Genomic DNA, 72089 nt, shown 5'->3' with positions numbered 1-72089 from the left:
AAAGTCCGTTTAGGTGCATAGAGAGTAAAGACGAAGACTAGATCATGTGCAGGGTATTAGTGACGCCACTGAACTCACGCGAGGAGATAACGACTGTAGCGAAAGGTGTTCATACTTCTTTTCTTTTGTTTTTAATGTTCTTTGTTACTCTACTTCCTGGGGTAGAGTATGATGTTTCAGGTCTGGCCGTTGCACATCCAATTTTCTTTCCAGGGAAAGACCAAATTGCCAACGTAGAAAACCAACTGTATGAAATGCCGATGTTACGGCTGACGCCTTTGTCTACCGTTTGACCGTAGAACACCTACCCGTACGGGTTAGGGGTAGTTGGTATACTACTTAAGCTAACATGAAATGTTGGTTCTACCTCATGATTGTAACACGTTATTGTGTATTTACATCGGTATGTTATATTACTCATGTTTACTGCCTTCACAAGAACAACGTTGAGTCATGCTAGGTGCTATCTTACATCACTCATGTTTACTGCCTTCACAAAAATAGCGTTGAGTCATGCTAGGTGGTATACATGTTACAAACATTATGCGATTACTGATAGAGTGAGATTTATGACGACAGGGTAACTCTGAGTACCACTCGAACAGTAAAAGAGGAATACAAAGCTAAGAGGTGCTTAATAACATCATATGTGAAGCTTATGGAATCTGCAGAGCGTCACTAGTCAGAAATATCCAGAAATCAAGTACTGTGGCAGCTAAAATTGAAGTATTTTCTCCTCCACATTTCAGATAAACCTAAAGTGGAATAATATTCACCGACTTCATAATTAAACTGTGTAATTTAATAGTGTTTTGTTCTGTGTTGAAAGTCCATACCTCATTAAGCTTCTGCCAAAAGACCAGATCTAATCATAAATTACTACTAAACGCTTTTATTCCATAATGCTGTTCATCAAGACGGAAACTCATTGTTAGTGCTTACTGCCTACTTCTATTGCAACTTTCAAATGAGATTGCTGTATGGCAGGGAAAAAAAAATTTTGAGAGTGACACTGTTAGAGTGTACAGGTAAATAAATGAAATACAGCGTGGTTTTCTGATACCGTGCGTCTGGGCAGCTCCATTCGTCATTTATTAGCGGTGGAAAAAAATCAAAAACAAAGCTCCCAATCAGTTGTTACCGGCATTACGGTGCAACAAAAAGTGGGGGGAATCCATCCCCGGTAATGGTAACTGCAGCGTGGCAGTAGATTTGTTCCATCTCTTTTTCGTTCATCCGGCAATTACGGCAAAATTAAAACATGGTGAATGCAGAGAATGGGCGCACCGGCCGTGGCTACACAGGGTTTATCGACATCGTCTGTCTGTTTTAAACGCGTGCCACACGATAATCGCTTCTATACGCCAGTCAAAAACGTCAAATCTCTTGCGACATCGCAGATATACAATGATAAGAAAGATATCTTTCTTGACTGTCTCGGATTAACTGGAGTTTTCTACCAGAAACTTTATTCAGAATTGCAAACCAAACAAAGTCCCTTGTTCTACGAAACAATGTCAGTTTCTTTAGCTTATTATAGTGGCGTAATTCATGTTGTGCTCAGACGTTCACCAGATATCGGATAGCACAAGATTCGGTAGAACAAGGGACTTTGCTTGATTTGTAGGGGTATGTTCCTGTGGTGAAATATACTCCACCTGGAACTTTTACGGTGCTCAGAATGCTATCTTTGAAATGCTTCAAATTAAGGACGCATTTAAGTTACTATAAATTCTGTAGAATAGAGAAATAACCACAACAAGGAAGACTTCAACCTCGGCCGATGAATTATCTCATGAATATCTAATGGCAGAACAGTGACGCTGTCGAGTAATGATGTGGGAGGTGACAGATATGGTGTTTAATTAAGATGTGGTTACGGAATATTCTTTACGTTACTATGGATCAATTACACAATAGTATCTTCTTTCGCCTTGATGATACCTTCTACGGTATTCAAATTGTGACAGAGACCGAGAAATATCATTTATTGATAACTCATTTCTGAAGGAACAAGGCATGCCTGCCATGTTCGCTTTTACATGGAGATGACATAAACCGATCGCCATTTGCTACAGCTTTCATAAAATCTGTGGGTCATATAAGAAGTAAGGAAATCCCTGCAAAAGCTAATCTTACCTATCTAACCGGCTCCTGTGGAACGTAATGTAGAGAAGAGTTAAATGACGAAAGGGTATCTCTTTTAGAAGGCAAACATCTCTCGAATCGAATGCAAGAGATTTACTGGGTCAGCTCAAGTACGTGAAATTGGTTGATCGTTAGATTAAGTATGTAAAATCGTCATATTAACGGGCGAACTACCCCGCATGTGGCCTCCCGGCCAACAATGCCACACGACTATTTTATTAAGTAAGTAAAAAATTGCAAAACTATCAAATGTGTGAAAAATGTTAAAACATTGCACCACTTAAACATCGAACGTTCCCTGTCGTAAACTGAGTGCTTGTAATTGTGCGCTGTGAACCAATGAATCCTCTAACTTCCTTTAGAATATATTACTTTTTTAGCATATATTTTCTGTTGACAGTGTATGTTCCTTCGAGTCTTTTTCCTTTCCCATTCTTTCTGTAATATATTGCAATGACCGAGGTGGAATTTAGTGGTGATTACGGAATACAGCGTTTGACATAAACAGAAATATGTGAAAATTTCATGATGATGAGGCGCTATAGAATTTGGCATACAAATTCCTGCCTTATGGAAACAAGGAGCTAGATAGAGATGACATTCATTGAGGAGTTGGATGTGCGGTGAAATTTACTAGCAAAACAGTATACAAGAATTAAGTATGAGACTGAGTAAACAATGAAATATACTGATGAGTCAACGGTTTTTGGAATAAGCGTGTGTATGTTTGTTTGTGTGTGCTTTGTGAGTGTGTGTGTGTGTGTGTGTGCGTGTGTGTGTGTGTGTGTGTGTGTGAGTGTGTGCGTGCGTGTGTGTGTGTGTGTGTGTGTGCGTGTGTATACTAACGAAAGTTTTTTTTTTGTGTAGCGCACAAATCAAGAACTATAGTCCAGTTAAATAGATTCCAACATAGTGGGCTATAGCCAAAAAAAGAAAAATAAATAAAAAAATCTATGCAGCACTTTTGAAAGAGGTCAGTTGCTTTAATCATAAATATACGTCGAAGTAATGCCAAACGTTTTTATCTATCCATAAGGAAAAGTATTATCTTCAAATCGTGAGCTATGTCCTTAATATTTATGTGTGAAACTAGTGAATTTACTCATGGAACTTACCTTGCCTGTGTCAGCGGTCACTTTGAGAACTCTAATTAATCGTGGAATTAACCTATTTAATACGATCGCATTTTGAATTGCTGGTGTATCCTTGTATCACCAAAAGAAAATAGAAACAGTGAATAGTCGAAGCAATATGAATGGGAACAGTGGGGTATATAAGTTTGCAAAAAAAAAGACAAGTTTAACTCATCCTTTTATAACTACAGTCGAGCTGATGAATTTGACAAAAAAGAATTACAAACACAAATGAGAAAAGGGATTATGCGTGATTGGAAAGCATTGATTGGGGTGGAATCTATGCAAATTCTCCCTTAATTAACTTAATTAGACTTTGTTTACATGAATCCAACATTAGGTCAAACTGTTTTGAAATTGAATCAGCTGCAGCTAAGTGCACCGCAAAATAAGGTTCACGGAAAACAGGGAGCTGTCAATATCATTTAACAACCCCACTCAGGTCCAGCCATACTATACCCCTTCGCCTTGATTCAGGCGGCAGCAGAAAATGACACGCTGTTTGCGATGAGCGGAGCGCTGTGGAGTTGTAATGTTCTGACGCGTTTTCGAAAATTTGCAAACTATACGGACTGGCGCTCTGATTATTGAAATGTGGGAAACTTCCCTACCATAGCCCTGAAATCTCGGTAAATTTCAGTGTTAGGTGCAACGAGATTTATTCACAGGCACTATTGCGCATGCTGCAATTGTCAAACGTCAGACGGCCGACACGCCGCATGTCTTAGATGATATTCAGTTCCACTGTTGGTACAGTTGGAAACTACCACTGGCTCTTTGTCCACCACAAGTTGCAAAACCATAAGTCAGACCCACTACAGAAAGACCTGAAGTTCTCCCCCATTGGAGGACCAGAAGAAGAAGAAGGCAAAGAATCACAATCACTTTCCACCAAGCCTCGGTACGGGAGCCGAGTTAGCAGGAAAAATCGCCTCCACGTTGTTCAGACTAATCAAACTACGCTCCACTCACTGAATCTCCACACTTGACTGTTCAGCTGGCCCGGTAGCCTACCCAGATACGGTATCGGGGCTCTGCCGCTGGGGAAGCACGCCTGTGCTTTCCATAGGGAGGGAGTCAATCAGTGGCTCGAAATCTCTCTTGCCTGAAAAAACAAGATTTTAGGTTAGGGAGGCATCGTTCTCACTGTAAGCATGGCCATGTTTCGGCAAAAATTGTCTACATATACCTGACCATAGTCCCACATATACTAAGAGATCTAATATTTCCAGGGCGACCATTGTCAATTTCTAATTTCTGGAACGACGGATCTAATTATTTGATCCCCATTGCTACACGAAACGAGTCAGAACACTGTTGCAGAATAAACTAAAAAGCAAGCCAAATTTAAATGGACGAAAAACGTCCAAGATTGGCGATCCTTCACAGAAGCGGACATCAGTGCGAGATGATTATAATAGTTTCCATTACGAAACTTTATCTCAGAACCTGGTAGAAAATCCAAAGAGGCTGTGGTCGTATGAAAATTACACTAGCGGTAAAACACAGTCAATACTTTCTCTCCGCGGGAGCAATGGAAATACTATCGACAACAGTGCTGTGAAAGCAGAGTTAGGAAACACAGCCTTTCGAAATACGTTTACCAAAAAATGAGAGGTAAATATTGTAGAATTCGTATCAAGAACAACCGCCAACATGATGGTTCAAATGGCTCTAAGCACAATAGGGCTTAACATCTAAGGTCATCAGTCCCCTAGACTTAGAACTACTTATACCTAACTAACCTAAGGACACCACACACATTCATGCCCGAGGCGGGATTCGAACCTGCGACCATAGCAGCAGCGTGGTTCCAGACTAAAGCGCCTAGAACCGCTCGGTCAAATCGGGCGGCAACTGCCAACATGAATAACTTAGAAGTAGATTTCGTTGGCGTAGTGAAACAACTTAAATCACTTAATGAAAGTAAGTCTTCTGGTCCAGACTATATACCATTTAGGTTCCTTTCAGAGTATGCTGATGCAATACCCCATACTTAACAATCACATTCAACCGCTCGCTTGACAAAAGATCCCTACACAAAGACTGGAAAGTTGCACAGGTCGCACCAATATTCAGAAAGGCAGTTGGGGTAATCTGCTATTTAACAGACCCACATCGTAAATTCTGATGTTCAGCAGGATTTTGCCGCATATATTGTGTTCGAAGATTATGAATTACCTTGAAGAGAACGGTCTATTAACACACAGTCAACACGGATTTAGCAAAAACATCGTTCTTATTAAACACAACTAGCTCTTTAGACACACGAAGTCTTGAGTCCAATTGACAATGGATTACAAATTCATTCCATATTTCTATATTTACAAAAAACCTTTTTACCTGTACCACACAAGCGGCTTGTAATGAAATTGCGTGCTTGTGGAATATCGTCTCAGTTATGTTACTGGATTCATGATTTCCTGTTGGAGCGGTCACAATTCGTAGTAACTGACAGAAGGTCATCGAACAAAACAGAAGTGATTTCTGGCATTCCACGCGGTAGTGTTATAGACCCTCTACTGTTCCTTGTATATATAAATGACTTAGATATTGTCAGAACACTGAGAAAATGTAGAAAATCTACTAAAGAGACTGCCTGCACTATGCTTGTCCATCTTCTTTTGCAGTATTGCTGCGCTGTCTGGGATCCTTACCAGGTAGGATTAACGGAGTAAATCAAGAAAGTTCAGTGAGGAGCAGGATGTTGTGTATGGCTTGAAATATGGAAGAGAGTATCGTTGACATGATATGGGATTTGGGATGGACACCATTAAAACACAGGCGTTTTTTGCTGCAACGGAACCCTTTCATGAAATTTCAATCACCAACTTTCTCCTCTGAATGCGAAGATATTTTGTTGACGCGGCCTACATAGGAAGAAACGATCATTATAATACAACGAAGAAAATCGGACTCGCACGGAAAGAAATTGGTGTTCGTTTTTTACCCACACTGTTCAAGATTGTAATAAGAGAGGATTATTGTGAAGGTGGTTCGATAAAGCCTCTGTCAGACAATTAAGCGTGATTTGCAGAGTATCCATTTAGATGCTGACGTAGATTAAGGCTATTAAGCTTGCCAGACAGTCGTGCCAGTGAAATATATGTTTTTTCCGCACTCTGGACTAACCTGGCGATTACCTGGTATCAGGAGAGCTGCAGCCGCCCGTCCACTAAACACGAGCACCAGCTCCTGTGTTCATATCATCCCACCCTCAAACACGTGAATGCTTGTACTTTTATGACCATCCCCGCTGTTCGCACAAAAGTTCAGATTACAGTAGTCTCTGTTAAATGGCTTCCTGCACCCACTTATCAATAACTGCCTGCCTCCCAGCCTGGCCCAGGTAAAATAATCGGTCGCCCTCCTGCTTCGACACCAAGTGGGAAATCTGGAGTCCCTTGGCCCGACTTCCGTCTGCAGTTACAACGGAGTATTGCTTTCCCAAGTCCTCTCATAGCCAGGTCGCTGGACACAACATTTATGTCAAATGTTTTTTATTTCAGTCTTTGATCACAATATGAAGTCCTTCGACGATGACTGGTTTCAGTCAGTAATGACTATCGTCAGATCTACAATATGAAAAATGTACAACTACTGGGCAGTCTACCTATCAAAAGAACACAGTATTTCATATTACGATATACTCTCATACAAACTTGGAATGTACATATAAAATTAGATAAAAAGCACCTGTTTTACACCATGCCCTATGTGGTAAAGCCGCAATGGGATCGGCAAAACATTTAAATACACTCAGCAAAGCATCGTCAGGTAGAACTAAAATGTCATGTAAACTAGGCCACATCGTCGACACAGTCATTTTGCCAATGACGTTACTGTACAAATCGTACTGAAGTGCAGTAGCTACCAGACAGGCTTTGCCAAGGACGAAGACAAGCAGCAAAAACTCTCGCATTATCTTGGTAAAAAGTAACCCCAAGATGGAGTACCATTAAGAGAAACGGAGCGCAGAATATCGTCGACGCACAGAGGGACAGAGTTCTGAAAGACTAGCGAAAATTTCAAAATCTGCTCCAGGATGCCCAGAAACAGGTACAGCGTGATTTATGTACCTTCTGATAGTGATATTTATATATAACAATTGAAAAATCGTAATCAAAAATCGAATATAGCGAAGAGAATCTGGAAAAAATGATACATTGGAGAAAAAATGTTTTGTGAGGAAATTAGATTAGGGAATGAGACTCTTAAAGTAGTAGACGAACTTTGCTATTTGGGGGCCAAAATAACTGGTGACGGTCGAAGTAGAGAGAATATAACATGTAGACCGTCTCTGGCAAGGTAAGCTTTACTAAAGAATGGGAATTTGTTAACATAGAGCACAGTTTTAAGTGTCAGAGAGCTTTTTATGAAAGTATTTGTGTGGAGTGTAGTCATGTGTGGAAGTGAAACATGGACAATAAATAGTTTAGACAAGAAGAGAATAGAAGCTTCCGAAATGTGGTGCTACAGAAGAACGTTGAAGATTAGATGGGTAGATCATGTAACTAATGGTGAGATATTGAATAGAACTGATGGGAAGAGGAATTTGCGGCACAACGTGGCTAAAAGAAGGGACCGGTTAGTGGAACATGTTGTGAGGCGTTAAGGGATCATCGGTTTAGTGTTGGATTGATGCGTGGAGGGTAAAGATTGCAGAGGGAGGCCATAAATGAATACACTAAGCAGATACATGCGGATGTAGCTTGCAGTAGTTCCTAGAGATGAAGAACCTTGCTCAGGATAGAGTAGCATGGAAAGCTCCATCAAACGAATCTCTGAACTGAAGACTACAACAATACCACACCAATTAGTAACAAAAATTGAGGGTTTTGTAAGTCGTCTAATTTTTTTTTTTTTTTTGCAATTTTTGTTCTTCATCTTCACTTCATTCTCCATCTTCTTTCTCATCGATATTTTATCCTCTTCTTTATTCTTAGCATCTCACTCCTCGCAATGGTCTGCAGCAGATAGCGAGAGGGAAACAGATTCTGACGATAGCGTTTTAACTTTCCTCGAAGTTAATTACCACAGAGAAGAAATGTATAGGTTTTTGCCAGAAGTCTTCAGAACGCATGCTGCATGTCTCTGGGCAAATTTAGGCAATGTTGCCTAAGTAACTTGTGTATTGTTTCCTGTGCCCCTTTCAATGGTTGAACGAATGGAAAAATTATAGGAATTATAGTTTTGCAATACCTTATTAGCAGTGTTATATAAATAAAAATTGTATGACTATGTGTGCGTATGTGCTTGATTAGTGTTTTAGTAAAGTTTTCAATACCATATTCTCACTGTAAATAACAGTATTTTGCACCTGCCGCTTAAAAAATGTCTCAAAGCCGAAATTACTACTATCAGCTGGATTTAAGGCTGATTCACAATGATTGTACTACCTACTTAAAGACGGAATAAAATAGTGGAAAGAATATCTTCAAAACTTATCCATTTTTTCGCACGTTTTTTTGCAATTTCTTTGCTGGCATTCCTGCAGGAAGTTAATTAACAGACTCTATTTGATAATTAATGATTAAATAATGAACTAATTGTCCACAATGAATTACATACGTTCTGGAATGATCTCCAGTTAAAAAAGTTACAAAAGTATCTCGTCTGAACGACGCAGCACATTTGCAGCCGGTTAGCTTGCCTCGCGGCTTTCAAACAAATGCCGAGCTGGACCTGACATTCAGCCTTACGAAGAAAGAGCTGGCCGCTTCTAGATAGAGATTAAATAGTACCAACGTTACTGAAACCAGCCTATGAAACGAAACTTCTTAACTCAAAATATCTTATTTATTTGTAGCCACTGTTTGAGAATATTTGCCCACCATGCAGTGTACCAATGTTCCGCGGATGACAACCAAAATGGTTCTTTTATTAAACGAAATAGCACCCCACGCCGACATATACATTTTCGGGCTGTGTGGCGTGTAACAGTCACGCTGATACACCACCGCTGCCCAGGGCGTCTCCAGAGACCTCTTTGCCGGTCGTCAGGGCGCAGTTCGAAGTGGGACGCATCACTGAAGACAACTCTGCTTCAGTCACTGAAATTCCAAGCTGAATGTGTCTGAAACCAATGGAAGCTGGCACACGTCGATGGCAGTCAGCGCAATGGGTTCCGTGAGCTCAGCTCCATTTCTGTGGACCGTCTATTAATGGTCCTCGTTGTCGCTGAAGCACCAGTTGTACGTCGAATCGATGATGATAATGAATCCGTTGCTCTGAGTGCGTCTCTCACATTCTGTCGTCTCTGTAGTTAGACAACTGTGGTCGGCCATGGTTCACGCATTCCCGCCGACATTGTCGAAGTGAGGCATCACTCCTATTCAAGTGATTTCCAATTACACCAACAGGTTTCTTGGAGCTCAAATACACGTTCACTTTCAAATGCTGAGATCTGCTTACATAGTTCACACACCTGTCACGAGGCGTAATTACTGTCCAACAGGGCACACGGAATGAATTCCCCTGGTATCGACGTGACCCCTGTTTAATATCACTGCCAGCGGCGCGGCGAAATTGCGATGCAGCGTCACATATCCATCCATCGCCCGCCATCGTTCACAGTTTCCATTATACCTGTGCGAATATCAATCTGTGACCAATTTTTCTAACTCCGGAGGGATGCGTCTCTCTCTCTCTCTCTTCTTTCGTTTTCTTTTTTGCCTTAAAGCGTTAATCTGCAAGAATCTTTAGAAGTAACCAGTTGGGAAGTGTAAGAGACCACGTCAGTGTTTCTCGTTTAGTCAGACGTAAGTGCCTTTTGAAGACTGCTGCTCGGAATGAATCATAAATGGTTTTCGTAGGCGAAAAGAAGAGACTGCTTGTAAATATGAACGAAGTAAAAATCAAGCGTTTTTATAGTCATCACTTCTGTTATCAATATTTCTGTCTTCCAGTTCCGGTTTTCCCATTACCCCCAATAATGAGTAATATGTTTAATGGTAGTCCCTCCACCGTCTTACGGTACTTTCGAGAGTTAACGGCCGCTTTCCTTCTCCATCCTTCTCTAATCCGAGATTGTGATCCGTCTCTAATGGGACGGCCGGAATGGCTGAGCGGTTCTAGGCGCTTCAGTCTGGAAATGTGCGACCGCTACGGTCGCAGGTTCGAATTCTGCCTCGGGCATGGATGTGTGTGATGTCCTTAGGTTAGGTAGGTTTGAGTAGTTCTAAGTTCTAGGGGACTGATGACCTCAAATGTTAAGTCCCATAGTGCTCAGAGCCGTCTCAAATTATCTGGATGTCGATGGGACGTTAAAAACTAATCTCCTCCTCCTCCACCGTCTTCGTACCCCTACTTCCATGATCTTTGCAATTCAGATCGTAAATACAGGGATCATATCTCGGAATTAGCAGCACGGCGTCCATACAATACATGGTACACATTAATACTCAAACGTTCTGGCCGGAACTGCATGGTAGGCTGCTCATATGACCCACCAGGCTGCTTGGTTTCCTGAGCTAATGTAGCCCCTGGCACCTTAATCTGAGTGAGACAGAACAAGAGCCCAGCCGGTGCAGCAGTGGCATGAATTCCAACTCTTTGTGCCCACCCTCACTTAGGCGTTGCAGTTCTATTGCTACCACGAATTCTCCAGTTAGAATTCCGCTGGAAGGGATCAAGGGATGGAAAGGAAACAAAATTCCGTGAATGTAGCTGACTACAACGTAGAAGATAAATACATTTAAAACATACTGTATCTCCTTGATGCTGGATTTACAACAAGAAAGCTTCCTACTGACATTACTGGCAGCCTCTCGCTGTTTTTCAGGTTTACTGCTTTTAAATAACTGAGCAAGAAAAGTTTCTTGTTCTTCATTCCATATTCTGACAAATAGTATCCGGCAGCATTTACACAACTTCCTGTGCAGTTGCGATTCGAAGTATATTAACAACGTTACATTGCCAGAATTTGTTTTCTTCATTTCTCCTGACGACATTACAAGTTTTCATTCCGCCTCGCATTTATTGTTTCCATATTTTCGCTTCGTAATGTCAGCAGATGTTCTAGCTGTAACATTTGTAGTTATTTGGCACTTCGTCTTTCTTCTCTTTACTTGGTCTGTAAGCTTAAGCAACGACTAGATCGTCTTAGCCTCCTGGTGAAATCAGATAAAGCTATTGACTACATCTAAATTGTATCTGTGAGTTTCATAAATTTTGTACCCTACTCCTCATTAGTTATCCCATTAAGCATAAGAGCAATCTATACATCCGTTCTCGTGTTTTACTATCATTTTCATTCAGTTACTTACTGGTCTCAGGAAAGCTTTCACTTGTGTGTCTAAAGCTGGCCCTACAAAACATTAGATACAATGATTATCATCTTAATAACATTTCTTAGTTCTTAGCCTGATATTTGAATTTCAATAATATAGTTTAAAACGGAAAAGTAAATATGTAGAAAGAGAAATCTGTATCAATCAGGAATGAGTTAGTTAAACAAAAAAACAAGATATAAGTGGTAAGCTGCGTTCAGTAATTTTATCTACCTGGAATTCAGTTGATGTCTTTTGGTTAGCTGCTGCACTGCTGTCTCGAATTTTATGTACGTCGAATGAGATAAACCTTCTCTTCATATATACTCCTTTTACATGTATTGTTACCAATAAGGATCACTACATGTACATCTCTAGTATGAACAAATCACCAAATATCTGCCGACTAGGTAGATCTCGAGTCAGCGCAGTTCTATATGGATTTGATACGTTATTTCTGTGCTACATATAGAACTTTTGTATAATTATAAAACTGAGTCCAGGGAAAACCGTAAGTGCTTAGAAATCTGTGCACAGTAAACAACGTATTGTGCGTTTACCTGGAAATGTCTGTTTGGAGATAATGTTATCATTGTGTACGCCAATGCTGTTGAAGTGTTTAAAACGGTACAACATTTCGCTAACATCACAATGCTATTGCCTCATTTATTAAACTTGTGTTCTTGCACTTATTCGTCACTAACGTCAATTGCAGCTCACATCACGAAACCCTGAATCATCGGTACTATCGCCATCTAGTCAGACCTCTGCTGTCACTCAAACCTTCACAATTGTCCACTTCCCCTTCTAAAGATATTGTACCCATGCATGTAATATATTTTTTTCCCTTTTATATTAAGTCTGGTTGCCCATCAATGTTACTATGCGATAGGCATCAAGTAATATCCGGTTGATGAAAGAATGTACCACTAATCGACGTCTCTGATAGCTCCTCATGTCCATAATAATTCGCTTTGAGCTACATTCCAGTGTATTTGTGGAAATCGGTGCCGTAATTGATCTTATTAATATTCCAACAGAACATGAGAGAATCAGATGGAAAATGAAGCCGTGAGTCTGTATAAGGTAAAGGTATACGATACACAGTCTTATTGTGAAAAATTGTAATGGCAACTCGTAGCACGTATAGTATTATGCCTTTTGGAATCTGGTTTCGGCGCTGGACGACAAACGAAGAGATAAAACACCGTCCGTGATCCAAAACAACATGGTCCTCATACTCAAACATTTGTTACTCAGCAACTGCTGAACCTCTCGAATTGGCTGGTCGTCGTCTATGAAACTTTTCATTTCCTTCACGATTCGTCCAGAGCTGGGCTGGACAGCTTCAGAAGTGCTCCTGATTCCACTTACGATGGCCGAATGACGAGTTTCGCTTTACACCAGTTTCTTACATTCCACGGAGCAGTGCGTGCCGTATGAGATCCTACCCATTATAGAGTCGTGGCTCTTCTCAGTTAAATCTCCCAGCAGACAGGGAGTGCGGCTGAGGGTATCCCAACAGGGAACATTTGGGAGGGCCCGACAGTTCCGGCTTCCATTTCTTAACCAGAGGAAACTCCCAAAAATTGTGGTCCGAACCGGGGATGTAATGAATTGTATTTTATTTCTGGAATAATGTGATCAGTTGTCCAAACCAAAATTAAAATTGAGGTTGTGTGTTTTTTGTTATCGTATGTGTGTGCATATTAGTGTCTCTGTGTATGTTTGTATGAGTGTGTTTATATGTTATTGTTTGTAGAGTGTGGTGAGAGGAAGGGTCGGACGTCGGAGAGCGACATAAATACCGTGAAAAGAGAGAGAGGAAAAAGTTTGCACGTGTCCAACGCAGCTAATTCTGAAACTTCCTGGCAGATTAAAACTGTGTGCCGAACCAAGACTCGAACTCCGGACCTTTGCCTTTCGCGAGAAAGTGCTCTAACAACTGAGCTACCCTAGCACGACTCACGGCCCCTCCTCACAGCTTTACTTCTGCCAGTACCTCGTCTCCTACCTTCCCAACGTTACAGAAGCTCTCCTGCGAAAATTTCATTCCAGGGGTAATTCTGGTCAAAGAAGAAATTTTACCACCGATGCGTTTTCCTTCTTGTCTATCGATTATCCTTTTCCTACAGCTCTTTCTCATATATCGCAAAGTTTCACCACTTATTCTTTTATGTTATAGCGTGTTTGACCTTTATGATTCAGTTCATTAAATCGCACACACTTATTTCAGCAATAGGGGTAAGAATATCACCACCAATATTACCAACCACCACTACTCCGACGTGCAAGGATTTCCGTAGTCTCCTCTGTGAACACTTCCCAGACCTGTGCAATGGACGCTGGCCACTTGTAAGTTTTCCCGCAGGCCACGTTACAGCTTTTGAGCTGGGGGCGGCTCGACTTCCACTCCCCGGTGGGCGGCGACGCCCACGGCTGCGCGGCCGCCGGGCCACGCCCTGGCCATCTAATGCCCCAAGTTGCCGGCCTCTCGTCGCAGCCGGAGGGAATACTAATGCGGCTTCTCGCATTCCGCCAAACGTTGCCTGCTGAATTAAGTTCGTGCCCATACTTTTTCAAGTCTTCTACTCTGGATTCAATAAGGCGGCGTAAGACTTTAGGGGAGTGTGTGCCCTGTTTGAAATGAGATCCTCCATCCGTAGTATTGGTTCCTTGGATCATCGGACACGCCTTTCAAGTTTGTGAATTGGCGCGCAGCCTTTGAGACAGCCAAGGAATGAAAACGGAATATTAGTCAAGTATTCGAATCGACAGCTGCTTCAACTTTAAGTACTGACAGGCACATATGTACTGCTTCGTACTACTTCTGCCTTGGAATGTACTTCATGCAAATATGATTCAAAAATGGCTCTGAGCACTATGGGACTTAACATCTAACGTCATCAGTCCCCCAGAACCTAGAACTACTTAAACCTAACTAACCTAAGGACATCACACGCCCATGCCCTAGACAGGATTCGAACCTGCGACCTGAGCGGTCGCGCGGTTCCAAACCGAAGCGCCTGGAACCGCTCGGCCACACTGGCCCTCCAAATATAATTCAAGTAGATGTCATCATCACTATGATCTAACACAGCGAATGTACCCTCTGAGGCCAATACTGTTAACTGAATAAAATGAACCTGATATCCACAAATCCAGTATTACCTTATTGGATTGAACAAATAAATAAATTTGAGTATCCCTCTTTGATTGTTCCTGCATATATATTACTGTTTACAAATACCAAGAAATGTTCATGCACCAGTTTTGAAGTAGGCAAATATCTAACAGTGTCAAAATTTATTTTATTTTATACTTTTAACTTCTATTTAATCGTAAAATCGTGTATGTGGCACATGTAATAAAATGACGCTCGAGGAAAAAGTTAACAGAATAATGAATTGTGAAACTAAAATACCACTGCCAGTAATAATTATGGTTGGTGAAACTGTAAAGAGCGGTAGGTAAATTCATGGCTACTAAAGGTGTAACAGTTATTTGCAAAATGATGCATACAGTTACTGTATACTGCCTCGTCTTATTGAAAATATGGCGATGACGAAAATGCAGAATCGGCTCTAAAAAAGCCTCTTGAAATTGCAGTTTGCAGCAGTCCTCACTATGCTTTTAATAAGACTAGGTACAGAATTGAGAAACTGGAAACGTTAAGGTGAAATTGTGGAGAATGTACATAGTTTTCGCTATAGCGGGGATGGCGTAATAGCTAACATACAACGGAAAAGGAACATCAAATATTATTCCCAAATGGAACAGAAACTACGATAATATGCAATAACAAGGTATTGTATGAAGATCCTGTGAAGGAAGCCAAATTTCGTCATTATCTTTTCGGAATCTTGTATTCCGTCTCATTTCCAATGCGGACGACCCTCTTGGGAGAGACTTCGTTGTTAAACATGGGGAGGACAGGGTGAAGTTACGAAACATACGTAAAGTCGGTAACTGAGAGCGCAGGAACAACAGTAAGCATTACTCAGATATATAGATAGATATTTGCTAAGCACAGTATGAGGATGGGCCAACAAGCGTTGACCAACAAGGCACAGAAAGAGATATTCTTAATAGAGAAGTGTGAGATGAAAGACGACGGGGATTATTTGGAAGCCACTTGAATAAATAAGCATTCGCGTGCAGATGCGCAGGAAATCTCGAGCTACAGAAAGATGGTGGAACGTCATGGTTGGTCTGATTCTATGATGAATATTAAGATCACGGAAAGAGAGAGAAGTCGAAAGAGCGGCAGAATGGAACTCTGGAGAGAAAGAAGAAGCCGGCCGCTGTGGCAGAGCGGTTCTATGCGCTTCAGTCCATAACCGCGCTGCTGCTGCTGCCGCTGGTTCGAACCCTACCTGGGGCATAGATGCGTGTGATGTTCTTAGGTTAGTTACGTCTAAGTAGTTCTAAGTCTAGGGCACTGATGACCACAGATGTTAAGTCCCATAGTGCAGTTATAATCTGCCAGGAGATTTCACATCAGCGCACATTCCGCTGCAGAGTGAAACATCTCCTACTGGAAACAGCCTCCTGGCTGTGACTAAGCCATGTCTCCGCAATATCCTTTCTTTCATGCGTTGTAGTCCCGAAAGTTTCGCAGAAGAGATACTGTAAAGTTTGGTAGGTAGGAGACGAGTGACTGGCGGAAGTAAAGCTGTGAGGACGGGGCGTGAGTCGTCCTTGGGTAGCTCAGATGGTAGAGAATTTATCCACGAAGGGCAAAGATCCCGAGTTCGAGTCTCGGTCCGTCACACAGTTTTAATCTGCCTGGAAATTTCCTGCTCTGTTGTGTCTTATGCAAGCTCTCTGATACTTTTATGGCTCATACCCTGAATAGAATTAAACCACGGGTCGTTAACAGTTCACGCTGGCATAATGCCCAGTCAAATTCCAGTGCCAACCAAATCTCTTGTCTAAGTTGGTGCACACAAATTTTAAGTCTGGTACAGCGTAATGCCTCAAACGAAATTAGATTATTCTGCATCGGCCAATCGGAAGTTAGTGATTCACATACCAAAAGAATATATATATATATATATATATATATATATATATATATATATATATATATATCAGAACCAAGACATCATAGCCACTGCCTACCAGAAAACTGAATGCCGCCGTTGACATTGCAGAAACGTAACACAGGAGGAAATGTATGCTATCGTTGGAGAAACGAATGGAGAATAATTCTAGCTAGCCAAAAATGAGAAAATCCACTGTCATAAACGACTTTGACAAATAGACAAGCTAGTTTTTCGGTAGCCACTCATAGCGCACACGTCTGTATTATCATTAATACCAAACCAGGTAACATATGTTTCTGTAATAAGTTGTGACAATTTTGTATAAGTCAATATGTATGTTGCGCTTCCTTGAGATCGTAACAGTGGTCCACACTTGCGAACATATAAATTACTCGTCATGTAAGCAAAGTTGGTAGAGATGATTATCCCTCAAGTATAACTTGTTTTTTTAATATTTGTGTTGATCTTAAGTTTTATACAAAAACAATATAAGTATTTCAATTTACGGCACCTATACGTGGAATGCTATTACTGGATTTAACGTAATAACTGAAAGAATTTTGGTATGTAAAGATAACATTTCAGTTACACGTGAAGATACTACTTTGTATATTTTAAACACATGCAGGAAGAGCAGTTTACACATGACAATAATAATAACGGTCCTAGTTACTGCTGAAGTCGCACACCGAGGTTAGCGGCATGAAAGTATCAGACCGCAGCTCGCTTTAACTGTTTGTTGTTGGTAATAACAACGTGGTACCATGTGCAATATTATTTACGATGAGTCAACATGACTTAAATGCAACTGGCATGTAAAATTATTTTTATTATTATTTATGGTGATTAATTTGTGATCAGGGTTTAATTTATATTATCTTACCTGATTCTCACTATGTTATTTTCTTCACGTAGCACTGAAAATAGCTGCACAGTAGCTGAAGTCGATTGCAATAAACAGATTAAAAATTTACGGCTGATGCTGCACTTCCTCCTACATTGGACGTAAAGGAGCAAATTTTTGCGATCTGGGGCATGGAAGTAGCCGTGTTGGAAAACAGCGAAGTCAGTCGTCTTTCTCATTGCTTTTGTGGTAAGCGTCTACAGATGGTGAAAACACGAATAGGAGAGAAGGCGATAGTCGTCCACACCACATATAAAATCATAGAAGTGCTATAATTGACGTCCCAAGTGCGATAGAAGGCGATTCGTGTCTGATCTGATGAGAGGGTGCAATCCTGATGAAGGCATAAGTGTCACGGAATACACATTATCGAATGTGGGGCTGTGCAGCAGATGACCACTACGTGTTCTCATGTTGAACGGACGTCCTCATTCGGACTGCAGTTGTCACAAGATCATCAAGATTCGACCGTGAATCAATGAAAACGTGACTCCTGGTCAGATGGTCGATTGTCGTGCCTGGACGGTCGTTATCGTAGCGAATATCTGCACTGAACACGTACCGGGTTACGAACACAGTCTGGTGTATGTGCACCGCTGGCCATTAAAATTGCTACAACAAGTAGAAATGCAAATGATAAAAGGGTATTCATTGGACAAATACGAGGGCAGTTCAATAAGTAATGCAACACATTTTTTTTCTCGGCCAATTTTGGTTGAAAAAACCGGAAATTTCTTGTGGAATATTTTCAAACATTCCCGCTTCGCCTCGTATAGTTTCATTGACTTCCGACAGGTGGCAGCGCTGTACGGAGCTGTTAAAATGGCGTCTGTAACGGATGTGCGTTGCAAACAATGGGCAGTGATCGAGTTTCTTTTGGCGGAAAACCAGGGCATCTCAGATATTCACAGGCGCTTGCAGAATGTGTACGGTGATCTGGCAGTGGACAAAAGCACGGTGAGTCGTTGGGCAAAGCGTGTGTCATCATCGCCGCAAGGTCAAGCAAGACTGTCTGATCTCCCGTGTGCGGGCCGGCCGTGCACAGCTGTGACTCCTGCAATGGCGGAGCGTGCGAACACACTCGTTCGAGATGATCGACGGATCACCATCAAACAACTCAGTGCTCAACTTGACATCTCTGTTGGTAGTGCTGTCACAATTGTTCACCAGTTGGGATATTCAAAGGTTTGTTCCCGCTGGGTCCCTCGTTGTCTAACCGAACACCATAAAGAGCAAAGGAGAACCATCTGTGCGGAATTGCTTGCTCGTCATGTGGCTGAGGGTGACAATTTCTTGTCAAAGATTGTTACAGGCGATGAAACATGGGTTCATCACTTCGAACCTGAAACAAAACGGCAATCAATGGAATGGCGCCACACCCACTCCCCTACCAAGAAAAAGTTTAAAGCCATACCCTCAGTTGGTAAAGTCATGGTTACAGTCTTCTGGGACGCTGAAGGGGTTATTCTGTTCGATGTCCATCCCCATGGTCAAACGATCAACTCTGAAGTGTATTGTGCTACTCTTCAGAAATTGAAGAAACGTAGGCACAAAAATCAGAACGAACTTCTCCTTCTTCATGACAACGCAAGACCTCACACAAGTCTTCGCACCCGAGAGGAGCTCACAAAACTTCAGTGGACTGTTCTTCCTCATGCACCCCACAGCCCCGATCTCGCACCGTCGGATTTCCATATGTTTGGCACAATGAAGGACGCAATCCGTGGGACGCACTACGCGAATGATGAAGAAGTTATTGATGCAGTACGATGTTGGCTCCGACATCGACCAGTGGAATGGTACCGTGCAGGCATACATGCCCTCATTTCAAGGTGGCGTAAGGCCGTAGCATTGAATGGAGATTACGTTGAAAAACAGTGTTGTGTAGCTAAAAGATTGGGGAATAACCTGGTGTACGTCAATGCTGAATAAAACAACCCCTGTTTCAGAAAAAAAATGTGTTGCATTACTTATTGAACTGCCCTCGTATATTATACTAGAACTGGCTTGTGATTACATTTTCACTCAATATGGGTGCATAGATCGTGAGAAATCAGTACCCAGAACAACCACCTCAGGCCGTAATAACGGCCTTGATACGCCTGGGCATTGAGTCAAACAGAGCTTCGATGGCGTGTGTAGGTACAGCTGCCCATGCAGCTTCAACACGATCATCAAGAGTAGTGACTGGCGTATTGTGACGAGCCAGTTGCTCAGCCACCATTGACCTGACGATTTCAATTGGTGAGAGCTCTGGATAATGTGCTGGCCAGGGCAGCAGTCGAACATTTTCTGTATACAGAAAGGCCCGTACAGAACCTGCAACACGCGGTCGTGCATTATCCTTCTGAAATGTAGGTTTTCGCAGGGATCGAATGAAAGGTAGAGCCACGGGTCGTAACACATCTGAAATGTAACGTCCACTGTTCAAACACGGATGCGACTATCATAATGCTGTAAACAGAACCTGGATTCATCCAAGAAATTGACGTTTTGTCATTCGAGCACCTAGGATCGTCGTTGAGTACACCATCGCAGGCGCTGCTGTCTGTGATGCGGCGTCAAGGGTAACCGCAGCCATGGTCTTCGAGCTGATAGTCCATGTTGCTGCCAACGTCATCGAACTGTTCGTGGAGATGGTTGTTGCCTTGCAAACGTCCCCAGCTGCTGACTCAGAGATCGAGACGTGGCTGCACGATCCGTTACAGGCATGCGGATAAGATGCCTGTCATCTCGACTGGTAGTGATACGAGGCCGTTGGGATCCAGCACGGCGTTCCGTGTTACCCTCCTGAACCCACCGATTCCATATTCTGCTAACAGTCATTGGATCTCGACCAACGCGAGCAGCAATGTCGCGATACGATAAACCGCAATCGCTATAGGCTACAATCCGACCTTTAACAAAGTCGGAAACGTGATGGCACGCATTTCTCCTCCTTACACGAGGCATCATAACAACTTTTCACCAGGCAACGCCGGTCAACTGCGGTTTGTGTATGAGAAATCGGTTGGAAACATTCCTCATGTCAGCACGTTGTATGTGTCGCGACCGGCGCCAGCCTGGTGTGAATGCTCTGAAAAGCTAATCATTTGCATATTGCAGCATCTTCTTCTTGTCTGTACAATTTCGCGTATGTAGCACGTCATCTTCGTGGTGCAGCAATTTAAATGGACTGTAGTGTAGTATCATACTATGAGGGATGTTCATCTGAGCTTCCGTGTTTGCTGTGGTGGTAATTCAAGGCACTTTGAAAGCTGTGGACAACGTTAATATTATGCGGACATCCTATAGCCCTTCGTGCTTGATGTCTCCCCAATGACGATGGAATCTTACAGCGAGATAACTGCGTCACAAGGCTACCATCGTTCTGTAGTGACTGGTTTGAGGAACGTCATAGTGAACTTGCGTAGATGTTTCGACGGCTAGATTCGTCTTTTCGAAACCTGATGGAGTGCATCCGGGACGCTATCAGGTGCCGCATGCCTACACACAAAATTCCTGTGGTTAGACATCTTGGGCCATATACCTCCAGTAAACTATCATCGATTTCATTCCATGCAGGCTTTCACGGCCGGCGTCTTTATCAGTAAACTCTTCCGGGCTAAGTTGCCGTGGTCGATCTGTAGAACTTCTTCTCCCTGACGTTTCGTTCTCAACTACGGAGAACATCTTCCGAGGTGAGTCGTCGACTCACCTCGGAAGATGTTCTCCGTAGTTGAGAACGAAACGTCAGGGAGAAGAAGTTCTACAGATCGACCACGGCAACTTAGCCCGGAAGAGTTTACTGATAAATATCATCGATTTGTCAATTTAATGAACAAAGTACGAGCATATGGACTATCAGACCAATTGTGTGATTGGATTGAAGAGTTCCTAGATAACAGAACGCAACATGTCATTCTCAATGGAGAGAAGTCTTCCGAAGCAAGAGTGATTTCAGGTGTGCCGCAGGAGAGTGTCGTAGGACCGTTGCTATTCACAATATACATAAATGACCTTGTGGATGACATCGGAAATTCACTGAGGCTTGTTGCGGATGATGCTGTGGTATATCGAGAGGTTGTAAGAATGGAAAATTGCACTGAATTGCAGGAGGATCTGCAGCGAATTGACGCATGGTGCAGGGATTGGCAATTGAATCTCAATGTATACAAAGTGTAATGTGCTTCGAATGCATAGAAAGAAAGATCCCTTATCATTTAGCTACAATATAGCAGGTCAGCAGCTGGAAGCAGTTAATTCCATAAATTATCTGGGAGTACGCATTAGGAGTGACTTAAAATGGAATGATCATATAAAGTTGATCGTCGCTAAAGCAAATGCCAGACTAAGATTTATTGGAAGAATGCTATGGAAAAGACAATCCGAAAACAAAGGAAGTAGGTTACAGTACACTAGTTCGCCCACTGCTTGAATACTGCTCAGCAGTGTGGGCTCCGTACCAGATAGGGCAGATAGAGGAGATAGAGAAGATCCAACGGAGAGCAGCGCGCTTCGTTACAGCATCATTTAGTAATCGCGAAAGCGTTACGGAGATGATAGATAAACTCCAGTGGATGACTCTGCAGGAGAGACGCTCAGTAGCTCGGTACGGGCTTTTGTTGAAGTTTCGAGAACATACCTTCACCGAGAAGTCAAGCAGTATATTTCTCCCTGCTACGTATATCTCCCGAAGAGACCATGAGGATAAAATCAGAGAGATTAGAGCCCACGCAGAAGCATACCGACAATCCTTCTTTCCACGAACAATACGAGACTGGAATAGAAGGGAGAACCGATAGAGGTACTCAGGGTACCCTCCGCCACACACCGCCAGGTGGTTTGCGGAGTATGGATGTAGATGTAGATGTAGAATTCCATACTAAGCAGAAATGCTGTTATATTTCGCTGAACCAACTCGGTATTTTAAGAGGTGGTCATTACGTTTTCGGTCAGAGATGTAAGTGTGTGTGTGTGTGTGTGTGTGTGTGTGTGTGTGTGTGTGTGTGTGTGTGTACATATGAGAGGGATGGGGGGAGAATGAGCGAGAGAGAGACTGCATTCGGTTTCACTTGTCCTTCTTGCAAGCAGCGGTAACGGCTAGGTATTTAGAGCAAGCTGTAACTGTACTTAGTTTGCCGCGGAGCACCCGGCCCACGCGACTGCGGCGGCGGCGCGCGAGCAACCACAGAGCGGCTAACAAGCCGGCCGCCACTAGAGTCGCCGCAGGGGAGGTGCTGATTAGCCAGTGCCGTGTCGACTCGCCGCTTGCCGACAACAAACGCCGCGGCTTCATCGTGTGCTGGCGGCCACGTGTCCTGCCGTAACGTGAGCACCGCTCGAGCACACCTGAAACGTCACGGTTGGCTAATTACGTGGTATCTGTTACAGTACACACTGTGAGTTTTTATGACCCAGTCATTACCCACTCTGTACTCAACAGGACTTGGGGGATCCGGAAGTGGGAACCACAGAGTCCACAGAAGCAATTACAATAACAAATTTTATTGCTCACAACAGTTACTGCGTACTGTTAGCAGTAAGTGTTGCTACTCTTGACCATTTAAAGGTGAAAGGGCATGTATCTCTGAGAAATCTAGAAGGCGTTATCAGTTTTAAAATTTTACTTCCTGCTATAAACACACATTAAATAGTTAACCCATTCTGATAAAGCAACCTTATATCATCAGTTATGTAGGGGTAAAAACACCAAATTAGATGTAGATGTACAGTTACAACTTGAAGCGTGGAAGGAAATAATGAAAAGGTGTGGATTAAAAATAAATAAAGGTAAGAGTGAAGTAATGGTATCTGGGAGAGAGAAAGGGATCAACAGAAATATTACCTTGAATGGAGAATCCCTCAAAGTGGTAGAAAGTTTCACTTATTTTGGGAGTGAAATACCTAGGGATGGAAGAATAACTAACGAAATTAATAGGAAGTTACAGAAGGGAGGCAATTTCTACCAAACAATGAAACACCTGATTTGGAATAAGGAAGTTTCAGAAAAAGCAAAACTCCTTAAGTATAAGAATTATTACTTCCCTATTGTTACCTATGGTGGAGAAACATGGTCAGTGACAGAAAGGGACTATAGTAGACTGCAAGCAGGGGAAATTAAATTTCTCAGGGCAGTTAAGGGAAAAACAAGAATGGACAGAGTAAGGAATGTGTAAATTAGAAAGGACCTTAAACAACAAAATATGAGAGAAGAAATAAAAAAAAAGAGATTAAGAGAGATTAAGATATTATGGGAATGTTAAGAGGATGCATGGGCAGATACCACCCAAAATTGTGGAAGAACTAAAGATGGATGGGAAAAGACCTAGAGGGCGACCAAGAACACGGTGCAAAATGGGAGTGAGAATATCTGTGGAAAGGAGAGGTGTGACCTGGCAGCAAGTGGAGGAAGAGAAGTGGTGGGAGGGTCGAGTCAAATGGAGAGGGTCCGCAGCTCGTGGTCGTGCGGTAGCGTTCTCACTTCCCGCGCCCGGGTTCCCGGGTTCGATTTCCGGCGGGGTCAGGTATTTTCTCTGCCTCGTGATGACTGGGTGTTGTGTGATGTACTTAGGTTAGTTAGGTTTAAGTGGTTCTAAGTTCAAGGGGACTGATGACCATGGATGTTAAGTCCCATAGTGCTCAGAGCCATTTTTGAACCAAATGGAGAGGACTCGTCAGCACGCAGACCCGGCAGTAGCTGGAGCGGGACCCGGATAAAGATAGAACACCAAATTGTTTAGTTAATGCTTTACATAACTTCAGTATGTTCAACATCCAAACCCTAATCATTGCGTTTAAAATTAAAAAATTGCAGACTTCATTAAAATATTACCCACACGATGAGCGTCTTACGAATACCAATTATAATCTTCTGAAGAAAGAAGGTAAATCTACTATACAATTTAAATAACATACAGTGACATCAAATACAAGCCGGGCCACTGACCAGCCCGCACTACACAGGTGGCGCTGCAATAGTTGCCCTGCGCTAGATGCCGCTGTACAAACAGGTTCAAATGGTTCAAATGGCTCTGAGCACTATGGGACTTAACTTCTAAGGTCATCAGTCCCTAGAACTTAGAACTACTTAAACCTAACTAACCTAAGGACATCACACACATCCATGCCCGAGGCAGGATTCGAACCTGCGACCGTAGCGGTCATGCGGTTCCAGACTGTAGCGCCTTTAACCGCATGGCCACCCCGGCCGGCTACAAACTGGTCTTCGGCTCACAGAACTGGCGCGTAACAAGAAGAACATATGCTTTATAAAACAGAAACAACAACCACTTTCAAATCTCATAAAGCTTTAAAATGCGCGATTCTGAAACACATAGCCCCTACAACCTTGCCTTTGAACCGACAGCTACAATTAATATAGTCCTTTAGTACATGTTTAAAATTACTGCACAGATACATGTACTAATGGCCGGGGCTTTGCCTTTGCCTTGAATGGGAACGTTAATTGCAAGAGAACAACTACGCAGTGAAAATTTATAAAAAAATTGGTCCATTCCATCTCGCCATGGTGGTACATCAAACTTCTACTGCTTCTATTTAAAAACAGTTGTAGGTTGCAGAATGTTCCTTATAACTTAACAACGACGCGTTTCACCCAGACAAGGCATCATTAGGTTATGTTAAAATATCATAAATTGTCTGCCAAACAGCATCCCTTATGAAGGTATGATTTGCAAAAAAACCTACTACAAGGCAACCTCACGGAGGTGCCTGGCCCGGGCGAAAGGCGTCGTTCTTAAGTTAAGAAAGGACATTCAACAACCTGCGACTGTTTTTTTTTTTTTTTAATAGCAGTTATTGAGTGCACGAAGAAAAGAAAACCGAGGAAGGTGGGGCAGTGGTCAGCACACTGGAATCGCATTCGTGAGAACGACGGTTCAATCCCGCGTCCGGCCATCCTGATTTACGTTTTCCGAGATTTCCCTTAAGGCAAATAGCCGGCCGCGGTGGCCGTGCGGTTCTAGGCGCTCCAGTCCGGAGCCGCGCTGCTGCTACGGTCGCCGGTTCGAATCCTGCCTCGGGCATCGGTGTGTGTGATGTCCTTAGGTTAGTTAGGTTTAAGTAGTTCTAAGTTCTAGGGGACTGATGACCACAGCAGTTGAGTCCCATAGTGCTCAGAGCCATTTGAACCATTTTGAACCTTAAGGCAAATAAATACTGGGATGGTTCCTTTGAGATGGCACGGCCGACTTCCTTCCCCATCCTTCCTTAATCCGATGGGATCGATGACCTCACTGATTGGTCTCTTCCCCCAAAACCGACCAACCAAATAATAAAGGAAATGTCAAAGGCGAGCCTTTTGCCTGTAGAAAATATGAGTATTGATTACCCGAAGAAAACCCCCAATCATTCACGGCACTAAAGATAACATGCAATTAAATTGATTACCGGCAAACAGCTTGGTTTACAGCTTCCCTGAGAAAATCAGTAGTATTCAGTGACCCGATGAGAAGCGCTACCTGTCGGGAAACTTAAAGGAGCAACGCCAGTGAATGAATTTCGTGAAGGAACCCTGTTTAAAAGTCTAAACCACTCATGAGCCACCACATTCCGCAACCCAGTGTTAGCGAACTTTAATCATCGGCAAGGATGGATGGACGTCAACTTCATTTAGCATAATTGCTCACAGCCACGTATCACTGATGATCACTTGTCACACTGTCAAGAAATTCAAAGTACAATTTAACAAGGATGCTCACCGTCTCTAAAAGTGAAGTCCATATACGTTGGCGCAACCGTAGGAGAGCAACAAGCAGTAGACAGGCACACACACACACACACACACACACACACACACACACACACACTCTTTCTCGACCGTTCGCATCATTCCTCGCGTGTGTTCCTGTAGCAGGCCTTCCCCATATACCGAACACCAAGACACGCTTCACACGATGTCCTGTCCTGCCCGCTGACTTCACCATGGCGTCCTTCCACTGGCGCCCTAGTCTGTAGCAGCACTGTCCTCGTCCAGCGCTCACTCATACCAGAGGCTCCACGCCGTCACGGAAAGCGGAAATCAGCGCTGTGTAAAGCACACCCTGAGCACTGGTAACAATACAGCAGTATCACATAGTTTTTGGCTAAGCTTGTCGGTCACTGGCCACATCATTTTAGTAGTTTCTACCGATATATTGATGACTACCGTCATTAACACTGTCAGGTGTAGAAAAACTAACTGCCAGTATCTGATACCTTTATGAGCTCATAGAAAGTTATGGAGATGGGCTTGGTACGTATTTTCGATAACTGCAGAAGATTTGAAGGCATCGCTAGGACCATTATTTAGAAAGTTTTCCCAATCTGCCCTCTACCGCTGAAGACGCATATACTGCAGTGCCCTTAGGTTTTAAGTAATGTTTCTTTTACACCCCTTGTTAACATACAGATAGGGTGGCGTGGCCGACATTGCCACACCACATGTCCACAGGATTCATATGAAACTCAAGAAGATAACAAATAAACCACAGGGGTCGGAGTGTAGTGAAGGGGTAATCAAAGCGTAAGAAGTCTTTGAAACCAGGAAAAACATTGAAATTATAATTCATAAATCTGTGCATGAATTATATTATTAATTTAATGCTTGAGAAAGTCGAAGTAACTAGCGATAAAAATTAAATGATCGTGTGGCATTCCTGGCCGGGAGGTTCCAGTTTCAGGTAATGCCGCACTGGGCGACTTGCGTGTCTGTGATGATGATGACAACACAACACCCAGCCCACGAGCGAAGAAAGTCTCTGGCGCTGCCGGGAAGCGAACCCGGCCCTACTGCATCGTAGGAAAACACGTTATAACTCAGCTAAACAGCCGGACTAGAACTAATGATGATACGTAGGTACTGCCGTATTACCAAAAAATTTCATTAAGAAGTTAGTGACTTGCTTCCAGGTGGCATTTCTCGTTACAAGTGAGAATACGAAATGTGTCTCTTAACAAATACACTAGAGTATATTGTATTTCTTTTTCCGTTTTGGTCATCCGTTGTCCATGGTTTCGACGAGGCTCGCCACGATATCTGTTTTGTGGCAACCTCCTTATCTCATAGAAACACTCACACCAGAATTCCTTAACGTCGTCCATTTCGAAGTTCACAATTTTGATACCAAGTTTATCGCTAAACTGCTACTCCTCATTACTTTCGTCTTCGGACGGTTTACTTTCAATAAATAATGTGAGTTCATTAGACCGCTCATTCTATTCAATATGTTCTGCAGTTATCCACACTTTCACTGAGGACAAGAATATCAGCAGCCACCTTCTACGTTAATACCGTTTCACCTTGACTTTTTTAAGTCGATCTTGAACTTTCGTCTTACTCTGGTCACTGCTTTTTCGCTCAATAGATGGAACAGTAGGGCTGACGACTCCGTCCCTGTCTTACAACACTTTTAATCTGAGCACTTAGATCATGGTCTTCCTATCATTTTATTCCCACTTCGTTATTGAACATATTTGATACTATCCTTTTCAGGAATAGCTTATTCTTATTTTTGGCTGAATATTTGCACCATCTTACATTGTCTAACGCTTTTTACATGTCAAAAAAATAAATATTCTTCCATTACCGATTACAAAGTCCGAGCTCCCGCTCTGGTGACGTTACGTTTTCAAAAGCCAAACTAATTGTTATGTAATAGTTATTCAGTTGTCTTTTCCTGCTTTTGTACTTCATTCTTGTCAGCATTTTGAATGCAAAAATCGTTGAGCTGATTGCGCGATATTTCTCTTCGCTGCTTAACTTCGGGTTTGCGTGGATTGCATTTTTTCAAAATATTTGTGATACTTCTGCAGACTCAGAGCCTCTACATATGAAATTCATCACTGAGGCGGTTCCCACTTCCCAAAGACTTGACAGGATCTGAAGTATTGCTATCTATGCGCGCCGTCATATTTGATCGCAAGGCAACCAAAACTCGGACACTAATAATGAACCACTAAGTCATCAATATCCTCTCCCATTTCTTTCTCGGCCACGTCATCATCTACGTCCTCCGACTTCTGGAGGCTTTCAGTGTACGCTTCCATGTACTCTTTGCGCTTCACAATGAAATTCCTATTGAACTCACAGTGTTGACGGTTATGCTTTAAGACTTCTGTGTATGCTACGCCAACCTTTCCGATAAACATTTCTTTTTCAGTTTCTTCGCATGTTTCATACAGATTTTTCGCTTTGCTTCCCTGCATTTCCTATTAATATCATGCTTAAGTGTCTCATGTTTCGGTATTCCTCAATTTTCCTGAACATTTTTGTATTTCCTTTCTCGTCAATCAAGAATTTCTTCTGTTTGTCAACATTTCTCAAATCTTCCTACGTTTGTATCTCCAACTTCTGTGATTACCCCTATTAGATATGGTCATTCCTTTTCAACTGAACTGCCAACTGTGGAAGTCATTATTGCGGTAACCATTGCCTCAGAGAACTTCAAAAGGATTCCTACACTTCTCAGTACTTCAGTATCCGATACCTTTGCACATTGATTCTTCTGGGAGAGTCGCTTAATTTACACTTTTCTCTACCTCATTACTTAATTGTGATTAAGTCCTGTACCTGCCAGTAGGTACGCCTTATTATCTAATATCTGAATCGGTCTGGATGCAGGAAGAAGACATTCTTTCAGAAATGTGTAAAAATGAACTCGGTTGAGTTATCTGTATAAAATATCCACTGTCTGGTGAATCGACTGTTTTCTGCCGGTATCGAGACCTTAAACAACACTCAGGACTAGCGTTCGATCCCAGTTTGCTGGTTTGTATTCTACAGAAAAGACACACCTCCCGTAGTTAATACCGCCAGCTTGCAGGCCACAACCATCTGTCACTTAACTGTCGTTTTGCGGTGGTTTAAATCGGCGCCGAAAGTCATCTGTCTTCTGGTTCAATGCGCCCCCCCCCCCCAACGAATTCCTCTCCTGCACTAACATCTTCACCTCAGTGTAGCACTTGCAATCAAAGTTCTCCATTATTTGCATGATATATTCAATTCTCGGTCTTTCCCTTAAGTTTTTGAGCGTACAGCATCCTCTAGTATCGTAGACGTTTTTCCTAATGTCTTAGTACATGTCCAACACTTCTTCTTGTCAGTGTTTTCCATATGCTCCTTTCATCACCGATGCTACGTTCTCCTCATTGCTTATCTTCTCAGTTCACTTAATCTTTTACGTATTTCTGCAGCACCACTTCTCAAACTCTTCGACTCGGTTCTGATGCTGTTTTCCCACTATTCATATTTCACTATCATTACAAGTTGTGCGCCAAAGATACATTCTCAGAAATTCCTTCATCAAATTAAGGCCTATGTTTGATATTAGTAAACGTCTCTTTGCCAGGAATACCTTCTTTGCCAAGGCTAATACGCCTTTTATGTCCTCCTTGCTATGTCTCTCTTGGGTTATTTTCTTTTCACGGTAGCAGAATTAATTAACTTCGTCTACTTCGTGATCAACAATTTTTTATGTTAAGTTTCGCACGATTCCCATTTCTGATGCTTCTCATTACTGTATAATTCTCGGGTGTAATCTCAGTCCATATTCAGTACTCACTAACTGTTCATTCCATTCAACAAATCCTGCAATTATTCCCCACATTCACTCAGGACAGCAATGTCATCAGCGAATCATAGCACTGATGATGTCCATACACCTTCAATTTTAATCCCACTCTTGAAGCTTTCCTCTACTTCCGTGATAGCTTCATCGACGTATCGATTGAACAATAGTGCCGAAGGACTTCATCTATATCTTGAACCTTCTTATTTCGTGCACTTAGTTCTTGGTCTTCCCCTTTTATTCCGTCTTGGTTCTTGTACATACTGTTTATTACCTGTTTTTAGCTATCGCTTACCTGTTTTTTTTCAGAATTTCAAACATCTTGCACTATTTTAAGCTGTCGTACGCTTTTCCCAGGTCGACAAATCCAATAAACCTGTTTTTCCTTCAGTCTCACTTCCATTATCCTCCACAACGACAGAACTACCTCTCTGGAGCCTTTATATTTCATAAAGCGAAACTGATCACCATATAATAGACCCTAAATTTTCTTCTGCATTTTCTCTGTGTTATTTTCGACAGCATCTTCGATGAGTAAGCTTTGAAGATGATTCTCACACCTGTCGGCTCTTGTAATCTTGATAGCTGTTTGGACGTCGTTTTCCCAAAAGTCTGATTATATACCGTCACTCTCATACTTTCTACAGTAAACAGGAATAATCGTCATGTGGTCACTTCTCCTAACGATTTGAGAAACTCTGATGGAATGTCATCTATCCCATCTGTGTTGCTTGATATTAAATCTTCCAAAGGTCTTCTAAAACTGGATTCACATCTCTTCCATATCGAAATTAATTTCTTCTTCTGTCAAATCGTCAGATTAACTCCTCCCTCAGAGATAGGCCCTAAGTATTCTCTTCCCACCTATTCGCTCTAATTTCTTCATTTAACAGTGGAATTCCCATTGCACTCTTAATTTTAACGTCCTTGCTTTTATTTTCCAGAAGGTTGACTGGAACGTTCTGTATTCTCAGTCAGTCCTTCATGTGACCATTTTGCTTAGCTTCCCTGCACTTCCTATTTGTTTCATTCCTAGGTGACTTGTGTCTCTGTATGTCCCAATCACCCCAGAACATTTTTGTAATTGTTTCTTTTGTCGATCACCTGAAGTATTCTTCTGTTACCCATGCTATCTTCAAGTTACCTTCGTTGTACCCGCCTTTTCTTCTCTAACCTGCACTAGTGCAGTATTTAGAGCTGTTTATTCCTCTTCAGTTACGGTGTTCGTCACTGTAGTATGTACAGCCTCAGAGAACTTCGAGCGTATCTCTTCATTCCAAAATATCGTGTCTCACTTCTTTGCACACTTTCTTCTTGGCTAGTCTCTTAACCTTAAAGCTACTCTTCAATACTACCAAATAGTGATCTGAGTCTACATCTGCTCCTCGGTACGCCTTACAATCCAATATCTGATTTGGGAACTTCTGCCTGACCATGATGTAATCTAACTGATATGTTCTTGTACCTCCCGGTCTTTTCCAGGTATAATTCCTCCTGTTGTCATTCTTGAACAGTGTATTCGCTGTTACTAACTGATATTTATTACAGAAATCTATTAGCCTTTCTCCTGTCTCGGTCTTACTACCAAGCTCATTTTCTCCCGTAATGATTTCTTTTGCTGGTTCCCCTACAAACAAATTTCAGTCCCGCATTTTTATCATCCTTTGCGTACTGAAATACCGGTTCAGTATCCTCATATACTTTATCTCTTCGTCATCCGCTCGTGACGTCGGCATATATACCTGAACTATGGTTTTCCGTGTTGGTTTTCTGTCGTTTCTGATGAAAACAACCCTATCAGTGAACTGTTCACAGTAACTCACTCTCTGCCCTGCCTTCCTATTCATAACGAATCCAACTCCCGTCATAATATTTTATGATGCTGTTGATATTACTCTACACTCGTTTCACCTGAAATCCTCGTCTTCTATCCATTTCACTTCACTGGTGCCTACTGTACCTAGACTAAGCCTTAGTATTTTCCTCTCCTTTTGAGAATCTCTAGCTTCCCTACCACGCTGAAACGTCTGACATTCGACGCCGCGACTCACACAACGTTATCTTCTCGTTGATAAATTTGTCTTTTTCTTATGGTCACCTCCCCTTGAGAGTCCCCTCCCAGTAATCCGAATGAGGTCTACTTAGGATTCTTTTACCAATGAAAAGATAATCATACCACGTCTTCAATTACAAGCCACATGTACTGTGGCTATAACTTATGTGACATTAATGTGGTGGTTTCGATTGTCTTCTGCATCCTGATGCCATTAATAATTTTTGACTCTTCCACGGAGCGGTTTTCCACCACCACGTCTAGAGAGTGCCCTGAACACCTGTCTGCTACTCTGCCCTCTTTGAAAGGTCGGAAGTCATAGGCAGTCGTTGTTGATGGTTTCGTTCAAGATTTACGCAGTGACGGCGTTCGAACACAGGAGCCAAGCTTATTTGACTGTTAATCACCTAGATCTATTTATGTCGAAATTAGAGTGGTAACCATTACCATCCCATCCATGCCACAGAAGGCTCTATACCGAACGCTAAGGTATTCCTCCACGTACTTCTGTGAACCATTACTAAACAAAATCTGTCTTGCACGTCCTAAAATTTTATGTTTAATTTGTACACTGCTCTACTAAGGTTTAAGGCGAGGTAGCTAACATAAGACGTATTCAGTGGAATATGAATGAGGGCTGCATGTTGCCAGAGGTCTCCCAACCGTGCACAGAAACCATGGCGCTACACGGCGTCAGGTCAGCGGGACTGCAACGCCGAATGTGACTGGCGCCGCAACACGAGATAACTCAAGGCAGGCGACGGTAGTGCGTGTCAGTCAGCGGGCAGTTACTGTGCACCGTCATGGTGCCTGTCATCACAGAATGGCCTGAGGAACGTTTAGATGTCTTCACGTGGAGAGAATGATCAGGAAACTGCCAGAAGGGCGCAGTGTGTCTTGTGTATCTCAGGTGTTTCGAATTGCACACCGTGTCGTTTCAATTTCTTGGGGAGCCTTCCGAAACACAAGCACTACCACCCGAAGTGAAGAAGGCGATCGACCACGGACAACTACAGTTCCAGATGACCACTACAGTGTGACACAGGCACAAAGGTACACACTTAAACAGCGGGTGCAATTGCAACGACATTTAAAAGGACTGTAGGGTACGCAGTCTCAGGTTGCACCGTGTCACGCTTGCTGACTAAGTTTGGTTTCTTTGCAAGACAAGAACACTGTGTTTCTCTGACAACTGCACATGGGCAGCACAGCATGCCATGGTGCCAAGAGCATGGGGACCGTACCAACGAGGAATGAGCCCACTTACTCTTCTCGGATGAGAGCAGATTGGGTCTAATTAGTGATTCTGGGCCTGTCTTTACATGGTGATAGGTAGGAACAAGAAATGCAAGCACTAACACTGACGAACATAATCGTTGAGTGGTCCAGGTTTTGAATAATGTTCCATGGTTTTACTGACCTCCAAATCTGTTAAAACGCCCATTCATCGCTCAACGTTATTGCGACACTCTATTTCTTCCACATGTGGTTCTTTTCAAGGGTGCATTCGGTCCTGAGTTCATTTTTACGGATGCAAATGCGCCGCCGCATCGAACAGCACCGATGTAGGGGGATATTCGGCGAACTGACCCCACTGTCAGTAGTGTTTGTTCGTCTCAGTGGTTATTTCTTTAATAACTTTCTGTACTACTGATAATAGTCGTGCCAAATACTACAATATCGCCGGCCGAAGTAGCCGAGCGGTTCTAGGCGCTTCAGTCTGAAACCGCGCGACCGCTACGGTCGCAGGTCCGAATTCTGTCTCGGGCATGGATGTGTGTGACGTCCGTAGGTTAGTTAGGTTTAAGTAGGTCTAAGTTATAGCGGACTGATGACCTCTGAAGTTAAGTCCCATAGTGCTCAGATCAGCACCCTCGAACCAGATATCCGAAGATCTAACACTACAATGGAACAGCATTTGGCAGGATATCCTTCAGGAGGACATCAACAGCCGCGCGGAGTGGCCGCGCGGCTTGAGGCGCCATGTCACAGTTTGCGAGGCACCTCCCGCCGGAAGATCGAGTCCTCCGTCGGGCGTGGGTGTGTGTGGTGTTCTCAGTGTAAGTTAGTTTAAGTGGTGTGTAAGTCTAGGGACCGATTACCTCAGCAATTTGGTCACTTAGGAATTGCCATACATTTTAACACATTTGAACAGGACATCTACAACTCTGTCAACCAATCCCAGGACGAATAACTACTTGCTTATTGACTCGCTCAGTTCCTGATACTATGACCCTGGAGTCAACTACTCACTTTTTATGAAATTGTAAGTTTCTGTTTGTCTATACATGTGCATTAGATCTACCGATCTACGTCCCATTGTCTGATTATTTCGTGGCGTCTCACTGTTTTTTTTTTTTTTTCGTTTTGGTCTCAGATTGTACGTGCAGATGAGCAGGTTGACTGACAGTCTGGATAAAATGTCACCACTTACGGCAGTATTAGGAGGGCCTCCATCAATTGTGTGTGCATTGCATTCCATTGGTATTTCATCCGCCGTATTTCAGGGAAAATATGATTTTGCCGTGTTATACACTTACTAACTATGAACTATAAAACCAACACGCTCATAGAGAAATGAACTCGAGAATTTGGTTGCACTGTTTCAAGCGGCCTCTCCTGCAACCAACAACGATAATTGGCTGTATTAATTCTAATCCTTAACTGTCAGTAAAAGCTGTATTATGTGACATTTTGGAAACACCTTTAACTAGTGATGAAATTAAGGTTGTCCAAAACTTCATTTTAGTGAAAATTTTTCCCACGGTGAAGGGGATTTGGTGTGACGATAATGAATGTACATCATATTCCAATAGTTCACGCAAAACAACCGAGAAATAAATCGCTGCAACACACCAGACTGGTGCGTTATCTCCGTTTTTTGTCAGATCAGTAACTTTGTAAATTTGTATCTTGCTGAAGACGTACACGATTGAGACGTTTTAGTCACCATATCTGACAGGCAAGGCTGAATCATGATGTTGTCTTTATTCACAACTATGCACGTTCGCCGTTCTCGTTATTCAGAACTGTGGTTGGGAGTGTTTGGGACTCAACCTGAAAGAATTTCCCGGACACTTTGAGTGTAACACATCTGAGTTCTTGTCTCAACACATTGGAAATAGAGCAGTTTCATAGGGTCGACTGAGTGGAATCCTAATCACAAACACGTGTCAGTCTACATGGCTTAGTGACTGGCCTCTTCGACCTTCTGCGTACCCACTAGCCGTTCAAATTATATGTCAATTATTAATTAATTAATGAAATCCAAAATACTTGAAAGATGTATGTATAATTACATCAGGTAATTTAGAGGAGAGAAACGCGATGCATGAAACTGCATTTGTTGATACTCGAATATTTTGTTGTTGCTATTGCTAAATTTAATTGTAGTTATGCACTGCAGAAAATAACGTTCACTGATATATTGTTTTTCAAATATTTATAACGGTTAACACTTTTCAAAATAAAATAATATTTAAAATGTTATTACCTTTGATATTGATGACCGAAGATTCTGAGATTTCTTAAAGTTATCCCAAGGAAGTACAATCAGTTCGACAGTGGAGTGTACCGAGAAAACATCGAGATAAAAAACACGTACAATTGTTCATAATTCCAAGGAAAATGACCAACTTAGAATTTTGAGTAACAACAAGGTCATCAATTATGAGTACCAGTGGGTCATGAAAACATGTACAGTTTAAACATTGAACTAGACAACAGTTCCTTAATGGGTGTTTCATTATTCAATAGCTTTTACAGAGTAACCACGGCGGTCTGCGTTCCAAACATGTTCTCATCTGATTGTTATGCAGGGACGATGACACTCTTCAAAAATTTGAAACGCACATAAAAAGCAGTTACAGAAAATGTTTCAACATGGAATAAGCAGTTAAGATCTTTTACACTGGAAAATAAAGGAACGCTTTATACAAAAGCCCTTTGATATAAGATAGAGGGACATTTTGTGTAATATAATTTGAAAACAGTACTGTAATAGGTCTTCAGTCAGGGGGCTATCAGTCAGGGAGAATTTAATCTTTGACTATGACTTGACCAATCAAGATTAAACAAAGCTAATCAGTGACGTACATTAATACCACAAGCTGACAAGTATTCGCGTACGTGCTGCTCCTGTTGACACATATCAACAGCGCATAAATAACTAGTAATCTCGACAGAAATTAGCTGTTCTATCAAGCGTAGTACTTTCGCACCACTGCTCGGTTTAGACTCGAGACATAGTTTAAAATTCCACTTTACTTTCTGGTAACACTGCGGACGTATATGTACTACAAATAACGTCACCTAGCTTCTGTCTAAAATAGGACTGTGCCGACCATACGGGATAAATCCCTTACGTGAACAGCTGCCCCACTGTCCCACGAGCCTCACTAACTCTTTCATTCGCTGGGATTACAAGACTATCAGCCGGCCCGCATAAGGCGGTCCATACGAACGCAAATAGGAAAGAAAGTTCCGATCGGTAGCGAAAAGGAAACCACTACGGAAATAAAAATTGTTTTATTTGCAACGATTAGCTGCACCTTCCAGCTACTTCTCTACTTAGTCGTCGCTTCGCCTTAGACATTTCTCGTAGCACTGTACCAAATTACTATACCCTCGTCATAAGGGATAGATGCCAGTGCTTTGCGGCAATTCTCAACTCTGATCTACAGCTCATTTTCTGTGCCAAAATGTTGTCCTCATAGTTAGCGGTTGCAGAGGTGAAACTCAGTCGGAGTAAGTTCTGGGCTGTAGGGTGGGTGATCAAATACTTGCTATCAAAAATTAGGCAGGAGCGTCTTCATTGCCCCTGCAGAGTGCGGCCGGGTATTATGATGAAGGAGACACTTGACAGTTATGTTATGTGGGCTGCATGACATAAGGCAAAATCTCTCACCAGGCCCTCACACTTGGTGGCAAACACTGTTTCCCAGGCACCTTTACGTGCTCACGATACGCTGAGAACTGAAAAGAGCGACGTGACGCAATCAACGGGCATACTCGTACCATAGACACTACACAACACGTCGGCCCAGAGATTGATCGGTATTTAACTGTGATTTCCATTTCGCGCCTGATCGGATCTTACTTTCCGAACAGCCCACATAGCTCGACGCCGCTACCGCCCAGCGCAGTTGTTCCTAACCGGAAAGTAATTACCCCTGGGGGGTAAAATAAAATTTTCTAGGGGGTAACTCAAAGGGTTCAGAAATGTTTGGGTCTCGAAACCGATTTATTTTCAAAATATCATTGCTATTATCATCACTATTTCGTAAAACTGATACTGATTACATAAGTTACCAATAATCACATTTTTAGTTGAAATACTAGCATTAACGCCCGAGATATTGCACTGGAGTTTACAGCTTGTCAAACGAATGTGTGAACAACATCTTTCTTGTTCCTCACACAGTCCTACTACTGCACATGTACTTTATATCATACATCTGTGAGAGCAAAACTGATATATAGGGTGGTACATATGTAGTGACCGGGCCAAATATCTCACGAAATAAGCATCAAAGGAAAAGAGTACAAAGTACGAAACTCGTCTAACTTGAAGGGTGAAACCAGATGGCGCTATGGTTGGCCCGCTGAATGGCGCTGCCATAGGTCAAACGGGTATCAACTGGGTTTTCTAAATAGGAACCCCAATTTTTATTATATATTCGTGTACTACGTAAAGAACTATGAATCTTTTAGTTGGACAACTATTTACCATTGTGATAGATGGCTCTGTAATAGTCACAAACGTATAAGTACGTGGTTATCACGTAACATTCCACCAGTGCGGACGGTATTTGCTTCGTATCACGTTATCCGTGTTAAAATGGACTGTTTACCAATTGCGGAAAAGGTCGATATCGTGTTGATGTATGGCTATTGTGATCAAAATGCCCAACGGGCGTGTGCTATGTATGCTGCTCGGTATCCTGGACATCATCCAAGTGTCCAGACCGTTCACCATATAGATACTTTATTTAACGAAACAGGAAGTGTTCAGCCACATGTGAAACGTCAACCACGACCTGCAACAAATGATGATGCCCAAGTAGGTGTTTTACATGCTGTCGCGGCTAATTCGCACATCAGTAGCAGACAAATTGCGCGAGAATCGGGAATCTCAAAAATGTCGGCGTTGACAATGCTACATCAACATCGATTGCAACCGTACCATATTTCTATGCACCAGGAATTGCATGGAGACGACTCTGAACGGCGTGTACAGTTCTGCCACTGGGCACAAGAGAAATTATGAGACGATGACAGATTTTTTGTACGCGTTCTATTTAGCGACGAAGCGTCGTTCACCAACAGTGGTAACGTGAAGCGGCGTAGTGTGCTCTATTGGGCAACGGAAAATCCACGATGGCTGCGACAAGTGGAACATCAGCGACCTTGGCGGGTTAATGTATGGTGCGGCATTATGGGAGGAAAGGTAATTGGCCCCCATTTTATCGATGGCAATCTAAATGGTGCAATGCATGCTGATGTCCTACGTAATGTTCTACCGATGTTACTACTATATGTTTCACTGCTTGACATAATGGTGATGTACTTCCAACATGATGGATGTCCGGCGCATAGCTCGAGTGCGGTTGAAGCGGTATTGAGTAGCATATTTCATGACAGGTGGATTGGTCGTCGAAGCTCCATACCATGGGCCGCACGTTCACCGGACCTGACGCTCCCGGATTTCCGGATTTCTTTCTGTGGGGTAGGCTGAAGGATATTTGCTATCTTGAACCACCGACAACGCCTGACAACATGCGTTAGCACATTGTCAATGCATGTGCGAACATTACGGAAGGCGAACTACTCGCTGTTGAGAGGAATGTCGTTACACGTATTGCCAAATGCACTGATGTTGACGGACATCGTTTTGAGCATTTATTGTATTAATGTGGTATTTACAGGTAATCACGCTGTAACAGGATGCGTTCTCAGAAATGATAAGTTCACAAAGGTACATGTATCACATTGGATCATACGAAATAAAGTGTTCAAATATACCTACGTTCTGTATTTTAATTTAAAATACTTACCTGTTACCAACTGTTCGCCTAAATTTGTGAGCCATATGCTTGTGACTATTACAGCGCCATCTATCACAAAGCGAAAAAAGTGGCCAAACTAAAACATTCATATTTCTTCTGCGAGTTGTATGTAGTTATCCGGGTGGACCAGAAACTTCTTCATAATTCATTTCCGTGCAATAAACGATGTAATTGAGATCACAACACAGCAGTAATCATGTGGTGGCTACTACACTGCTGTGCGGCGTCGGTCAGACGCAAAAAATTGGCGGCGTAAAGTCTTCCAGTTTCTACCGTTTCAGGGATTAGGAGCCCAGAAATCTAGTGGTACACAAGCAGTAAGAATAGGTCACACCCTTTCATTTTGCTGATTTTGGATTTGCAGGCAGTGCTTGACGTAAGGGTCACTAGGAAGAGAAGTGGTGCTGAGGAAGTACGTTTTGTAGCAACTGTCTGCCATGAATGTGGATAATTAGTTATTTTCATCATAGCAGCGACAAAAGCAACCGTTACGAAATTTTTTCGAATGAAAAACAGCCCACTGTTGCACTAAATTTTTTCACACCGTGCGCCCAGTATAACAGAGGTAGAGACGGGGGACATGCGGTGCCATATGTAATTTTACATATGTTCAAAACAGGCTTATGTTTATTGAAGTTATTATTGATCTTGACGTAGCCGCTGGGTTGAGACATTTCTCATTTACTAGTGTCTATAACTTCTGAAGAAGGCTATATTATTGTAGCAGAAACCATGGTGAAGGTTTAAAATAATCATAATTTACTGTAACTGTGGGCTGTTTTTCATTCGAAACAGTGGATAATTAGCTTTCTATGCTGAGGAGGAATTGCAAGGCAACATTTCCGACGCCCTGAAAATTACTTCGTCTTCCTATAACTTGTTAGAATTTAGCGGTGCCAGTTGTCTCATTGACCCATTATTTCTGGCTTTTGTGTGTCCATCTTTTTAGCAGGAGGTCTCTGGGACGACGGCCGTTTACTATCGTGACAAAAAATAATAACACCTACAGCTGTCCTTATGATTTTATTTTATTTTGTCGCTGTCAGTTTCAGCGCTTCATTGCGTCATCTTCAGGCTATCTTTGATGCGGTACAGGTTGATATGACTCCCATGCATAACCCATCAGTTGCCAGCATCATCGGATACGCAGGCAAACTGCACTTGGGAAGTTGATGGTTGGAGTGCTGACACATTATCTGCGTATCCAGTAATGCTGGCCACTGATGGGTTATGCACTGGGATCATATCAACCTGTACCGCATCAAAGACAGCCTGAGGATGACGAAATGAAGCGTTGAAACTGATAACGACAAAATAAATTAAAATCATAAGGACGGCTGTAGGTGTTTTTATTTTTTGTCACATTATTTCTGGATTTAATAAGAACCTACTAAAACTTAGTATCATATATCTTCTATCATTTAAAAATAGAAGCTTTTTTAGAAAATTCTTTTTCATTCTAAAGTTCAGTTAGGTGCTAATTTTGTTGATGGTGGAGGGAGAGGGCTGAGTACTACTAGCCACTATCTGCTAGCTCCGGGGGGGGGGGGGGGGTGGGGGGGGGGGGGGAACAGTCTCAGAAACGTTGGGATACACTCGCCTAGAGAGATGCTGACGAAAGCATTAAAAAGAGACGGCCTTTGTTATTTTTGTATATCGATATGAAACCGGCTCCCGTTCTTTTGGTGCATGTTAATCGTGTATGCATTTGACAAATACTAGGATTAGATTTATACTCACAATTGTGAACATATTTTATTACCTGATCTCAATTATGGCAGGGTTGTGGTAGTAACAGTGCTTTCAAGCGCAGCCGTTGACCGGTGCAGCAGGTGTAGTGTAGAGTGGAGTCTTCTACGGCTTCACGATTAAAGTCTTCAACTGAGACTCAAATGAATTAGCTGTAGTTTGCCTTATCGAGTTATCGACTCTGAGCTGAACAGTTGTTCATCTTATCTTCCATAATGTGGGAAACCAAATACCAGCATCAGATATCGACAGCTGCAAGCGTATTACAACATGAAACTTCTTCAAAGATTAAAACTCCGGGCAAAGTTCCGAGTCAGAGTCTTGGTCCGTCAGTTTTAATCTGCCAGGAAGTTTCATATCAGCTGACACTACGCTGCAGAGTGAAAATTTCTTTATGGTATTAGAACACGGCTGTGATTCGCTTGTCCAATAGGATTATCATTATCGAGAAACCGAGGATGTTTGAAACAAACAAAAACATGTTTGTTGCAAAAATCTTTAAAATAGTAATTCGAAGCAACTCTGACTGTTCTTTAACTCGACTGTGTTCCGTAGGCTACACAAGAATCACTGTGATGTAGTTTATTTTAGTGTGGAGTCCCTGTGGAATGTATGGACAGCGCATCTTCGTTGGCATGTCGAACTGCCCAACTCGTTACTGCGCGATGCTGCAGTCAATTGTCGTAAACAGGCAGCGATATGAGGCGTAGCGCCTTCGCATCGCTCCTGTCACTTGTTAGGACGATATCTTTCTAGGCATAAGTCATCGACAGATGTCACCAGCGGACATGGACCTGAGTTACAGAGCTGCACGTAGTTGTACTAGTAGGCGGCAGAGGTCAGCAGTTGATGGACAGTGCTAGCACTCGTAGTCAAAACAATGTTATGTTTGATTAATATTTAATGTATTTGCATAATTATAATTGTTTTATATGTGTAGTAATTAGCAGTGTGAGTGTTGTATGAGTGAAGAAGAACAGAAGTAAATGAAAATTGTTTCGTTTATTCACGAAGTACCAGTTAAACTATACAGAGGATTTACTATAATTAAATGTGCAGTCATTTTATTGTACTAATGAATCGTGAGTAGAACACAAATCATTCGGTAATTTCAGAAGGATTAATTTTATACTTGATACTTTTCTAAATTTATTTATTTAGCAATTGCCATAGAAAGGAATGTTTTACTATAATTGGTCATTGAAGTACATCGCAGGTTAGCGCGGGATAATACTGCACCTGATTTGCTGTTTATGATATCAGCCAAACAGAAAAATACAGGCTCGCGCCAATCTATGCTGGAAACAAAGCCTTTGGTGTGATCTAGGTAAGTCGGGGCTGAGGGTACGAACGATTAACATCTCATTGAAAGCAGCTGCGACGAAATTACCGTAAAATCGCGGAAAGATTTAAAGAATATTTGGAAACTAAAAATATTGAACATATTAAAATTTCGGCATTGTTTCCTCAGGGGAATATGTGTGAGCGAATTACGAAGAAGCTCAACAGACTGTGTCTAACGTACTGTGCATGGGCACAATATTAAGAATATTTTGAGGAAGTGATAAACCATCTAAAGCATGAGGCAACAGGTTCTGCTCCTTGTGAACTGATGTGTGGTGTAAGACCTAATAACTTATTAATCGATGTTGTGGAATTTCCAGCTATCGTTGATTTAGCCCAGGATCAGAAGGAAACTGTAGCTCGAGAGAACATAAAGAAGAAGGCATTAGAGCGAAAGAGGAGGTGTAATGCAAGGGCACCGCCTACAATGTTTAAGATAGGAGACCTAGTTCTTGTTAAAACCAAAGAAAAGTCCAAAAAGATAACTTCAGAAACTAAAAAGTTTACTGACGAGTACATGGGTCCGTTCAGAGTTATTGAAAAGCCGCACCCAAATGCATATAGGTTGGCATATTGGAAATCAGGAAAGTTGTTGGGATTGCGGAATATTATTGACCTGAAAATATATGTGCATGTTGAATAGGATTTTTCATGTTGTGTATGAAGGTATCCGTTTTGAAGTAGTAGTGAGAGAAGTAACAGAGATGACTAATTATAGAGTATAATAAAGGGACTCAGAGTAATGAGGAGGAAGGGCATAACTTGTTGTAGTAGCGAGTGTTATCCTGTTGGAAAATGGTAAAGGAATTGTGGAGTGTTGTTACAAAAGTTGATGTTTCAAAAAAAAAAAAAAAAAAAAAAGGGGGTGTTAGTTAGCATTTGATTACTAATGGAAAGCGAGTAAGATGATTTGCATGAAGATGCATGGTCATAATGTAAAATGAATCTATCCCAAGAGCGACTTGAAATTTACCACAGGTGACTAATAAAATAAACCGATAGAGACGATAACCAAAATATTACTAATCCTATGCTATCTGGTGTCAAAGGTTAGAGTGAATGGGCATTTATAACTAATTTTGTAAATAGTTATAGGAATTTGAATTTAATATCCTAAGTGATTTTGAAGTCATGCTCAAGATTTGAATTTTGTGTATTATTTGCTATTGTAAAGGACTTCTTAAAAATTTTTGATGAAGAAATCATAAAGTTAAGCGTATTTATGGGACCTAGTAAAAGCTGTCATAAAAACTTTGCCGTAGTTGTCAAGTTTTGAGAAAAGATTTAGAGGATAGGGAATAATCAGAATTTAACCTAATTAACAGATTCAGTGTATGCCTTAAATAGCAACGCATAATTTTGCTGAAGTATTTAAACACTTTAAAAGATAATGTAAATTTTCTTGCAGTTTAAGAGTTAAATGTTCTGTTAATTTGTTTTGAATAGTTAAAATATAATTAATTACAGAGTATAGCATAGGGAGAACAATTTTATACTATGTGTTGGGACGGTTATGTATATTAGTAGTCTTAGACGAAACTATGTTTTGTATGTAAAAACCACTGTACAATAAGGACTGGCCTGAGAGTGGAGCAATGTTCATTGTTATGGACGCCAACAAACCAAGTTGTTGTGACATGCTAAGAGAAAAATCGTGAGGTAGAGGACACTTATGCAGTGCAACGTGTAAGGTAGGAGTGATTTCAAAATTACTCCAGGACACCAATCAAAGTGCGAGTGGAGATTCAATGAAATATTGAGTTCATGCAAATAAGAAGAGGTAAAAGGCCAAAAATGTAATTGTAATGGACAAGAACCATTTCACGTAAAGTCACAACATGTGGAAAGGTTAGTTTTGAGGGAAAAAATCAATTTTTTCAGTTGTAAAGTTTTGTAAAAAATTTCCGGAAATAAAAAAAAGTTTTGTAAACTATTACACTTAGGCTAGTATGACAAGTCTGAAAAAAGGATTCTGTCACTTAGATTAGTAATTTTCAAATTTCACATTTGTTTTGAGAGTAAGGAGACAGTAAGGATGTAGTAAAATTATAAAAAGTTGTTTTCAACAATTTTAATAATTACAGGGGGTGTGAGGCGTAGCGGCATCGCATCGCTCCAGTCACTTGTTAGGACGATATCGTTATAGGCATGAGTCATCGACAGATGTGACCACCTGACATGGACCTGAGTTACTGAGCTGCACGTAGTTGTACTAGTAGGAGGCAGAGGTCAGCAGTTGACGGACGGTGCTGGCAGTCGTAGTCAAAACAATGTTGACTAATATTTAATGTATCTGCATAAATATAATTGTTTTATATGTGTAGTAATTAGCAGTGTGAGTGTTGTATGAGTGAAGAAGAACAGAAGTAAATGAGAATTGATTTGTTTATTCACGAAGTACCAGTTAAACTATACAGGGGATTTACTATACTTAAATATGCAGTCAGTTTATCGTACTAATAAATCGTGAGGAGAACACAAATTACTCAGTAATTTCGGAAGGTGTAATTTTATACTTGATACTTTTCTAAATTTATTTATTATCAATTGCCATAGAAAGGAATGTTTTACTATGATTGGTCATTGAAGTAAATCGCGGTGATATCAGCTAATCAGATTAATGCAGGCTCGTGCCAATCTATGGTGGGAACAAAGCCTTTGGTGTGATCTAGGTAAGTCGGGGCTGAGGGCTCGAACTAGTAACATCTCATTGAAAGCAGCTCCGACGAAAGTACTGTAAAATAGCGGAAAAATGCTAATTACGAGTTCGCGAAGTAGTACAAAGTGTATTTAAGTGAACGGTATAGTGGAAGTCGTGTGGAATTTCGGACGGAATATCAAAATTATTGCTTTCGATTGTTAGTTAAAACCGCGTGGCGTGTTGTGCGGTCTAAGACTGGAACACGTATTACGTGTAGAGCAGAGTGCACAACATTTGAGCGAGCATTTTCATAACTGAACGATCAATTGAACTCTATGAACTTCGGTAACGGGTGTGAATACCATAAACTGGCTACGTGTGTGATTGTGGTGTGCGTGGGAACTGTACATTGTGTAGCTACTAGTACGGATTTGGCAGTACTAACTGTGATCCTTATCGTAAAAATACACCTGAAAATTTACATTGCCAAGTTAAAACTTTTATATCAGTACTAGCCACATCCAGTTTACCAGACAGTACTACGGATGTTGCGACCTGCAATAGACAGTAGTCGTCTAGTATTTTCTACTACAGCTTTTATCTGGATAAATGAACATTGCTGGACATTGGCTGGGCGGTAAAAAAGTAACGTGCCGCGCCGCAGATAGTGTGAGGAAATGGACGCCACTTTGAAACCTCCGTGATTGAATCGTCTCATCCCCCATTGGCTGCTCCAGACAAACTGCCGTCATCGGTATCTTATCAGAATTTGATTCCACCATAAGACTTTGCCATTATCGACAGTGCTCCCAATAGTGCATTAGGCGACTTTGTAAAATCGGAAGAAACCTTGTTTCTGACATCGATATTACACATTGCTCGCTCAAACCTTGAACAGTATGTTTACCTGAACTGTTGAAACCGTACATCGACCAGGGCAGGAACACAAGTGATTTTTCAAATGTTTGTTAGTGAAGCTGTAGTAGAAGCTGTAGTAGAATTGTCGAAATGGGAACGTATACTAGGACACGTTAGGGATATTCTGCCCTACTCCGTGGTTCAGAGACGCTCTCACATAAAATCCTTTCGTCCTACTTCTTAATACACATTATGCGATTTAAAAAAAGTACCATCCGCGATACAGATTCGCTATTAAGGATATTATTTCAGTGTGTACATGGCCACGTATGACGCATGTCATTATTGCAAATGCAGTGGTCGTGTCAAGAAAATTTTCTCCCAATTACCAATTACTCCGAAATATGAATACGAATTTCCTGCTCTCGTACACAATGCTGCTACCAGAAAGATATCAGTAACACAAGCTGCTCCTCAAATTACTCTGCTTCCCACACTGTCTGCAAATAAGCAACGTACACCTGACTCTTATGCTATTGTACTAGCTGTATCACCATTAGTACAAAAAGTAGCTCATAAAATTCCTCTACCTTCAACACAGACTACGAAGGAGCAACTTACATATAATACATCTGCCATCATAATGCTTATATCACATAAACACACTAAAGGATGTCGATCTCATTTTGATTTACTGTCAAAGCTCCATCGTCACTAATAACAGTAAATTCCTCCAATGAGTACCACATTAAAAATCTGAGAAATTAAAATGTGAGATTTCTCCGAATCGAAATTGTCAACTGAAATCAATTTAGTGAGACATTATTTGACGAAACTGCTACATTGCCAGTTAGTACTGAAGCTTATACAGCGTCAGTAACAGCAGCATCTGCATCTGATGCTACACAGCAATAGGAAGAAGTGGTAGATACGGGATCTGAATGTGGTTAATCAGTATCAGAATCCTCAATGAACCTTGCACTACTGGCAGAAGATATCTATGAAAATAAACTCATGTCTTCAAAAGAATTCAGACCCTATTTGAAAGTATCACATAATCAGAAAATAGTACTTCCAATTAATAATTAGTACTTAAACATTTTGTGGTTATGAAACAATTATGGCGCATGAAGACAGCATAGGCTGTGAATGAAATAGATGTTTATTTATTAGGTGATCGGTTTCAGGTTAATAATCATTTTCGAACCAACAAAGGCTTGCAAAGTGAAAGGTGTATCTAAAATAACAGAAAATTATACTAATGTATATATGTCCAGCCCCAAGTAAAACCATGAAGAGTGTAAGGGGTAAGACGTCAAAGAAAAATAAAATTTTCACATTGAACGAGTTAATTTGTCGTCAGAAGGAGACAGGAAGATGGTCTAGGAGTTACTAAGAAGAGAATACCTTATCATCTTGTAGCCTGTAGATGTCCCGATGAAGATTGCGTATTGAATGTGGTTTAATTATATTTTTTATAGGTATGACAGATGCGATGGAAGCCTGCACAAGAAGCCAGGGAGGTTGATGATCGTTTATTTAGCAGATGTGAAGGAACTATTAGGTTCTAGCAGACATGACGGAATGCTGCACTGTTAGGTTTTGGCAGACGCGAAAGAACGCTGCAGTATGTGGATGATTGACGCAACCACAATAAGCTGAAGAATTTTAGGTTTTTGGGCGTTGATGGGACTGTTATGTGACAGTTTTATGTATCTTCGTGTACTGTTGAATAACCATGACGAAAACAAAAGCAGAAAAAGTGAATGAGAAGACTGAACTGTAATTGATTGGCATTGAAGAGAGGAATGGGTTAAAATGTCTTACGATGATTGGGGGAAGACCAAGAACCATGATAATATTAGGGTAAAGGTAAAAAGTAGGAAAAATGGTAGGATAAGAAACCATTGAAATAAAAGGTGTTTGAAATAAAGTGAGGTGAGGTAATGTGTATTTCATGAACATGTCGAGAACTGAATTGCGCTTCTCTTTATGTTAGAGATTTACAATCGCCACGATATTTGAGAACTCACAGTACGAGTAGTTATGAATTTATATGATGGAAAGAGGAAGGATTTAAATTCATCGGGAGGAAATATACAATCTGAATGTCAGAATATAAAACACTAGTGTGATCTGGTGAAGTATGTAGTGTGGCTACATTTGTCTTGGTTGAATGGTAATTGAAGAGATGACTACTAAGTATCGACAGACGTCTCTTAGACAATTTGTAGTTCATGCCAACGATAAGTAACCTCATGGAAAGCCCACCCTCCACGCAGGCATCACCTGAGCTCAAAGTCAAAACAATTTTATAAAAATGGTTTATAACAAGTTCTGTGAAAGATTTACTCATTCTGAAGCAAAGTAACACTAAAGATGTTCCCTGCAATGATATAAGTGCTACTAAAAATGTAAATGTTGACGTAAAGATTAAGTGTTATAAATGATTAGCCGTTGCAGAGACAGTTATCTATTAGTTAATTTTAGCAATAAAAATGAAGTTGAGTGGTATGAGATAGTAACACCATTGGCACAGATATTATAGGAGAATTCTAGCGAGAATACTTATCGTAGAAGTTATTGAAAGTAAACTTATAGTAGCGGAACGTAATTGTATTTGTGTGGATTGTATTACTGATATATGATTTCACATTGTTTGAGGTAACACTGGTCACAACAGTGCAACTCTTCTCCTGTACGGGCGGTCATTACGTTGCTGAAATGTAAGCCAAGTGTGGATTGCCATGAGGGGCAACAAAACTAGGCGTATAATATTGTCCACGTATCGTTCTCCTGCAAGGGTACCACAGATGACAACCAAAGGGGTTCTACTTTTCAGGCAGTGAGGCGGGAAAATGTCAGGCTGGTATCCCACTGCTGCCCAAGACGCCCCAGGCTGAAAATTTGTCTGAAGGCGTCCCGGCCAGCAGTGGGATGGCAACCCGACTGTATCCCGCCATAGTGTCAGACAGGATTGATTATCTGCTGTGCCATTTTGTTTCGTAATATGACCCCTTTATTTGTCATTCATGTCATGGGTGACTGGAATTCGTCAGTAGGAAAAGGGAGAGAAGGAAACATAGTAGGTGAATATGGATTGGGAGGAAGGAATAAAAGAGGAAGCCGCCTTGTAGAATTTTGCACAGAGCATAACTTAATCATAGCTAACACTTCCGAATGAGATTTTCACTCTGCAGCGGAGTGTGCGCTGATATGAAACTTCCTGGCAGATTAAAACTGTGTGCCCGACCGAGACTCGAACTCGGGACCTTTGCCTTTCGCGGGCAAGTGCTCTACCACCTGAGCTACCGAAACACGACTCACGTCCGGTAACCACAGCTTTACTTCTGCCAGTATCTCGTCTCCTACCTTCCCGAGTTCGAGTCTCGGTCGGGCACACAGTTTTAATCTGCCAGGAAGTTTCATCGCTAACACTTGGTTCAAGACTCATAAAAGAAGGTTGTATACCTGGAAGATTCCTGGAGATACTAAAGGGTATCAGATAGATTACATAATGGTAAGACAGAGATTTAGGAACCAGTTTTGAAATTGTAAGACATTTCCTGGGGCAGATGTGGATTCTGACCACAATCTATTGGTTATGAACTGCAGATTGAAACTGAAGAAACTGAAAAAAGTGGGAATTTAAGGAGATGGGACCTAGATAAACTGAAAGAACCAGAGGTTGTAGAGAGTTTCAGGGAGAGCATAAGGGAACAATTGACAGGAATAGGGGAAAGAAATACAGTAGAAGAAGAATGGGTAGCTCTGAGGGATGAAGTAGTGAAGGCAGCTGACGATCAAGTAGGTAAAAAGACGAGGGCTAATAGAAATCCTTGGCTAACAGAAGAAATATTGAATTTAATTGATGAAAGGAGAAAATATAAAAATACAGTAAATAAAGCAGGCAAAAAGGAATACAAACGTCTCAAAAATGATATCGACAGGATATGCAAATTGGCTAAGCAGGGATAGCTAGAGAACAAATGTAAGGTTGTAGAGGCTTGTCTCACTAGGGGTTAGATGGATACTGCCTACAGGAGAATTAGAGAGACCTTTGGAGAGAAGAGAACCACTTGTATGAATATCAAGAGCTCAGATGGCAACCCAGTTCTAAGCAAAGGAGGGAAGGCAGAAAGGTGGAAGGAGTATATAGAGGGTTTATACAAGAGCGATGTACTTGAGGACAATATTATGGAAATGGAAATGTAGATGAAGACGAAATGGGAGATAAGATACTGCGTGAAGAGTTTGACAGAGCACTGAAAGACCTGAGTCGAAACAAGGCCCCAGGAGTAGACAACATTCCATTAGAACTACTGATGGCCTCGGGAGATCCAGTCATGACAAAACTCTACCATCTGGTGAGCACGATGTATGAGACAGGCAAAATACGCTCAGACTCCAAGAAGAATATAATAATTCCAATCCCAATGAAAGCAGGTGTTCCCAGATGTGAAAATTACCGAACTATCAGTTTAATAAGTCACAGCTACAAAATACTAACGCGAATGATTTACAGACAAATGGAAAAACTGGTAGAGGCCGACCTCGGGGAAGATCAGTTTGGATTCCGTAGAAATGTTGGAACACGTGAGGCAATACTGACCTTACGACTTATCTTAGAAGAAAGATTAAGAAGAGGCAAACCTATGTTTCTAGCATTTGTAGACTTAGAGAAAGCTTTTGACAATGTTAACTGGTATACTCTCTTTCAGATTCTGAAGGTGGCAGGGGTAAAATACAGGGAGCGAAGGCTATTTACAGTTTGTACAGAAACCAGATGGCAGTTAGAAGAGTCGAGAGGCATGAAATGGAAGCAGTGGTTGGGAAAGGAGTGAGACAGGGTTGTAGCCTCTCCCCGATGTAATTCTATCTGTATATTGAGCAAGCAGTAAAGGAAACAAAAGAAAAATTCGGAGTAGGTATTAAAATTCATGGACAAGAAGTAAAAACTTTGAGGTTCGCCGATGACATTGTAATTCTGTCAGAGAAAGCAAAGGACTGGGAAGAGCAGTTGAACGGAATGGATAGTGTCTTGAAAGGAGCATATAAGATGAACATCAACAAAAGCAAAACGAGGATAATGGAATGTAGTCAAATTAAGTCGGGTGATGCTGAGGGAATTAGATTAGGAAATGAGACACTTAAATTAGTAAAGGAGTTTTGCTATTTAGGGAGTAAAATAACTGATGATGGTCGAAGTAGAGAGGATATAAAATGTAGACTGGCAATGGCAAGGAAAGCGTTTCTCAAGAAGAGAAATTTGTTAACCACGAGTATAGATTTAAGTGTCAGGAAGTCGTTTCTGAAAGTATTTGTATGGAGTGTAGCCATGTATGGAAGTGAAACATAGACGATAACTAGTTTGGACAAGAAGAGAATAGAAGCTTTCGAAATGTGGTGCTACAGAAGAATGCTGAAGATAAGGTGGGTAGATCACGTAACTAATGAGGAGGTATTGAATAGGATTGGGGAGAAGAGAAGTTTGTGGCACAACTTGACTAGAAGAAGGGATCGGTTGGTAGGACATGTTTTGAGACATCAAGGGATCACAAATTTAGCATTGGAGGGCACCGTGGAGGGTAAAAATCGTAGAGGGAGACCAAGAGATGAATACACTAAGCAGATTCAGAAGGATGTAGGTTGCAGTAGGTACTGGGAGTTGAAGAAGCTTGGACAGGATAGAGTAGCATGGAGAGCTGCATCAAACCAGTCTCAGGACTGAAGACCACAACAACAACAACATTTGTCATTCGCGGTACCACACCCCTTCAACACCTCTGTACGTCCACGATATCCTAAGCCGCGTTTTGTTACACTTCATGGCAAGCCATCTGGTACTTACATTTCAGCACGATAATGTCCACCTGTAGACGGTGAGAGTTTCTTCTGCTTGAGTTCATTCTTCCCAAACACTACCATGTCCAGCAAGGTCGTCGGATATCTCCTCAACTTAGAATGTCTGGAACAATACGGCAGATCCCTCCAATCAGCTCGAGATTTTGACGACGGAACGCGCCAGTTGGACAGAATTTGTCACGATAATCCTCATGAGGGCATCTAACAATTTACCAATCAATGCCAAGCCGAATAAATGCCTGCATAAACGCCAGAGATGGACCATCGCGTAATTATTTGCTCAATTTGTGAAGCTCTTTTTCTTTAACGAATTGTGATCATTTGTTTGTCTGTACTTGTACATCTACCGATTTCCGTTCCATTGGGATAATCCCGCACTGTGCTTTTTTTCTTTTTTTGTGGAATCTGTGTTATATGAAGTGATAATAGAAATAATTTTTTACTTGATTTGCTACTAAAACCCCTAAGCAAAGAAAAAATAACAATTTTATCGGAAACTTTTGAGTTGGAGGAAAATGCAATCTGTTAATTATTCGACTTAATCTATGTAAACGAAAATAGAACATTTTTGACGAGAACTTGTATATCAAAAGCAATTGAAGATTGCTAAACTCCCACCGTCACTCATGTAGACCACATTTTCAAAGCAAATTATGTATTGTAATCAAATGAAAAGTGTCACGTTTATTAAGCAGTCGCAAACGGCAAACGCTTTTAAAAACATTTTTATTTGAAAAACAAATTAATTTCTGTATTCAAGAGAAACATTTCCGACGTATGGTGTAAGGGCACGGAAATTCAAAGTAATATGTTTTTGCAAAATCACAGGTGATTCAGAATGACCCGGTATCTGTAGATTAATGTACAGACACCTCGCCATTGGGGACATAATGTAATGAACTGAAGTGTAATTAGTTACTGAGTATCGTGCTCACCAGCGACTGTGATGTGCTGGGAGCTTCCATGTCAAGTAAGCTATATTGAGCAAATGCGCACATTTTCGTGGTGAAACTACTGCACAATCCCTGGTTGCGTGAGATATTGAAAGAAAGTTAGTTTTGCTATTTTTTCTTCTTCCAATTTTCGGCGTTGTACTTTGTCAGTGGGCTGTTCCGATACCTGTCGGACATTAAAGTCTCTGTGAAATTAATGTATCTTTATATCTCGCAAAAATAATTTATAAAGAACCTAATTTTAACCTAAGATCCATGGAAGTAGCAGTAATTAGTATGTCTTGGAAACTGAATAATATTTGAGACTAAAAGAGTGAAGAAAATTATAATAAGCTTTCTCCGTGAAATTCCATATGGTCTGTTTTATTATAAAGTCAGTAAATTTTATGTTTAAGAATTTTTCACTCACCTGAAGACAGAGCCTGCAACATTTAGTAATGAGTCCGAGGCCCTGTTTATCTGGTCATTATTTGTAAATCCATAAATATCAGTTGCTGTCACATTTACGATAGCTCACATTTTGCTTATAAAGCCATCCATGAAACCAACGAAAATTAAGGCCAACGTATGTTCATTCTGTTCAAAGATCACAAAATAATTATCTGATTTATAGTTAATTCGAGTAACACGAAAGACTAAATAATTTTGCCAAGCCACGATTTTATTCATGGAATGGCGCCACAGTCCCTCGGTCAATTATTTCTGCTATCCGGAGGTCATATAAAAAACACAAAATTTACGCATAAATTTGCATGAATTAATTCTACTTATTAGCTACTTAAGCGAATTATGGTGCGGGTCGTTCTTAAAATTAACTGTTAGGATTTACGACGTCGTTTAGCGGAAACGTGACACTGTGTAAGCATTCCGTGGATCGCAGCCAAGTGGGATATGGATGACACAGCAGAGGTTCCAACATCACGATATTATTTTGTGCCTTGTGAAACATTTATGGAGCACAAGTGCTTCATAACGCTGCACAACTGTTATTTATTAGAGAAAATACGTGTGACTAATAACGTACAAAAAGATGCTTGTATAGATTAAATGGATACATCAGGTGAAAAAGTAATTATTTGTTTGTTATATTATCTTTAAGCGCACTGCATTATTTGAAGATGTTTCTGTGAATGAGAGTAATAGTTCCCTATTAAACTTGCACAGATACTCAGAATATTGCTCTAATGTGTGTGGTGGAGAGTATCTTCTAACAATGGTACTCATTCCCGCATTTGTTCCACTAGCAATCGGACTGAGAGAAGAAATGAAGGATTTTATGTTTCATTACGACTCCTGTACATCCATAGGACACGTGACCTGTAATTAAAGAAGTGTCATGATGATCTCTGCATTGGCAAAAGATTCCGAAATAGTCCCCCATTTGGATCTCCAGGAGGGGACTGCCAAGTTGGAGGTTACCAGGAGAAAAAGACTGAATAGGCAACGGAAGGATAATGTTCTACTAGTCGGGGCATGGAATGGCAGAAGCTTGAACAAGGTAGGGAAACTAGAAAATCTGAAAAGGGAGATGCAGAGACTCAATCTAGATATAGTAGAGTGGTTAGTGAAGTGAAGTGGGAAGAAGAGAAAGATTGTTGGTCAAATGAATATGGGGTAATATCAACAGCAGCAGAAAATGGTATAACAGGAGTAGAATTCGTTATGAATAGGAAGGTAGGGCAAAGAGAGTGTTACTGTGAACAGTTCAGTGGCTGGGTTGTTCTTATCAGAATCGACAGCAAACCAACACCGACAACGATAGTTCAGGCATACATGCCGACGTCTCAAGCTGAAGCCGAAGAGATAGAGAATGTGTATTAGGATATTGACAGGGTAATACAGTATGTAAAGGGGGATGAAAATCTAATAGTCGTGAGGGACTGGAATGCAGTTATAGGTGAAGGAGTAGAGGAAAAGGTTACAGGATAATTTGGGTTTTGGACAAGGAATGATAGAGGAGAAAAACTAATTGAGGTATGTATGAAGTTTCAGCTAGTAATAGTGAATACCCTGTACAAGAATCACAAGGGGAGGAGGTATACTTGGAAAAGGTCGGGTCATACGGAAAGATTTCAGTTAGAATACATCATAATCAGACAGGGATTCCAAATCAGGTACTGGATTGTAACGAGTACCCAGGAGCAGACATAGATCACAATCTAGTAGTGATAAAGTGTAGGCTGAAGTTTAAGACATTAGTCACGAAGACTCAATACCAAATAAGTGGGATAACGAAGTTCTAAAGAATGACGAGATACGTTTGAAGTTCTGTAAGGCTACTGATGCAGCAATAAGGAATACCTCAGTAGGCATTACAGTCGAAGAGAAATGGACATCTGTAAAAAGAGCAATCACGGAAGTTGGGTAGGGATACATAGGTACAAAGAAGGTAACTGCGAGGAAACCATGGGTAACAGAGGATTGATGAAAGGAGGAAGTACAAAAATGTTCTGGGAAACTCAGAAATACAGAAATACAAGTCCCTGACGAATGAAATAAATAGGAAATGCAGGGAAGCTAAGACGAAACGGCTGCGTGAAAAATGTGAAGAAATGGAAAGAGATATGATTGTTGGAAAGACAGACTCAGCATACAGGAAAGTCAAAACAACGTTCGGTTCCATTAAAAGCAAGGATGGTAACAATAAGAATTCGCAGCGAATTCCATGTTAAATGCAGAGGAGAGGGCGGATAGATGGAAAGAATACACTAAAGCCTTTATAGGGGGGAAAATTTGTCTGATGTGATAGAAAAAGAAACAGGAGTCGATTTGTCCGCAGCTCGTGGTCGTGCGGTAGCGTTCTCGCTTCCCGCGCCCGGGTCCCCGGGTTCGATTCCCGGCGGGGTCAGGGATTTTCTCTGTCTCGTTATGACTGGGTGTTGTGTGCTGTCCTTAGGTTAGTTAGGTTTAAGTAGTTCTAAGTTCCCTGGGACTGATGACTATAGATGTTAAGTCCCATAGTGCTCAGAGCCATTTGAAACATTTTTTGGAGTCGATTTAGAAGAGACTGGGGATCCAGTATTAGAATTTAAAAAAGCTTTCGAGGACTTAATATCAAATAAGGCTCAAGGTATAGATGACATTCCATCAGAATTTCTAAAATCATTGGGGGAAGTGGCATAAAAACGACTATTCACATTGGTGTGTAGATTGTATGAGTCTGGCGACATACAATCTGACCCTCGTAAAAGCACCATCCACGCATTTCAGAAGACGGCAAGGGCTGACAAGCGCAAGAATTGTCTCACAATCAGCTTAACAGCTTATGCATCCAAGTTTCTTACAAGAATAATATACAGACGAATGGAATAGAAAATTAAGGATGCGCTAGGTGGTGATCAATTTAGCTTTAGGAAAGGTAAGGGCACGAGAGAGGCAATTCTGACTTTGTGATTAAAAATGGGAGCAAGACAAAAGAAAAATCAAGGCACGTTCATAGAATTTGTCTACCTGTAAAAAGTGTTCGACAATGTAAAATGGTGCAAGATGTTCGAAATTCTGAAAAAAGTAGGGGTAAGCAATCGGGAGAGGGTCATATACAATGTGTACAGCAGCCAAAAGGAATAATAATAATGGACGATCAAGATGAAGTGCTCCTATTAAAAAGGGCGTAAGACATGAATGCAGCCTTTTGCCCCTATTGTTCAATCTGTACATCGAGGAAACAATGATGGAAATAAAACAACAGTTCAGCAGTGGCATTAAAATTCAATGTGAAAGAAAATCAATCACACGATTCACTGATGACATTGCTATCCTTAGTGAAAGTGAAGAAGAATTACATGATCTGCCGAACAGAACGAACAGTCTAATGAGTACACCTTACGGACTGAGAGTAAATCGAAGAAATTCGAAGGTAACGAGAAGTAGTAGGAAAGGTAACAGCGATAAACTTAACATCGTGATTGATGGTCACGAATCAGATGAAGTTAAGGAAATCTGCTACCTAGGCAGAAAAATACCCAATGAAGAGCGGTGCAAGAGGACATTAAAAGCCGACTAGCTATGGCAAAAAAGGCGTTCGTGGCCAAGAGAAATCTACTGATATCAAATATCGTTTTTAATTTGAGGAAGAAATTTTTGAGAATGTACGTCTGGGGTACATCATTGTATGGTAGTGAAACATGGACTGTGGCAAAACCGTAACAGAAGAGAATCGAAGCATTTGAGATGTGGTACTGCTGACAAATGTTGCAACTTAAGTGGACTAATAAGGTAAGGAACGAGAAAGTTATACGCCGAATCGGAGAGGAAAGGAATATGTGGAAAACACTGATAAGGAGAAGGGGCAGGATGACATAATATCTGTTAAGATATGAGGGAATGACTTCCATAGTAATAGAGGGAGCTGTAGAGGGCAAAAACTGTAGAGGAATACAGAGATTGGAATGCATCCAGCAAATAATTGAGGACGTAGGTTGCAAAAGCTATTCTGAGATGAAGAAGTTAGCACATGAAAAAAAATTCAGTCGGGCCGCATCAAACCAGACAGAAGACCGATGGAAAAAAAAGACAAAAAAACAACGAAAATGAAGATTCCAAATCTCCCTATCTTCTTCATTTCGTCTTTACGCAACATGAACGTTGTATGCAACAGTATCATTTAACAGTGGTTCTGTAAACTTTTTCAGCGCCCATTCTCATCAAAACCCTTGTGGGTATAACTCCACGTCACCTTGTATAATTCTGAAAGTACTAAAACAATAAAACAACGAACGTTTCGCCCCTATTTGCTGTGACCTTCCTATAGCGCATGACAAGGTTGTCTCTTTCGTTTCATAGTCTTAACGCCTAATTTTTACGGACCATTTCGGTAACACTGTGGGACTGATCTAACCGCCCGGTAAAAAATCCGGCAATATGTCACTTAAAAGCTTCGCCGTGATCCCTTAATCCCACCTAACAGATATCCAAAAAACGTCGTACGTGCGTTCTGTACTTGTTATTTGTATAGGAGCGCTACAATTTACCAATAACCGGAGCTACTGGTAGGACATTTGTACTCCCCAAAATTGAACAGTTGTGGTTTTATCATCTATTGGTGTGTTGCAACGTTTCGCTTTTATACATAATCACAGTAATACACAATGTGACTATTATTGAACAATAGGAGATAAAATTGTCATAACCTCTGAACGGTTTGTGTTTCGATGTTCAAACTGTACGGTTGGCCGCGGGGTATTATGGGGACTAGTATGCGCATGGAATGCTTTGGTTTAGCGACGAAGCCCTCTGTCATTTTGGTGGGTTCGCCAATAAGGAAAACTGGCGCATGTGAGGGACTTATAAACCTTATTTCGCGATCGAGTAGTCTCTTCACCCTCAATAGGTGACTGTGTGTTGTGCGAGTCCATTCACGGAATAATGGATACAATATTCCTTGATGGCATGGTGACTACGAACGGTTCGTGAAGGTTTTGAAAAATGATCTGATCCCCACTATCTAAAGTGACTCTGATTTCGATAAGAAGTGCTTCATGCAAGACGGAGCTTGACTCCATCATGTCCTGGAGCAGTAGTTTGGGGACTACATTCTGGCTCTGGAGCAACCAGAAGCCACTGGCATGGGCTTCAATTGGTCGTCGTATTCTCCGGATCTGAATACGTGCGACTCCTTTTTGTGGGGCTTTATTATAGACAAGGTATGCGGGAATAACCCCAGAACTATTGCTTACCTGAAAACAGCCATTCAGGAGGTCATCGACAGCATCAATGATCCGACACCTCGGCGATTCCTGCGGACTTTCGCTGTTTGTCTACGCCACATCGTCGCCAGTGTTGACGGGCGTATCCAACATGTCATAACCTAAACCAAAACATCTACAGGATGGTCCTTTGATAGTGACTGGGCCAAATATCTCACGAAATAAGCATCAACCGAAAAAACTACAAAGAACGAAACTCGTCTAGCTTAAAGAGGGAAACCAGATGGCGCTGTGGTTTTCCCGCTAGATGGCGCTGCCATAGGTCAAACGGATGTCAACAGCCTTTTTTTAAATAGGAACCCCCACTTTTATTACATACTCGTGTAGTACGTAAAGACATATGAATGTTTTAGGTGGACCACTTTTTTCGCTTTGTGACAGATGGCACTGTAATAGTCACAAACGCATAAGTACGTGGTATCACGTAACATTCTCCCAATGCCAACGATATTTTCATCGTGATACATTACCCGTGCTAAAATGGACCGTTTACCAATCACGGTAAAGGTCGATATCTTGTTGATGTACGGCTATTGTGACTAAAATGACCAACGAGCGTGTGCACTGTATGCTGTTCGGTAACCTGGACGTCATCCAAGTGTCCGGACCGTTCGCCGGATAGCTACGTTATTTAAGGAAACGGGAAGTGTTCAGCCACATGTGAAAAGCCAACCACGACCTGCAACAAATGATGATGCCCAAGTAGGTGTTTTAGCTGCTGTCGCGGCTAATCCGCACATCAGTAGCAGACAAACTGCGCGAGAATAGGGCATCTCAAAACCGTCGGTGTTGAGAATGATACATCAACATCGATTGCACCCGTACCATATTTCTATGCACCAGGAATTCCATAGCGACTACTTTGAACATCGTGTACAGTTCCGCAACTGGGCACAGGAGAAATTACGGCACGATGACAGATTCTTTTGCACGCTTTCTATTTAGGGACGAAGCGTCATTCATCAACAGCGGTAACGTAAACCGGCATAATATGCACAATCGGGCAACGGAAAATCCACGAGGGCTGCGAAAAGAGGAACATCAGTGACCTTGGCGGGTTAATGTATGGTGCGGCGTTATGGGAGGAAGGATAATTGGCCCCCATTTTACCGATGGCAATCTAAATGGTGCAATGTATGCCGATTTCCTACGTAATCTTCTACCGACGTTGCTACAAGATGTTTCACTCCATGACAGAATGGCGATGTATTTCCAATATGTTGGATGTCCGGCACATTAGCCCGCGTGTATTAGAAGCGGTATTGAATAGCATATTTCATGACAGGTGGATTGGTCGTCGAAGCACCATACCATGGCCCACACGTTCACCGGATCTGGCGTCCCCGGACTTCTTTCTGTGGGGAAATTTGTTATCGTGATCCACCGACAACGCCTGAGAACATGAGTCAGCGCATTGTCAATGCATGTGCGAACATTACGGAAGGAGAACCACTCGCTGTTGAGAGGAATGCGGTTACACGTATTGCCAAATGCATTGGGGTAGACGGACATCATTTTGAGCATGTACTGCAATGATGTGGTATTTACAGGTAATCACGCTGCAACAGAATGCGTACTCAGAAATGATACGTTCACAAAGGTACGTATATTACATTGGAGCAACCGAAATAAAGTGTTCAAACGTACCTACGTTCTATATTTTAATTTAAAAAACCTACCTGTTTCCAACTGTTCTCAAAAATTGAGAGCCATATGTTTGTGACTATCACAGCGCCATCTACCACAAAGTGAAAAAAATGGTCCAACTAAAACATTCATATTTCTTTACGCACTACACGAATATGTACTAATAGATGGGGGTTCCTATTTAAATAAAATTCAGTTGATACCCATTTGACCTATGGCAGCGCCATCTATCGGGCCAACCATAGCGCCATCTGGTTTCCCCGTTCAAGCTAGACAAGTTTCGTTCTTTGTAGATTTTTCGTTTGACGCTTTTTTCGTGAGCTACTTGGCCCGGTCACGATCATTGGACCACCCTGTATAATGACGTTTATGTCGTAGCGGGCCCTTAGCATTCTGAGTGCCCGCTAAACAGACGTGAAAGGCGGGCTGCCGACACCCCTTCAAGAGCTCGCCAGTTGATGTAAACATCAAATGACTTTTTGCATAAACTCGGCACTGCTTCGTGACAAGCCATGTGGCAGAGAAACACCAGTTGGAAATACGTGTAGCAGTCCACTGACTCGGTGTTATAAGCGCGCCAGCAATCAGACCGGCAGTGGGTACCTGCAGGTAGGACAGCTCGGGCAATCCCTACGCCTGCTCTAGCCTAGTAGACACTCGACGTAGCCCTCAGTAGAAAGTTGTATTTTGTTGGGTGTAACGCCACTTTGTAACTGTGTAGCGTAGTGTTTCGGTTATCATTCTTTTTCATCATCTTGTGCTCTTATCTGGATTTTGCCACGACAAGTATAGTTGGATTTCTTGTTGTTCTTGCGTTTGGAAATTAGTGCACGCCAAGAAGGCGTTTTAGTTCAATAAAGCGTGTTCCAACTTGATCGTTAGTTCCTTCCCGGTGACCGCAGGGCTCTACAGTTGCTGGTGACGAGGATAAAACTTTCATTATCAGACGAAATGGCACCCTTAGAGGAATTTCTTCGCTCGTTAACGGCAACTCTACCGCAAAATCAGGCAGCGCTCACAAGGTCAAAACATCGCTCTCACTCCCCAGCGTTGCAACAGGTAGGTCATAGAGTTGATTCCATTACGAGTAAATTGAACACCTTGCGCGTGGCTCCACCGACTTTTCCGGCTTTCGTCAGGCCTGTCGAACCATGGTCAAATTATGTAGAACGGTTGGAACAACATTTACTTTCACATGGTTTCCACGACGAATATCGAAGTAAGGCTTTTTTTTTTAGCAACAGTCGATCCACAGGTATATCGTATAGTTCAACAATTGAACCTTGACCAGTCCCCTCGAGATCTCTCGTTTACCAATATTCTGACACATAAATGTAAGTAACCTCCGCCCGTCAGACTTACTTTTCATGTCGAAAGTCCCCAGGTGAGACCTATCGGGAATGGATTACGAAGCACCAGGGTCTCTCCGCGATTCCAAATTCCGGTGTGCCAACGTTGCCTGCAAGCAGTCGTAAGCCTGAATGAGATTTTCACTCTGCAGCGGAGTGTGCGCTGATATGAAACTTCCTGGCAGATTAAAACTGTGTGCCGGACCGAGACTCGAACTCGATTTTTGCCTTTCGCGGGCAAGCGCTCTACCATCTGAGCTACCCAAGCACGACTCACGCCCAGTCCTCATAGCTTCACATCTGCCAGTATCTCGTCTCCTACCTTCCAAACTTCACATAAGGTCTCCCGTAAACCTTGCAGAACTAGCACTCCTGGAAGAAAGGATATTGCGGAGATATGGCTTAGCCACAGCCCTGATTCACAGTATGGTGGTGTTTTAGGCACCAGACGAGGGTCTTGGGGATGATAATTTGAAGCTACAAGAACCGCCTCTCGACGCATGTCTGCCAATAATTCGAGCGTTTGAACAGTATCACCGACTACAACTGCCGCGTCTCGATCCGGCTGTTCCCGCGACTCGCCAGTTGCCTAGCGCCGAGCGAAAGTATCATCGGCCCATTGGTAGATCACGTGACAGAAAGTCTTTGGCCCGTTTCCCATCTCGTCCTGACTCTTTCCGGACTCACCAACGTTCGGAGTGCCCCCACCGGCAAGCAAGGTGCACAACTTGCAGCCGAACGGGCCATATCGCTGTTGTGGGTCAAGCTTTGCAGAAACATCGTATAGATGCCACTCTTACTGCGGACGCACAGGCTCGTGACGTGCCGTCAGCGCAGGACCTGGAAGCCGCACATTCCATTGACGGACAAGTGTTCTCCATCTCTCCCCAGTCGGGAGCATGTTTTCTTCTTACCTTGGAAGTCGCTCACATTCCTGTGGTCTTCCAAAGTGACACGGTATCTTCCGTTTCTGCTGTGGATTGTGCCACATACCAACGCTTGGGTTCGCCAACTTCGTCTCCGTACACTCGCGCCTTGCGTGGTTCCAGTAATCACCATCAGTAGTCGACGACGTTTTTTCCATACAATTCTCCTGCAACGGTCGTTTCTTCACCGCTCAATTTTTGGTGGTCGGCTCCCTCTGCACCACTGACCTTCTGGGTTTGGATATTTTTGGTCCTCTGAGTTTGTCAGTGCAGGACGAGATTCAGGCGGTTTCGATCCCTTCCTCGGATACCTTCTTCGCTTCGTTGCTCAGCAAATACGAAACTAGGGGTGAAGGGTTTCACCGCACATGTTCAGCATCTTCCTTCTGCTGTCCGTGGTTTTGTAAGGCCCGCCCGTTCACCTTTGGTCTCCGAGACAGGCTCGAGGTGGAACTTCGCCACTTACAAGACGAAGGCATCCTCTCGTCTGTCGCGCACAGTCGCTGGGCGACGCCTATCGTGTTAGTCGAGAAGCCAAACGGTGCTTTCTGATCTGTGGCGTTTTTAAGGTCATGGTCAGTTCCCAGTCATCGATGCATATCCTGTCCCATCAGTGGATAACATACTGACACGTCTTGCGGGCTCAAACGTTTTCGCCAAAATTGATTTGCTTGATGTTTATTTGCAACTGCCGTTGGACGAGGAATCGCAGCAGATCCTAGTCATCAATAGCAACACCCCATGTGGCCCTTTCTGGTACAACGGCCTCCCGTTTGGCATTGCCAGCGTCCCCGCCGTTTTGTAACGTTATTTGGAACATCTTACAAGTCAGGTGCGTGGTACAGCAAATTATCAGGACGCGGACAAGCTGTATAGGCTGTGTCAGGATTTTTTCGAGGCTAGCCTGCGTTGCTGGAAAGGAAAGTGAGATTTCTGCGCACGAGGTCAGTCATCTCAGTTTCACGATTGATGACCTCGCCATTATTCCTCTAAGGAGTATGTCGAAGTGATTCAAAACCTGCCTCCTCCCACCAACACGCCGCAACTGCAGTCCGTCCTTGGTCAAATTAACTATTATCGACGTTTTGTAACCCACGCCCTCCAGATTTTGGCGGCCATGATCGGTTTATTGCGCAAGGATGTGCGGGTTTGTGACGTGGCGTGTGAGCGGGCTTTCACAAGTCTCAAGTCGGCTCCCTCCCGCCCTCCTTGTCTGGCCGCTTACGACGCTTCCCTACCCCTCATCGTCACCGCCGATGCATCGGACTTTGACCTAGGTGGGGTCCCCTCGCAGGTAGTTAACGCGTTGAGAGGCCGGTGGCTTTCGCACACAAAAAATAGACTGACGCTCTAACCAAGGAGTCAAATTGAAAAGGAAGCTTTAGCGCTGGTTTCGCCCTGACGAAATTCTACGATTTCATGTGTAGTCACCATTTCACTCTGCAGACTGACCAAAAACCTTTGGGTTCTTTGTTACTTCGGATGCCGCAGTGTGCTCCCAGAAAGCTTGCCGCCTCCAGCTTTAGGCAATCTTCCTTACGACGTTCGACTTTGATATTGTCTATCCCACCTCTGAACGGCACGCAAACGCCGATTTCCTTTCCCGGCTGCCTGCTGGAGCGGACCTGAGTAGGACGCCTTCCCCTTGGTAGGTTCTCATGTGGAACCGAATGTGGTTGCAGTTCTGGACGCGCTTCTGTTGGATGCGATGTGGTCCGGTTGGCCACCACTCAGGGTCAAACTGCATGCTCTCTGCAGCGAAATCGCTGAGGGTTGGCCTACCAGCCGTCATAGAGTCCACGATGCCGAAGTCCAACATTTTTGGCATCATCGGCACAGTCCCATTTTCCATAGTGGCGTCTACGTTTTGCATAGTGATTCGGACATTCCCCAAGTGGTCATGCTGCATGCATCAAGCCACCGCGTCTTCGACCTCTCCCAAACTGGCCATTGGCTAATCGTCCTCGCCATATCGACACCTATATTGGAGTGGATTGGATAAAGACATTGTTCCATCGTACTGGCTCTCACCACGTGCCAAACAAGTCTGGCAGCACCCCTGCGCCAGTACTTTTCGCGGCCAGATGCTGCTGCTCTGTGCGAAAATCCCCACTTGGATTTCGTAGGGTTCCCAGTGGCTCATCCTTATCAACTCTCGGTCGGAATACTCTTACATATAGCGCACAATGAACACCACTTCTACAGAGACAAAATTCTCCGGCGCCCCTTTGCTCTTGAGGGACACTCCATAACGATTGTTAGGGACAATGGTCCACAGTTTACTTCGACCGAGATTAAGCAATTCTGTGTTGCCAATGGGATTTCTCTTGCAGTGGCCTTGCCGCACTGGATACACCGGTTCCCGCGAGATCACCAGTGTTAAGCGCTGTCGGGGGTGGTCGACACTTGGATGGGTGACCATCCGGGCCGCCATGCGCTGTTGCCATTTTTCCGGGTGCACTCAGCCTCGTGATGTCAATTGAGGAGCTACTCGACCAAATAGTAGCGGCTCCGGTCAAAGAAAGCTGTCTTAACGACCGGGAGAGCGGTGTGCTGACCACACTCCCCTCCTATCCGCATCCTTACCTGCTGATGACACGGCGGTCGGATGGTGCGATGGGCCACTTGTGGCCTGAAGATGGAGTGCTTAATGGGATTTCCCTTGTCCACACAGCCCCGTTTCAGCCTGCGTCAAACGGCCAGGGAGAACGTTTTGTGTAGACATTCAAGAGTCAGCTTGATAAGCTGCCGAGCCATCACCCATTGGCGGATCCCATGCTTCTATTTTTGCTACATACGGTGACGCCCCCATGCCGTTAAAAGACCAGTAGAGATGCTTCACGGTCCACCACTCCACTCTCCCTTACCTGTCCTTGTTCCCGACACTTCTCACCCTCCCACCCATACTGTGGCACACTCCTTCGATAAGAGGTCCGAGCGTGGATCTTCCTTCATTGACGGATATTATGACCACCTGCCGTTATCATCAATTTCTGTGGCGGGCCGATTGCGTCCCTCCGGTGGGCCGCTGGTTCCGCCAACCGCCGGCACCTCAACCACCTCCGCCCCAGTCTGGTGGACTTAAAAGCTCCGGGGGAGCTGCTAGTACCTGTCGCCAGCCGCCTTGTGACGGAACCTCCGCTTCCTCCTCCGCCTCAGCCGCTGCCTCCGCCGCCAGCTGCCCCTGCTGCGTCGACGCGTCTTACCCCTGCCGGCCACGAAGCTATGGACGTCGACCAGGTTGCTCCTGCTCCTATGGACATTTGTGGTGCTGTTCTTTCTTTTCTGCAGGAGGGAAATGTCGTAGTGGCCCCTCAACAATTAGAGGGCCCGCACAACCTACAAGTATGGTGGGTTGCCACCCTCCATTCAAGGGCTCGCCAGTGGATAAAAACTACAAATGACATTTTGTATGAACTCGGCATTGCTTCATGAAAAACCAAGTGACATAGTATTACCAATTGGAACTAATGTGTTTACGTGCACTACTCCACTGAATCGGTGTTATAAGCACGCCAGCAGAGGCAGACCGGCAGTGTGTGTCTACAGCTACGACAGCTCCGGCCAGTGCCTACGCCGGCTGTAGCCTAGTGGACACTTGACGTAGCCTTCAGTAGAAAGTTGTATCTTGTTGGGCGTAACACCACTTTGTATTTGTGTAGCGTAGTATTATAGTTATTATTTATTTTTATTATCATGTATACTTATCTGGCTTTTGCTACCACAATAACTGTTGGGTTTCTTGTTGTTCTTGCGTTTGGAAATTAGTGCATGTCAAGAAGGAGTTTTAGTTCAATAAAGTGTGTTCCAACTTGATCGATTACATGTTGAACAAAGTGTGTGCACGCCGCAGCTTATAATTGAATTACTTTTTTTTCATATAGTACAATAATTGTCACCTTGTACGTCCGAGTGTGTGTATGATCTTTGTGTAAGTGCTGTGTTTTTCTTTAAAATTTCTTTTCACTCAGTTTACCATGAAAGCTGCAGTAGGCTGTTTGGTATCTGGTCCGTTCTAGATCTCTGTTACTTTCGAAGGCATTCCACGGATTCGATACTTCAGATGAAAGGAAAAAATATGATGACAGTGTGTGAATATGCATGCGGAAAACAAAATAAAGAACAACTGCGGAACAGTGATATATTTATTATGAGTTGGCGATAATTTATAGCATTTGTGATATGTTGAAAGCTCGTATTTGCATACAGCTGTATTACTCCATAATGTATAGGCAATCGGTTTCATTCGTTAAAAGACCATGTTCTCCATACAATAAAAAACCGATGCGTCATGACAAAGACCATAGTGATTATAGTAATAAACAAATAGAACTCACTGAGAACATTGTATTCTTAATCAGATGTGATACAAGACATAACCATCATAAATCACCATGGCCCAAAACTGAATTAACATGCGATCTTCAGTACACAATACATCGAAAATGATGTATCTGAACAACCAAATGCATACCAGGTCTGTGCAGCTGCTGTATGGTGGTTTATCACTTTTTCATTTCCATTTTCCTCAGATCCTAGTGTTTTAATTTTTACTTTAGGTTACTTACAAGTACTTGAATGTATTTCCCACAGATACATAATATGGTGGGTACAGACATATAATGTTATATGAAATAAAAATTTCCTCTTAAATTCTTTACTTAATGTGTTTATTGTTTGTAAAGATGCATCTTGCATTTTTTCTTGAAAAATTTATCTTGTACGATGTTGCACGTCTAAATGACAAATGAGAGTAAGGAAAATATCGTTAATAATTTGATATTAAGGGACGTTAAATTATTTCTTATGACAAAGATTATAGCGGTAGCTTGGCGATGTAAGTGCTGTTCGGTCACCTTCTAAAGGTCCACCCTCAGTAGCTGAGTGGTCAGCGCGACAGAATGTCAATCCTAAGGGCCCGAGATCGATTTCCGGCTGGGTCGGAGATTTTCTCCGCTCTGGGACTGGGTGTTATGTTGTCCTAATCATCATTTCATCCCCATCGACTAGCAAGTCGCCGAAGTGGCATCAAATCAAAAGACCTGAACCTGGCGAACGGTCAACCCGACGATAGGCCCTAGTTGCACAACATTTTATTTACCTCCCTAAAGCCCGCTTACAACATCCACCGTTTCTAGTCTTGCAATTGCGTTTAGTACTTTAGATGTTATTCTAGCTTCTGTAACTACCGCCTTAACAATCGCTAGTGACCTTAGATGCCGCGTAATGGATAAAGCTCGGTCAAATATGGATTGGCGACTCTATAGAGTGATGTTTGCACAAAGACCATATGATAAATAAAATTAGAAAGAAAATCAGCGTTGGCCATAACTTTGATGATTAATTAACAGCAAAACTGATTTTCGATCACATAATGATCATCTTCAGTGCTATAGCGTACAAATTAAAGCTCGTAGGCACTGGTATCTAGTTATTAGCAGTAAAATAAGCTATGAAATGATCACAATAAATGTGAAGTTATCGCATAGTCTCGGTTGCAGCTTTTCTATTTCGTCAAACTACTTCTTGCGGGTGATAATAATACTGAAAAACACAGTCGCCAGCAAAAATTACGAATCGATTTACGTTATTCAACAAATTCACCAAATTTGGTATTTACTATATTTTGGTTCCTGTTAAAACTTTTTCTCTTTTAATAATTTCTTTCACTAAATGAACAGACTATTGAACGTAGATAGTTGAATAACGACTGCTTTCATAATAGGTCGCACGCATAAACTTAGAAAGTTTTGGTCCATGAAAAAAATGCCGGAACGACAATAATACCTACTTAAGTTTCTGAAGGTAAGATCAGCAACATTGCCTCTGAAAATATGTATTATACACAATAGATAATTTACGATACTTTTGTAAATATCGAAATGATTGCAAAGGGTTTTATACTTGGTGTTTCTCAGTTTTATTGAAATAGTTACCTTACCTAATTTCTTGGACAGAAGGTCCCAATAACAAAGTTCACACACCAGGTAGAATTATTATATACTTTACGTACTTCCAATGCAATCTACAATTGTCCACATTTACTTTAAGTGCTGCACTTGAGTGATAATTTAAATTTACTTTGAAAGAAAACGTTCGCAGTAATGTTTCACACCAGTGGATTCACAGTTTCTTTCTCTTTAGTATAGTAAAGGAACCCCACATGGAAAACTTTAGGTAAAATGAGTTGTTTTGCGTAAAAAGAAACTGATTATCGAACAAAACACACACAACTGGTCGACACAGCTCCTATACAGAACTATGGACGGTTAATTTCAGTAGTGTCGTTGTGAGTATAGTTGCTGGAGATTTAGGTGCTTTGAAGGCATGTACCGTTTTGCTGCGGCGGAGATTATTACTTGTCTTATGGAGCTTATACCATCGCAAATATGAGTTGGGCTTTCCTGGGGATCTGCGTCAGTCTAAGTAATGGATGCCTGAGACCATTTCACATCCAGGAACAAACACTCGTTGCTGACGCAATTTTATATCTCCTCTAAAGCGTTCCAATCTTGTACCTTAGCACTTCCCCTTCACTCACACCTATTAATCAGTTAAATTATAGATTTCTTTAAACAGTACTGCGGAGTGCAGGGCGCATCAGCTTTCGTCATCTGCCTCAAAAGTGCCTTGCGCCTGTCTGACTCACTCCACTTCTCCCCCTCACCTACCTGCTTCCGTTAGCAGCAAAAATCTCCATCTTTTCCGACCTTCCAGACCGTCGGTAAATCCCTACAGGTTTTGGTCTATATTTAACTTTAGCCCTGAGCTTGTGTTGACTTCACTTTACAAACAATTATACATAGTTAAGTAAACGATAGTTATTGTTACTTACATAAGATTATAAACACTTGTTAATTGCGTATTAACATTAAACTCCACACAGTCAAAGAATTTTGTCCTCTGCAGACCCTCTTTTACGCTGCATACTATACAAATCTCATTCTTTGTTTCATTAGTGCAAAGTCTCTCCAAACTAAAAAGGTTGATACTGCTACAAGATGTTTTCACGATTCCAGTTATTATTTTTTACGTATAGGTATGATGATGGAAAATAACATTCTGCTCTATTTTACACGATGCTGCTCTTAGCGGAGATCATATCGAAAATAATTTATACCTTCATGTTACCATTTATGTTTTTGTATATTACCATTAAAAGCATTGAGTATAAAGTCTTACTTACATATTGAAATATATAACTGCTTTTTTGTGCTGTGTGAATTATTCCTACCTACCTACCTTGTCCTTTATCTCTACATATCCTTGTAAACTGAGGAGTGCACTTTACTTTAGGTTTCTCGAGCGATTCGTCACTGAATTACGAGACACCACATATGCTTTTGCCTTGGAGCTAGAGGATAGATTGGCTTTTGCCATGATGTTATTTGATTTCCTAAGTTGTATCACATCTGCTTACAATTTGCAGGCGTAAGTTCCCAGTAAGTTGTATTTTTCACTACCGCATTTCCGATTCTCTTCCTGATGATGCAATTTGCGTCATTTGGTTTTGTATTGGGTGCAGACATCAGAATAGAGTCTGTTAACGACGGAATCCATATGGTTAATAAATTTTGTTGTAAGATAATTGTTTTAGTATTCTTTGTCCAATAGTGTACTTGCCGTAATACTCGACGACTTCCACAGTTCCTTTCTGTTACTGTCATGAGAATTTCGTCAATGAATTAGTGAACTTCATCTGCCACATACGCTAAATGTCGCTTTTACTCATTACAGGTTTACTTCAATTATTTCAGTAAGATGTAAACAACAAATTCGTTACTGTAGTTAACAGTTTTCTTTGATTGGATGTGTGGCTTATCCATTACTCTTCTCGGCACAGTTTTGTTGTTTTACCCTGTAGCACATTACAATTTCGTACAAAATTTTAAATCTAAGAGCATGGGAAAGGGTCCGTTGTTCCGCTACGTATCATAATTTAAGATTTTATACGTTGCTAATGCTACATATAGATTTTTTTTCGTTGCCCCAGCTCTCTAGTTAAGGGTGCACAGATACATAGGAAAAGGATGTAATGAAAAGTTTCGGTTTTGTTTCATTGGGTATTAGAGACCACTTTTCTTGTTCCTTTGAGTGTTTTTCAAATGTTACATTTTGGATCAGAGACGTTTCCTTCATTGAGAGTGTAGCCACACCATCTTAAATATTTACATTCCATACAGAATGTGGTAATTTCAGAGTGTTCCCGCTTTTGCCTGTCCTCTCTGTTTACTGTCCGAATGGTACCATCTCCGTCCTTGCAAAAAAAGAAGCTCCGTCTTCAGTGGGCGCTTGCAGACTACTGTTTGCAGCTACTCTTGCAACCATTATGCTGGTGAGGTATAGTTGTTAATCTGGAACGTTTCCTAATCTTAGTCAGTTTGTTCTGTGCAGCTTAGGATGTTGGAAGATGTGGGTAAATCAGAGCTTCCCTATCCTCCTAGTAATTATTGATGCTTTTAGTGAGGCTCACACTTTCAGTCTATTTAAAATCATGTGTTACGTACGAAGTCACCGATATTCTTAGTCCTTAGTCTGTGGCTTAGAATGTAAGTTGTTGCTAAGCCTGATACGCCGTGTTTCGACGTGTTTTTAAATAAAATGTGCTCACGGAGTGTAAATTTGGCTCGGTCTACAACGAGAATTGATTTGATATAATGTACTGGATTTGTTTCTTTGTGCCTCATGAGTTGTAGTTCACCATACTGTTTCCTTGTAGTCCAAATTTGCACTTATTACTCTCTCATCTAATAGACTTCAGTGATCGTACTTCGTTCAATTCAAACGCAGGGCTTTTGGATTCTTGTTTGTATATTATACATCCTATAGTATGAACTCACAAGTTGCGTGGCATTGTTCACCTTGTGTTTCCGAATCTGTGTTCGGCAGTTAGTGATCCTTTCTATTAGAGGCAGCACAACTGAGTGCATGTAACAAATCACTATGTGAGTGCTTACGATTGTCAGTAAACCTATTTAATAGGAATTAATGTGGTTTACGTTGCAGAGTGGCTTTGTCCATTCCTTGTCTTTCCGTAAGTGCCATCTTTAACCGCATAGTATTAAGAACACTGATTATGATGAATCGCTATATGCATGGTAATCGTTCCCTCGTTCAGATTTTATTGAAGTGATACGTTTGTTAAAATATCGTGAACTTTTCACTTCTCATACCTTTCTGTAAGTGATTATTTGCGACGAAGCGACCCTATTATTTTTATTTACTTACAAAGCATTAAATTCCACAATTCTTGCTGATTATTTCACTTATTAGATAATTTCATCCTCGTATAGGGGACAAAAGTGAAGTTATGCTTCTTTGTGATGTAATGAATATTTGTGACATGGAAGGGAATTCTGTGTAATTGATTTACAATTGCTGATGCTGATTTTCTTTCTCTCCACCCTTATTAATAATACTACTTCTTCGTCTTCTTCGGCTCTACGGCCCTTGGTGGGACTTGGCTTCTTCCACAGTCTTCCTCCATATATCTCTGTTCTCAGCTTTTTTCTTCCATCCACGGATCCCCATCTTGGCAACGTCTATGCATATAGCTCTTGGTCTGCCCTTCCTTCTGGTGTAATGCAGTCTGGCATTCATTATTCGTTTGGGCATCCTCTTCCCTCATCCTATCCATATGTCCTAACCAACGTATTCTTTGAGCTTTGATAAATATCACTATATATTTCGGTTGTAGAAGGTCTTGTATTCCATGGTTGTATCTCACTCTCCAATCTTCTGCCTATCTTACAGGTCAATAGATTTTTGGTAAGATTTTCCTTTCAAATGCCCTTACACTGTTACTGTCAGCTTCTGTCATGTCCACGTTTCTGACCCATTTGTGGCAACAGGTCAAACAAGGGAATAGTATATTCTCAGTT

Source organism: Schistocerca americana, chromosome 5 (genome assembly GCF_021461395.2).
Source record: "Schistocerca americana isolate TAMUIC-IGC-003095 chromosome 5, iqSchAmer2.1, whole genome shotgun sequence".
In the NCBI taxonomy this organism is placed as follows: domain Eukaryota; kingdom Metazoa; phylum Arthropoda; class Insecta; order Orthoptera; family Acrididae; genus Schistocerca; species Schistocerca americana.
This window is presented reverse-complemented; position numbering follows the sequence as displayed.